The 72,089-nt window shown below is 36.5% G+C and overlaps 1 pseudogene; it reads right to left on the reverse strand.

Moving 5' to 3' along the window:
• Positions 1 to 13,365: 13,365 nt before the first annotated feature.
• On the reverse strand, positions 13,366 to 17,876 carry LOC105733674 (lebercilin-like protein; annotated as a pseudogene).
• Positions 17,877 to 72,089: the final 54,213 nt, after the last annotated feature.

A 72,089-nucleotide genomic window follows, 5' to 3' on the forward strand; every position in this document is an offset into this window, starting at 1 on the left:
ATTCTTTTCATTCTAACTGAAGACTGAAGTATTACTTCGGTGCAGAAGTAAATGTGTTTTTTTTTTTTTTTCAGCTAAACAAAAACAGTTTTTATTCCAAGCACATTAAAATATACAAAGAAATCATAGCACAAGCATTGCTTTTATTTTCTTGTGTACTTTGTTTTATGAACAAACTTTGAAATGCACTTAAAAATACGTGCTACCTTTAAAAGTATCATTTGAAACACTTTCATGCTGGGAGTGGTAATTAGTTCAATTTCCTGTAATGTTATGGACCTGACCACTATTTTTTTTTCTTTCTTTTTTTATATATATATATATATTTTTATTGCATTTTAGGTTTTGGGGTACATGTGAAAAACATGCAAGGTTGTTGCATAGGTGCATACGTGGCAGTATGATTTGCTGCCTCCCTCCCCTTCACCTATATCTGGCATTTCTCCCCATGCTATCCCTCCCCAACTCCCCACCCCCCGCTGTCCCCCCTCCCCCCCAATAGACCCCTGTGTATAGTGCTCCCCTCCCTGTGTCCATGTGTTCTCCTTGTGTTTTTTTGCCATTAAAAGTAATACTTTTTAACATTGCTTGTAGAATAGGTCTGGTGTTCATAAAATCCCTCAGCTTTCGTTTGTCTGAGAACTTCTATGTCTTCATGTTTGAAGGACTTTTTCACTGGATATATTAGGGTAAAGTATTTTGTTTTTTCCCCTTCATTACTTTAAATATGTCATGCTACTGTCTGCTGACTGTAAGGTTTCAATGGAAAAGTCTGCTGCCAGATGTATTGGAGCTCCATTGTATGTTATTTGTTTCTTTTGTCTTGCTGCTTTTAGGATCCTTTCCTTATCCTTGATTTTTGGGACTTGGATTATTAAGTGCCTTGAGGTAGGCTTCTTTGGGTTAAATCGACTTGGAGTTCTATAATATTCTCGTACATGAATATTAATGTATTTCTCTAGGTTTGGGAAGTTCTCCATTATCCCTTTGAATAAACTTTGTACCCCTATATCTGTCTCTACCTTATAAGGCAGAAAACAATTTGACCTTTTGGGGCTGCTTTCTAGATTCTGTAGGTGTGTTTGTTGTTTATTCTTTTTTTATTTTGTCTCTTCTGATGATATATTTTCAATTAACCTGTCTTCAAGCTCACTAATTCTTTCTTCTGCTTGATCCATTCTGCTATTAAAGGACTCAGATGCATTTTTCGGTATACCAACTGCGTTTTTCAGCTACAGAATTTTGGCTTAATTCTTTTAAGTTATTTTGATCTCTTTGTTAAATTTATCTGATAAAATTTCGAATTTCTTCTCTGTTATTTTTAATTTCTTTGTATTTTCTCGACACAGCTACTTTAAATTCTCTATTTAAGAACTCACATATCTCTCTTTCTCCAAGTTTTTGCCTAGTGCTTTAGTTTATTTGGTGAGGTCATGTTTTCCTAGATGACGCTGATGCTGGCAGATGTTCTTTGGTGTCTGAGTATCGAAGATTTGGATATTTATTGTAGTCTTCACTGTCTGGCCTCGTTTGTACTTGTCTTTCTTGGAGAGGCTTTTCAGTTAGTTGAAATAACTTGGGTGTTGTGATCTAAGCTTTTTTCTTTTTAGCAGGCACCTCAAGCCCCATAACGCTGTGGTTTTTGCAAACTTATAGATTATATTTGTTAGGATTCTCTAATTGGACAAAACTAATAGAATAGATGAATATATGAAGGGGGTTTATTAAGAGAATTGACTCACATGATCACAATGTGGAGTTTCACAATAGGCTGTCTGGAAGCTGAGGAACTGGGAAGACAGTCTGAGTCCCAAAAACCTCAAAAGTAAGGGAAGCTGATAGTGTACCCTTTAGTCTGTGGCCGAAGTCCCAAGAGCCCTGGAAAATCACTCGTGTAAGTCCAAGAATTCAAAAGCTGAGGCACTTGGAGTCTGATGTTCAAAGGCAGGAAACATCCAGCATGGGAGAAAGATGGAGGCCAGAAGACTTAGCCAGTCTAGTATTCCCATGTTCTTCTCCCTTCCTTTATCCTAGCTGTGCTGGCAGCTAATTAGACTGTGCCCATCTAGATTGAGGGTTTGTCTACCTCTCCCAGTCCACTGACTCAAATGTTAATCTTCTTTGGCAACACCTTCACAGACACAGCCAGGAACAATACTTTGCATCCTTCAATCCCATAATGTTGACACTCAATATTAACCCTTACATGGAGGTGTTACTTTGATGATCTTGCACAATATCCAGGAGAATTCTCTGGATTACTAGGTATAGACTCTTTTTCTCTTTCCTTTGTTTCTCCCAAACATACAGTCTTTCTCTGTTCTGAGCCCTTTAAAGCTGGGGGTGCATTAATAAAAGCACCCCTGTGGCCACCACTGCTGTGACTATAATGAGTACGACCTAAGACCAGCACAGCACTGGCTCTTGTCCAAGACCTGCTATAATTACTCCCTGCCTACTGTCTGTCTATGTTTACTCAAAACCCTTGGGGAATCTGCAATTAGCAGATGGCAAAGCCAGTCACACCTGTTTTTTGTTGTTTTTCTGGGGGGGTGGTGGCAAGTTACTCCAGGTGTTGTGTGTGTTGTTCAGGAATGAGAAATTAGGGCCAAAAATTTTAGAAATCTACCTGGTTTTCTATTGTGCCATGGCTGGTACGACATTCATACCACATGACACAGTACTTCCCACTCTTTTCTCCCCTTTCCAGAGGCAGAGAGGGGCCTCATCCTGGTAGCTCTTACCACCAGAGATCACAGGATGTACTGCCAGGCTACTGGTGATGTTTCCTTAAGGCCCATGGGTTTTTAAGTCAGCTTGTGGTGAATGCTGCCTGGCCTGGGAATCATCCTTCAGGGTAGTGGGATCCCCCTCTGGCCAAGGGCAAGTCCAGAGATGTCATTCAAGAGTAAAGTCCTGGAATTGGGGAACCAAGGGTCCACTTAATTCTTTCCCACTCTGTGATTATGTGGATATCTAAAGCACAAGACAAAGTCTCCTTTACTTTTCCCTCTACTTTTATCAAGCAAAAGGAATTATGCCCCATAGTCACCACAGCTAATAATGTGCTGAGTCTCACCTGAAACCAGCAGTTCTGAGGCTTAATTGCTGCTGATTATTCAGGACCTACAGGCTCTTCAGTTAGCAGGTGATAAATCCTGCCAGGACTGAGTCCTTCCCTTCAAGTCATTGGGTTTCCTTTTAGCTCAATGTGTGTCCATAAATGTTTTCCAGGAGCTATGGCCTGGAATGGGGGAATCAAAACTGTGACCAGTGCCTTATCTTGCTATGGCTTAGCTTTTATCCAAGATGCAAGACTAACTTCTCCCCACTCTTCCCTCTCCTCAAGTGGAAGGAAAGGGGTCTCTTTTTGTACTGTGAGCTGTGCACCTTGGGTTAAGGGAGGGGCGATTCAGCACTCCCTTTTCTATCCCAGCTTGTGGCTCAGTAGGTTGTGTTTCCCAAAAGTCCACAGTCTCTGGGCCCAGCTTAATAGCCCTTAGTGGTAAGGTTTCCAGGAGTTCAAGTTCTGACCATTGAGACTGGCAATTCCCCTCTGGCATGGCTGGTTTAAATGCTCTATCCATGGGTGGGTATCAACTGAGTTTGGTCAGTGTGTGTGTGTGTGTGTGTGTGTGTTTCTGCTTTAACAGCACAGCACTTAGTCCAATATCTCACAGTTACTCTGTTCTCCCTTCCCAGCACCCAGAGATACTCTTTACACCATGCAGTCACTGCTGGGGGGCGAGTGAGGAGCAACATCAGTAATTCAAAACTGTATTTTATATCTCTTCAATACCTCTTGCAGCAATATGAACTAAAAACTGGGTGTTAGGAGAGCTCACCTGATGTTTTATTCTCATTAAGATTTGTGTGTGTGTGCTACCTTCTAAACAAATGTGTTACCACTGAACTGTGTCCACTTAAAATGATCAAGACAATAAAATAAATATGTATATTTTACCTCAACAAAAATTTTAATTAAATTTTTTAAATAAAATACTTTTTATAATAGTATCACAGAATGCAATGTATCTGAAAATAATTCAACAAAAGGTATGTAAGATTTCTAAAACAATGATTAAACTGTTATAAAATTCATTTTAACATTACAAGTATTAGGAGTATTAAGTGGCAAAATATTGAATATGTCTAATTTCCCTAAAATTAAATGATATATTCAGTGTAATTAAATAAAAAATTCAGTTTTTTTTCCCAATGATTCTATAATTTATAAGTAAGAGTAAAGTGTCAAGAAAACAAGGAGGGGCACTTGCATTACCGAATATTTGAGCTTAATGTGAAACTATTAAGAATGTGTGGTATTGTTATAGGTTAAAAACAACAGAATGTTCAATATGATAGAGAACTTGGAAACAGAACTGTATTATATCATTATAATATAACATAGTTAAAAAAGGATAAAATCTCACAGGTTTTAATGTAGCATGACAGCTTTTCCATAAAATTTAAACCTACTAAAATGCATAATATTACACATGTGTGCATATAATACTTTTAAGAAATATATACACACATACACACACACACAAATCCCTTTGCAGGGGTCTAATGTGCTTGCATTTTGGTTATCCATGCTTTAAAATGTACCATCCCCAAATGAAAGTTGAAGTTACCATGGTATTTTAACTATGAGTGATTACATAAAGTATGAACTTTGCTTCTAGCTTTTCATCCCGTAAATCATTATGTGAATAAATTATGCACATCATTATCAATAATCATGCCATTTCTTTCAGCCTTTTTTTTTCGGATTGGTCACTGCATATCTGTTATTCAGTTCATACACAGACAGCAAAGTGTGTAGTTCTGTCACCTTCTGTCTCTCAATAATAAACCTATGTGACATTTGAAAAAATGAATAATCAAAATAGAGATTGGCCAACAACAGTGAAGGTACAGCAAAGAAACAAAAAATAAAACTAGAAGTGAAAGTAGATATGATTAGAAGATTTAAAATGATTACTGTAAGGCAGAAAGAAAGACATTACAGCAGGATGTAAGAACAACTAATAGATAGCCAGTTTGGCAGAAATCATTTTTTTATTCAACATAATAGCTAGAGAGACTTCTAATATATTTCTACTCTTCACAGAAACCAGAAAAATATGAAATGCATTGTAGATGTTTTGCTTAGTAAATAGTTAATACAGAAATCCTGGATTATTACATTTTTTTCCCTCACTGATTTTGCTTACTCATTTTAAACCATCGACCAGAATTTTATTGAACTTACTACAAATAATTGTTAAGCTCTTTCTACTCCAGGTACTTTTCTAGGGATTGTGTTATACTCAAAAAATAAAATTTTGCCTCATGAAGCTTATATTCTAGTGAGAGATCACAACAATGAGATAAATAATTAAGTGATATAGCATGCCGTAAGGTAATAAATGTCATGGGGGAAAAAACGGAAGGAGAATAACAGTGCTAAATAGTGGTTGAAATTTTGAATAGAATGGTTGCAAGTTATATCACTGAAGTGACCTATGATTGAATAGGTGAGGGAAAAACTCATACAGATATCTGGGAGAACAGCATTCCAGATAGAGAAAACAGCAACTGCAAAACCTCTCAGATGCCACCATTCCTGGCATAGTCTAGGAACAGCAAGAAGGCCAATGAATCTGTGGCAGAGAAAATGGGGAGAGTGATGGATAGTTACTGATGAAGTCAGAGAACTAAGAGGGACTCAGGTTGTTTAAGACTTTGTAGTTCATTGTAAGGACTTTGACTTGTACTATGAGTGAGATAGAAAGCCAGTGGTTAGATTTGAGCAGAAAAGTAACATCTGAATAACATTTTTTACTTTTAAAATTATATATAATTTAGTTTTTGTTTTTGATAGGCACATAGTAGATGTAAATATTTGTAGGGTACATGTGATGTTTTGATACAGGCATACAATGTGTAATAATCACATCAGGGTAATTGTATCCATCACGTTAACCACTTAACTTTTCTTTGTGTTAGGAAGATTCCAATTCCACTCTATTAGTTATTTTAAAATGTACTATAAATTATTGTTGACTGCAGTCATTCTGTTTTACTATCAAATTCTAGATGTTAATAATCCTATCTAACATTTTAATGGGACTGCTAGGACTTCTATGTTGAGAACAAACCTATGAGAGGACAAAAATAAAAACACAGACAAATTAATAGGCTATTGCATTCATCCAAGTAATACATGATGATGACTTGGTAGCAGTAAAGGGGAGTCAGATATGTTCAGATTGTGGGTATAATTTTAAGATATAATTTAGAGGATTTCCTGAAAGGATGTACAGCATAAAAGAAAATGTAATCCAAGTGTAACTCCAAGGATTCTAGCATGTGTAGCTGGAAAGATGGAATTACATGAAATGAAGATGTGAGGAAGAAATTTGGAGTAGGGAAAGATCAGTGGCCCAGTTTAGAGATTTTTCTAAAACACAAATCTATCCATGTTACTTCACAGCTAAAGCCTATTTTTGCTTCTAGAATAAAATTCAAACTCCTTAGAATATTATACAAAGTTCTGAAAAAACTGTCTACATTTTTAGTTTCATCTAGTCTATATTTTTAGAATCCGTCATTCACTATTATATTTCTAAATCATTTGCAATTTTCCTAAGTAACATTTTGTCTTGCATGCTATTTGCTGTCATTGCAGTGGACTTTCTCCCTTTTTCTCATTGGCAACCTTCCAAACATTCTTTAAGATGTACATAAAAGATAATACCCTCTTTAAAAGGAATCCCACCTCTTGGCCATGTACTGGTACTGGTCAATGGCCTGTTAGAAAGTGAACCATACAGCAGAACATGAGTGGCAGGTAAGGAAGCCTTACCACCTAAGCTCTGCCTACTGTCAGATCGGAGGCACCATTAGATTCTCATAGGAGTGTAAACCCTATTGTGAACTGCATATGCAAGGGATCTAAGTTTTACACTCCTCATGAAAATCTAATGCCTGATGAACTGAGGTGGAAAAGTTAATGCCAAAACCATCTTCCCTTCGCTCCATGGAATAACTGTCTTCCACAAAACCAGTCCCTGGTGCCAAAAAGTTTAGAGACCACTGCTCTGAGACGTCTCCTACTTATGTCAAGCAAAGCTAATCAGTATCTTATCTGCCTCTCTAACACTGTGATCCTATGTCTATCATAGCACATTTTTATTACTTGTATCTTACATTAAGCTTTGAGGACAGAACTAATATGGTTTGGCTTTGTGTCCCTACCTAATCTTATCTCAAATCGGAATCCCCACAGGTTGAGGAAGGGAGCTCATGGAAGGTGACTTATCATGAGGGTGGATTCCCCCATGCTGTTTTCATGATAATGACTGTGTTCTCATGAGATCTGATGGTTTAAAAGTGTTTGGCAGTTCCACCCTTGCTCTCTGTCTCTCTTGCCTCCATGTGAAAAAGGTCCTTGCTTTCCCTCTACCTTTCACCATAATTGTAAGATTCCTGAAGTCCCCCAGCTATGCAGAACTGTGAGTTAATTAAACCTTTTTCATCATAAATTACCGAGGCTTGGGTTGTTCTTTATAGCAGGGGAAAAATGGCCTAATGCAGGGAATTAGTACCAGATAGTGAGGTACTGCTATAAATATAACCTGAAAATGTGGAAGTGATTTTAAACAGGGTAATGGGCAGAGGCTGGAACAGTTTGAAGGGTTCAGAGGAAGAGAGAAAGATATGGAAAAGTTTGGAACTTCCTAGAGACTTGCTGAATGGTTTTGACCATAAAGTTGTTAGCGATGTGGACAATAAAGTCCAAGCTGAGGTGTACTCCGATGGAGATGAGAAACTTATCAGGAACCGAAGCAAAGGTCAAACTTGTTATGTCTTAGCAAAGAGATTGGTGGCATTTTGTTCCTGCCCTAGAGATCTTTGGAACTTTAACCTTGAGGGAAAGGATTTATGGTATCTGGCAGAAGAAATTTCTAAGTAACAAAGCATTCAAAATGTGACCTGGCTTTTTCTGAAAGTGTACAGTCATATGTGTTCACAAGGAGATGATCTGAAATTGGAACTTATATTTAAAAGGCATAAAAGTTTGAAAAATTTGCAGCCTGACCATGTGGTAGAAAAGAAAAACCAATTTTCTGGGGAGAGATTCAAGCTGTCAGCTGCAGGAATTTGCATAAGTAAAGAGAAGCCAAATGTTAATGTTACTGGGGGAAGGTATCTGAGTTACCAGTGGGGAATCCTTAAGGGTCTACAGCAACCTCAATTCTTGCCTACTCAGTAGAAATAATTTGACTGAGGGGCGTAAAGCAGACAAAGGGACTGAGAGAAGTTTTATGTCAGGAGTGAAAGTTTATTTAAAAAGACTTCAGGAAAGAAAATAAACTTGGAAGAGATCCAAGTGGGCAATTTGGATAAATGTGGTGTCTAACCTTGATCTAGGACTTTGTAGACAGGCCCCTTGCCCATTATTCTTCTTTTAGGTTAGACTGCCCACATGTGCAGTGTCCTCCTCACCCTTGTGAGGTAAGCACATGCAGTATGTGTAGGAAGTTGTATGCATGCCCATCTGAGGCTTCCTTTTCTTTTCTGGTGGTGTGTCCCTGGAAAGTCATACTCTGTCATGTTGTCTCTTTTTATTTTTATGTTTATTTTTTTATTTTAGGTTCTGGGATATATGTGCATAACATGAAGGTTTGTTACATATGTATACATGTGCTATGGTGGTTTGCTGTACCTATCAACCCATTATCAAGGTTTTAAGCCCCATATGCATTAGGTATTTGTCCTAATGCTCTCCCTCCCCTTCCCCCCCAGCCCCTGACAGGCTCCAGTGTATGATGTTTCCCTTTCTGTGTCCATGTATTCTCATTGTTCAGCTCCCACTTACAAGTCAGAACATGTGGTGTTTGGTTTTCTGTTGCTGTGTTAGTTTGCTGAGAATGATGGCTTCCAGCTTCATCCATGTCCCTGCAAAGGACATGAGTTCATTCGTTTTTATGGCTGCATAATATTCCATGGCCATGTTGTCTCTTAATGCACATGCCAGGAAGTTGATTCTCACTGTCATCTGCAGTCAATTAACACTTTAGTGCAATAGGTTTAAATCATAAGAAAATGGCCTCTTCCTGGCACCTGCTGCAAATTTATCACTTTTAGAGAAGCAATGTGATAATTGCCAAACTATAAATTGACATTCTTAGTAGGGAGGGGAGAGCCCTCTCTCAAGACTGTCTACCTGTAACATTAATAGCTAAGACAATGGAAAAAATGTCTCCAGGGCATTTCAGAGAACTTCATGCCAGCCCCTCCCATCACATGCTCAGTTGATTAGAAGGGAAAAGTGATTCTCTGGGCAGGGCCCAGGAACCTGCTGCTCTGTACACCCTTGGGACATGGGGCCTTGCATCCCAGCCACTCTACCTCCAGCTGTGGCTAAATAGGGCCAAGGTACAGTTTGGGATGTTACTACAGAGGGTGTAAGCCCCAAGCATTGGTAGCTTTCGAGTGGTTTTGAGCATATGGGTGCTCAGGAAGCAAGAGTTGAGCTTTGGAAACTTCTGCCTGTATTTCAGAGGACATATGGAAACACTTAGATGTCCAGGCATAAGTCTGCTGCGGGGGCAGAACCCTCATAGAGAATCTCTACTAAGCCAGTGCAGAGGGGAACTTTGGGGTTGGAGCCCTCACACAGAATCTCCACTGGGACATTGCCAAGTGGAGCTGTGTGAAGAGGGCCACCATCCTCCAGACCTCAGAACGTTAAATCCACCAACAGCTTGCACCATACACTTGGAAGAGCTGCAGGCACTAATTGCCAGCCCATGAAATCAGTCTTTGAGGCTGTACCTTGCAGAGCCACAGGGGCAGAGCTGCTCAATGTCTGGGGAGCTCACCTCTTGCAGCAGATGCCCTGGATATGAGACATAGAGTCAAAGGAGATTATTTTAGAGCTTTACAATTTAATGACTGCCCTACTGGTTTTCAGACTTGTGTGGGACCTGTAGCCCCTTTGTTTTGGCCAGTTTTTCTATTTGGGAATGAGAATATTTATCCAATGACAGTACCTCTTGTATTTTAAAAATAAGTTTTAAAAAAATGACACACATAGGTAGTAGAGACTTGCCTTGTCTCAGATGGAACTTTGGATTTGGACTTTTGAGTAAGTGCTGAAATAAGACTTTGTGGGACTGTTGGAAAGGCATGATTGTGTTTTGAAATATGAGAAGGACATGGCATTTAGGAGTGGACAGGGGCCGAATATTATAGTTTGACTTTGTGTTCTCACCCATATCTCATCTCTAATTATAATCCCCACATGTCAAGGGAGGGACCTGGTAGGAGGTAACTGAATCATGAGGGCAGTTTCCCCATGCTGTTCTTATGACAGTGAGTGAGTTCTCATGAGATCTGATAGTTTACAAGTGTTTGGCAGTTTCCAAACTGCCTCTCTCCTCTCTCTCCTGCTGCCATGTGAAGGTTTTTGCTTCTCCTTTGCATTCTACCATGATTACAAGTTTTATGAGGCCTCCTCAGGCATGTGGAACTGTGAGTAAATTATTTTTTTATTTATAAATTAGCCAGTCTCAGACAGTTCTTTATACTAGTGTGAAAATGAACTAATACAAGACCATGACTTACATCTGTACTCTTAAGCTCTTCACATATAAATACACAATAGCTGCCCAACAAATATTTGTTTGATGTTGAATGAAGAAATAAATGAGTGAATGGTAAAGCACTCATGGTGATTATTTGAAATCACAAGATTGACACACAAATTTTGTATACTACCCATCCAGAATTGAACAATGCATTTTAAGGCTATGTGAGAAAAAAACCAACAAGGTCTCTGATATGCTTTGGCTGTGTCCCACCCAAATCTCATTTTTTTTTTTTTTGAGACCGAGTCTTTCTCTGTCACCAGGTTGGCGTGCAGTGGCACAATCTCGGCACACTGCAACCTCCACCTCTCTGGTTCAAGCGATTCTTCCGCCTCAGCCTCCTGAGTAGCTGGGACCACAGGCACGTGCCACCACGCCCGGCTAATTTTTGTATTTTTTTTAGTAGAGATGGGGTTTCGCCATGTTAGCCAGGATGGTCTCGATCTCTTGACCTCGTGATTTGCCCACCTTGGCCTCCCAAAGTGCTGGGATTACAGGCGTGAGCCACCACGCCCAGCCCAAATCTTATTTTTAACTGTAGCTCCCATAATCCCCATGTGTCATTAGTGAAAGGTAATTAAATTATGAGTGTGGGATTTCCCATGCAGTTCTCATGATAGTGAATAAGTCTCACAAGACCTGATGGTTTTATAACTAGGGCACTGCCTAACGGAACTATGACAAGAGAGCCATCATCCTCCAGAGTCCAGAATGGTAGATTCACTGACAGCTTGTTCTGTGTGCCTGGAAAAGCTGCAGTCACTCAACCACATCCTGTAAAAGCACCTGGAAGGGAGAACTGAACCCTGCAAAGCCACAGGGGTGGAGCTACACAACACCATGGGAACCTGACTCTTGCATCAGTGTACCCTAGATGTGATACATGGGGTCAAAGGAGATTATGTTGGAGCTTTAAGATTTAATGACTCCCTTACTGGATTTTTGACTTGTATGGGGTCTGTAACCCCTTGGTTTTGGCCAATTTATTCCATTTGGAGTGGGTGTATTTACCCAATGCCCGTACCCCCATTGTAGCTAGGAAGTAATTAATTTGCTTTTGGTTTTATCGGATTATAGGTAGAAGAGATTTGCCTTGTCTCAGATCAGACTTTTGACTGGACTTTTGAGTTAATGCCGAAATGAGTTAAAACTTTGAGGGACTGTTGTGGAGAAATGATTGGTATTGAAATGTGAGGATATGAGATTTGGGAGGGACTAGAGACAGAATGATATGTTTTTTCTGGGTCCCCATCCAAATCTCATCTTGAATTTTAGCTCCCATTACACCCACATGTCATGGGAGGAACCTAGTGTTAAGTAATTGAATCATGGGTGTGACTTTTCTCATGATAATGAATAAGTCTCACTAGATCTGATGGTTTTATAAAGGGCATTTCCCCTGTACATGTTCTCTTGTCTGTTGCCATGTAAGGTGTGCCTTTTTTTCTTCCTCTGCCTTCTGCCATGATTTTGAGGCCTCTCCAGCCATGTGGAACTGTGAGTTGATTAAACCTTTTTTTCTTTATGAATTACCCAGTCTCAGGTATTTCTTCAGAGCAGTATGAAAATGGACTAATACAGTCTCTCAATAGCATCTCTTCTTTGGCAAATTTCTTATATTTCAGGGTGCAAATTATACCTATTATGAATAGCATTGTGCAAACTATAACAGGTTAGATTGTGCTTCAATGACAGATTTTCCTCACAACCCCAGTATCATTAATCAAAATGTTGATCAACTGAATAAGTACAATTTTGCCTTAAGCCATTTAAGTAATGTTTATGAATTAGTCCTTATCTTTTTAAGTGAATAAATTGTTCCATGAAATTTAAAGTACTGTGTGTTTGGATTCATGCCAGAGACATTCTGCAAGCCGATGGCTCAATGTGGCAGAGATACTAACATGTGTTGATGCCAGATATATTCCAGCTAAGATGCTTAAATATGCTAAGGCTTAAATCTCTGTGTCACATATAATGTCTCAGTATAAATTCTTACATATTTTTTACTTAATGTGAGAATTTTGAAGGGTTGTATTATATGTTCTGCAAATTCATTTATTGACGTCCTGATCTTCAGTGCCTCAAAATGTGACTGTATTTAAATATGTCACCTTTAAAAAGGTAATTAAGGTTCAAAGAGGTCATTAGGGAGGGCTATAGTGCAGTATAACTGGTTGTATAAGAGGAGGAGATTAGGACACAGACATGCAACCAGTGTTAGACCACGTGAAAACAAATAAAAAATACAGCCATCTACCCACGAAGAAGAAAGACCCAAGAAAATCCAGCTCTTCTAACATCTTGATCTTAAATTTCCAGCCTCCAAAACTGTGAGAAAATACATTTCTCTAGTTTAACCCACCCAGTCTGTGGTAATTTGTTACGGCTGTGCTAGCAAATAAATACAGAATGTATACTTTGAATTCAATTTTAAACTGGGACAGATGTTTTGGAGATATGGTATTAACCATAATATCTACTCTTTTAGAGGTCTGAACATTAGCAGCTTTTGTGGTTCCAATTTCCAATGTACACACTTGCATATTAGCTAAATGGAACTGAGCATTTGAGACACTGAGTAGCAAACCTTACTGTAGATCAGAATAACCTGGAGAGATGTTAAAATTATCAATGTTAAGGTACATTTCTAAGTCTAGTATGGGACATAGACTTGAACATTTTAAAAACTTTGTGGCAAGGTGCTGGTAGTCCAAGTATCCTAATCATGGTTAGAGAAACACCAAGGATTTGCCACAGTTACTTTAGAGTCTCCGAATGCATTGCTGGCGGAGGCCTGCTTGGGAGGCAGGTGATGCAACTCCTTAGTTTTCAAAGTCTCCTCTGAGCCTTTTGTAATGCCAGAACCTGACTAATCAGTTTTCAAGATGTAGCCTGATCCAAAGAGTTCTTCCATGAGACTGCTTTTCTTATCTCTGAAAGTTGTATCTTTCACTTTTATTCTGGAAGACTTACCAAATGAGGGCTCATACCCACTGTCAGAATGCTCTAGCTCCCTTTCCTCTCTGTTACTGAGATGCTTGCTTGTACTGTGACTGCACCTCGTGTTGCCTGCATTGGCTGGCCCACCTGAAGCAGGAAGCTCATGATGCAGGTTTTCAGTTGCTTCTGTGAATGAGTAATGCCTTCTTTGTCTGAGGGGGCCTTTCGTGTAGGGAGCAGTGCATTTGCCAGGTGTGTCATCCACGTCATTTCTCTGCATGCTTCTTTTAAACTTTTCTCTTACTAGATCATCTTGATTGGTTTCTCTTTCAGGATGAATAACTTCAATTATTTTTGGTTGTAGTTCTTGCTCTTCTTTCACTGAAATGGTTTTTTTTTCTTGGTCTTTTTTGTCTTTTTGTCTTCCAGTATTCTCCAGTAGTACTTGTACTTCCAAATGTTTGTCTTCCTTTGATAAATCTGTGATTCCAGCACTTTGGGAGGCTGAGGCAGAAGGACTGCTTGAGTGCAAGAGTTTGAGACCAGCTTGGGCAACAAAGCAAAAAAAAAAAAAAAAGCATCACACAGTGGGGTCTGTCGGGGGAAATAGGGGAGGGACAGCAGGGGGTGGGGAGTTGGGGAGAGATAGCATGGGGGGAAATGCCAGATATAGGTGATGGGGAGGAAGGCAGCAAATCACACTGCCATGTGTGTACCTATACAACAATCTTGCATGTTCTTCACGTGTACCCAAAACCTAAAATGCAATAAAAAAAAGAGAAACACCAAGGATTTTACTGAAGTACAAATGATTAACAAAGTAAAACATAATTGTCCCAAAGTAACAGTGAAATATAAAGACTGCTCATATGGAGAGCCAATTGTTACCACATCTTCCCACATGTAAGTAATGTCACACTAGTAGCTTGGAATTAGTCATTGTAATGGCAAATACTGTCAACTTGATTGGATTGAAAGATACAAAGTTTTGATCCTGAATGTTTCTTTAAGGGTGCTGCCAAAATAGATTAACATTTAAGTCAGTGGGCTGAGAAAGGCAGACCTACCTTTAATCTGGGTAGGCACAATCTGATCAGCTGCTAGTGTGGCTAGAATATAAGCAGGCAGAAAAATGTAAAAAGAGACACTGGCCTAGCCTCCCAACCTACATCTTTCTCCCTTGCTGGATGATTCCTGCCCTCAAACATCAGACTCCAAGTTCTTCAGTTTTGGAAGTTGGACTGGCTCTCCTTGCTCCTCAGCCTGCTGACAGTCATTGTGGGAACTTGTGATAGTGTGAGTTAACACTTAATAAATATTTCCATTAGTTCTATCCCTCTAGAGAACCCTGACTAATACAGATTTTGGTACCAGGAGTGGTTCTAGAGGATCAGAATATTAAGGATGGAGTTCTTTAATTGGTTTTGGGGTGTCTGGAGTCAGGTACTTAATTTGATTAGACCCAAAAATGCTAAGGACTTTACTTCTAATAGTATGGAGAACACTGATAGTCCTTTGTGTGTACTGTTTAGAGAGTTACCAAAAATAAAGGCATTTGACACTCTTGAATAACCGCTCATGAAAGACAAGGAGTTTAGTGACTCTATACATAAATACCTTTGACCATATGTGGAGAATCAAGGAACATAATGAAGCTGGTTGTTTGTTCCTCATTTCAGTGAATAAAGTGATGAAATAAAATGATGAACTTAAGGATTCTATGTACCAGCTTCAGAAACAGATACTGAGCCTCAAATATGCTAAGATTCCCCTGAGTGAGAGTCTTATTTCCTGTAGAGAAAGAACTGAAATTGTGGAAAAACAGACACAAGCTCTTATCATGTGAGTGCCTGACCTGCAATGAAAGGTGCATGCACAGACTCATCAGGTGTCTACTGTTTAAGTGAGGGCGTTTATTGGAAAAGCATTGGACCCTGAAACTTGGAATGGGGACATGTGCCAGGACCTGATGAAGCTTGGGACACTGAGTTTGTAAACTCTGATGAAACTTTTTTTGCCAGAAGAAAGCTTTCCCAACCCAGTAGTGGTAACATCCCCTCCCTGATCCATGCTGCCCTTAGACTTTCCACATTACTCTGGGGAGATAAGCCCTGTGCTTCCTGAGGCGACAGTGATGTCCTCTCCTGAGGCAGTTGCCAGGCAAAATAATGTTGATTCTCCTCAGGAGCTGTCCCCAACACTCCTGTTTCCTTCTAGACTTATAACTAGACTAAAGTCCTGGTGGGCCCCTAGAGGTGAGGTTGAGCATGTGACCCATGAGGAGGTGTACTACACTAGAAAAGAACTGTTTGAGTTCTCTAATTTATATAAACAGAAATATTGATGACAGGCATGGGAATGGATATTAAGGGTGTGGGATAATGGTGGAAGAAACATAGAGTTGGATTAGGCTGAATTTATTGATTTGGGCCCACTAAATAGGAACTCTGCATTTAATGTTACAGCTTGGGGAGTTGCAAAAGGTTGTAATAGTTTATCTGCTTGGTTAGCTAAAATATATATTAAAAAATGGCCCACTGTGAGGAAGCTGGATATGCCTGATCTCCCTTGGTTTAATGTAGAGGAAGGGATTTAAAGGCTTAGGGAGATTGGAATGTTGGAGTGGATTAGTCACTTTAGACCTACTCATTCCAGCTGGGAGGGTCCAGATAATATACCCTGGACCAATGCCTTGTAAAATAGATTTGTGAGGGCAGAGGTTTGTCCTCACTGGAATAGAACTTACTTCAGCTATCGGTTTGCCTATCTTGCATTCAATGCTTTTGCCAAAACTACCCATCTGTGGACTCACAGAATACATTATTAACTATCACATTATTCCACATAGCATTGCCTCTGACCAAGGCACTTACTTTATGGCTAAAGAAGTACAGCTGTGGTCTCATGCTCATAGAATTCACTGGTTTTTACCATGTTCCCCATTATCCTAAAGCAGCTGGATTGATAAATGGGTGGAATTGCCATTTGAGGTCACAATTACAATGCCAACTAGGTGACAAACTTTGCAGGGCTGGGGCAAAGTTCTGCAGGAGGCCATGTATGTTCTGAATCAGTTTCCAATATATGGTACTGCTTCTCCCATAGCCAGGATTCATGGGACTAGGAATCAAGGGGTGGAAGTTGAAGTGACACCACTCACTATTACCCCTAGTGACCCACAGCAAAACTTTTGCTTCCTTTTCCTGTGACATTTTGTATTTTGTTCTGCTGGCCTAGAGGTCTTAGTTCCAGAGAGCTGAATGCTGCCACCAGGAGACACAACAATTCCATTCAATTGGAAGTTAAGATTGCCACCTGGTCACTTTGGGGTCCTCCTACCTTTAAGTAAACAGGCTAAGATGGGAATTACAGTGTTAGCTGGTGTGACTGACCTGGACTATCAAGATGATATCAGTCTACTACTCCACAATGGAGGTAAGGAAGAGTATGTATGGAATACAGGAGATCCCTTAGGGTGTCTCTTAGTATTATCATGCCCTGTGATTAAGGTCAATGGGAAACTACAACAGCCCATTTCAGGCAGGAGCACAAATGACCCAGACACTTCAGAAATAAAGATTGGTGTCAGTTCACCAGGACGAAAAAAAAAAAAAGAACAAAACATGACCTGCTGAGGTGCTTGCTGAAGGCAGAGAATACAGAATGGTTAGAAGAAGGTAGTGCTCGAGGTTAGCTATGACCACGTGACCAGCTGCAGAAAGGAGGACTGTAATTGTCATGAGTATTTCCTCCTCCTTTGTTAAGAACATGTTTGTACATGTATACACTTGTACTAAGAAAATAACTTATTTTCTTTTTCCTTTATTATGTGACATAAGATTTATTGACTTCACATCAGCAATAGTAACAATACTTAATATTGTTTATTTAATAGTCTTTGGGCTGGGGATTAGTGCATTTCTGGTTGTAGGAAAGATAGTTGTATTATGTTAGGCATAATTATGACCTTACTGTTGTCTTTATTTGAAGATTAGGTATAATCTCGGGAGATGTGTATGAGTTCAAGTTAACAAGGGGTGGACTTGTGATGGTTAATGCTGAGTGTCAACTTGATTGAATTGAAGGATACGAAGTATTGATCCTGGGTGTGTTTGTGAGGCTGTTGCCAAAGGAGATTAACATTTGAGTCAGTGGGCTGGGAAAGGCAGACTCACCCTTAATCTGGGTGGACACAATCTAATCAGCTGCCAGCATGGCTAGAATAAAAGCAGGAAGAACAATGTAAAAAGAAACACTGGCCTAGCCTCCCAGCCTACATCTTTCTCGCATGCTGAATGCCTCCTGCCCTTAAACATTGAACCTCAAGTTCTTCAGTTCTGGCAGTTGTACTGGCTCTTCTTGCTCCTCAGCTCACAGACAGCCTATTTTGGGACTGTGTGAGTTAATACTTAATAAACTCCCCTTTATATATATGTATATATAAATAAAGATAGATAGATGGATGATACATAGATGATTGATAGATGATAGATAGGTAGATGATAGATAGATAGATATTTATCCCATTAGTTCTGTCCCTCTATAGAACTCATACTAATACAGTCGTGGAGGATATATTTGCAAAACAGAAATAGGCAAATTCTGCAACTCGGGGCTTTTCCCCTTGTCCCCACAGAACTGGTTACCAGCACAATTCTATTAATGGCTGCCTTTGAATCACTGTTACCTAATTGTGTCCCCAACTTCTATGTGCCAACTCTCTTTAATGTTATTTGGCCTCTTCCGTGGATTAATGAATGAGAGATGGAGAATACAGTTAATCTTTTGCAAGGAAGTATTGCATAAATTATTGATATGCATTCTGGGAGGCCTTGGAGAGAATTACTGGGGCTACTTTGTTAAGAATGAAAAGATAAATAGGCTGGGAGTAAGTTATCCAATGTAAGACAAAAACAATAATAGTAATCCAGAATTCTAAGCCAGTGAAGCTGATACGTGGAAACTTTTAAGACAGGAGAATCCAGTATTAATGCCATGAAATGAAGTACATGGTGCTGGTAAAGATTTTTATCATGCAGAAAAGAGAATAATCCGAAGAAGTGTAATGGGAGAGTAAGTACCTATGTTGCTTATATACTTAGTAATTATGATACCCCATCTTAGGTATTGTCCATAGAAATTTCCAAGGTCCAGACATTTATTCTCAGTTGTGCAAAGATGGACTCACTACAAGCTTGTTTATTTTCCAATTCACAATAGATGATTATTTTGACAGAAACAAACCAACATATTACCACCAACAGCAAAAGAAACAAGCAAATGAAAAAAAAATAGCTTTGTTTTTTTGTTGTTGTTGTCGTCATTAATTTTAGACTCAGTGGGTTCATCTGCAGGTTTATTGAATGGATATATTCCATTATTCTGGGGTTTGGGCTTCCATTGAACCCATCAACCAAATAGTGAATGCGGTATCCAATAGGTAGTTTTTCAACCTTTACCCACCTCCCTCCCTTTCTCCTTCTCTAATGCACAGGGTCTATTGTTTCCAACTTTATGTCCATGATTTACCCCTTGTTTACCTTCCACTTTTAAGTGAGAACACAGTGTATTTGATTATCTGTTTCTGTCTTAATTCTTTTTGGATAGTGGCATCTTGCTGCATCCATATTTCTGCAAAACATATGATTTTATTCTTTTTTATGGCTGTGTAATAGTCTATGGTGTATATGTACCTTAGTTTGTATCTCATCCACTTTTAATAGGCACATAGGTTAATTCCATAACTATGCTATTATGAATTATGCTGCAATAAACATGTGAGTGTATGTGTCTTTTTTGTAGAATAATTTATTTTCTTTCGGATATATACCCAGTAATGGAATTGCTGGGTCGAATGGTAGTTCTGTTTTAACTTCTTTCAGAAATCTCCAAACTGCTTTCTACAGTGATTAAAATAATTTACATTCTGACCAACAGTGTATATGCATTCCATTTTCTGCATATTCTCATCAACATCTGTTATTTTTTGACTATTTTATAGTAGCCATTCCAACTGATGTGTGACGGTATCTTATTGTGGTTTTCAGTTGTATTTCTCTGATAATTAGTGATGTTGTACATTTTTATATGTTTGTTGACCACTTTTACATCTTTTGAGAATTCTGTTTAAGTCCTATGTTCACTTTTTCATGGTTTTTTTTTTCTTGTTGATTTAAATTCCTTATAGATTCTGGATATTAGTACTTTGTAAGGTGCATAGTTCATAAATATTTCCATTTTGTAGATTGTTTAATCTGTTTACTGCTTCTTTTTTCTGTGTAGAAGCGCTGTAGTTCAATTATTTCCTATTTGAGGTCTTACTCATAAATTATTTGCCTAGACCAATGTTCAGAAAAATTTTCCTAGGTTTTCTTTTAGGATTTTTCTGGTTTATGGGCTTACATTTACATCTTTACTCAATCTTTAGTTAATTTTTGTGTATGGTGAGAGGTAGGGGTCCAGTCTTACTGTTCTACAAATGGCTAGTCAGTTTTCTCAGCAAGATTTGTTGAATATGAGATAATTTTTTCATTATTTTTGTGGATTTTGTCAAAAATCAGTTGGTTGTAGGTATGTAGAAAATGTAGAGAAAACATTCTCTATTCTGTTTTACTGAACTATGTGTCTATTTTTTTACCAATACCATGTTGCTTTGGTTACTATAGCCTTATAGTATAGCTTGAAGATGGGTAATATGATGCCTCAGGGTTTGTTCATTTTGTTTAGGATTGATTTGGCTATTCAGTCTCTTCTGGAGTTCCATATGAACCTTAGAATTGACTTTTTAAAAGTAATTCTGTGAAAATGACATTGGTATTGGACAGGAATTTTGTTGAATCTGTAGATTGCTTTGGGAAATGCAATCATTTTAAAAATCATTTCTTTTTTTGCTTCAATAGTGTAAAAGTGTATATATGATCATTTTTAACAATATTCATTCTTCCAATCAATGAACATAGAGTATTTTCTCATTTGTTTTTGTTAGTTATGATTTCTTTAATCAGTCCTTTGTGTTTCTCCTTGTAGAGATATTTCATCTCTGCAAAAAGAGGTAAATGTATTGCAGGGTGTTTTATTTTCTCTGCCAAGTGTAATTGGGATTGCATTCTTGATTTGTTCTCAGCTTGAGCGTTGTTGGTGTATAGAAATACTACTGATTTTTGTACCTTGATATTGTATTCTGAAATTTTACTGAAGTCATTTATCAGTTCTAGGAGTCTTTTGGAGGAATCCATAGGGTTTTCTAGGTATGCAATCATGTCAATGACAAACAGAAGTAATTTGACTTCCTCTTTTTCTATTTGGATACCTTTTATTTCTCTTGCAAGACACCTCTGGGCAGGACTTCCAGTATTATGTTGAATAGGAGTGGGAAGTGTAGATATCCGTGCCTTTTTGTTGTTGTTGTTGTTAGAGAAAATGATTCCAACTTTCGCTCATTCAATATGATGTTTGCTGTGGGTTTGTTGAAATTACACTTATGGTTTTGAGGTATGATCCTTCAATGCCTAGGTTGTTGAGGGTTTTCATTATGAAGAAATGTTGCATTTTATTGAATTTTCTTTTGCATTTGTTGAGATGATAGTATGATTTTTTTAAAAATTATGTTTACGTGGTGAGATACTTTTATTGATTTGAGTATGTTGAACCATCCCTGCCTCCCAGGAATAAAGCCCACTTGATTATGATGAATTAACTTCTTGATGTGCTGATGGATTCAATTTGCTCATATTTTGTTGAGAATTATTGCCTCTGTGTTCATCAGGGATATTGGCCTGCAGTTTTCTTTTTTGTTGTTGTACTCTTCCCACGTTATGGCATCAGAAATTAAGAATTTCTCCTCCTCAACTTTTTGACTAGTGTTATGAAGATTGGTACCATCTCTTCTTTGTGTAAGTGGTAGAATTTGGCTATAAATTATTCTGGTCCAAGGCTTTTTGTTTATTGGTAGAAAATTCATTACTGATTCAATTTTGTAACTCATTTGGCTGTTCAGGATTTAAATTTCTTCCTGGCTCAATCTTGGGAGGTTGTGTTTTATAAGGAATGTGTCAATTTCCTCTAGGTTTTTTAGTTTGTGCACATACTAGATAAGAGACATTCATACCAGTCTCTGAGGATCTTTTGTATTTTTGTGGTATAAGTCATAATGTCATATTTCTCATTTCTGATTGTGCTTATTTGGATTTTCTCCTTTTTTTTTCTTGATTAGTCTACCCAGTGGTCTATTAATCTTGTTCATCCTTTTTTGGAAAAAAAACCTTACATTTTATTGATTCTTTGTATGGAGTTTTTGTTCTCAATTTTGAGTAATTATGCCCTGATCTTTGCTATTTCTTTGCTTCTGCTTGGTTTGTGTGTAGTTTCCTCTCATTTTCTAATTTATTTAGGTGCAAGATTTGGTTGTTAATTTGAGATCTTTCTATCTCCTTGATGTAGGCATTAAATGCTAAAAACTTTCCTTAACACTGTTTTTGCTATATCCCAAAGTTTGTTCTTATTGCATCTCTCTTTCTTTTGTTTCTGGGTCAGACCATTCTAACACTGCTATAAACAAATATCCAAGATTGGGTAATTTATAAAGGAAAGAGGTTTAATTTACTCACAGTTCTGCATGGCTGGGGAGGCCTCAGGAAACCTACAACCATAGCAGAAAGTGAAGCAGGCACTTTGTTCACAAGGCAGCAGAACAGAGAGAGATCGTAAGAGAGCAGAGAAAACTGCCTTATAAAATCGTCTATGGCTTTCTCTCTTTGTTTAGCTGTATTTGCTTTATAAATCTGGGCACTCTGGTATTCAGTGTGTACATATTCAGGATGGTTAAATCAAACATTTCTCATTATATAATACTCTCTTTTTGTCATTATTTACTATTGTTGGTTTAAAGTCTGTTGTATCTGAGAGAATAGCAACATCTTCTCTTTTTTGTTTTTGCATGATAGATCTCTATTTACTGTGAGTCTATGAGTGTCACTACATAAGAGATTGTGCTCTTGAAGACAACAGAAGGTTGAGTCTTTTTTAAAAATTTAATTTGCCACTCTACATCTTTTAAGTGGAGCATTTAGGCTGTTTAGGTTCAAGGTTAATATTGATGTATAAGATTTTGTTACTGTCATAGTAGTTGTTAGCTAAGTGTTTTGTAGTCTCAATTGTGTAATTGTTTTGTAGAGTCTGTGAGGTTTGTACTTTGATGTGCTTTTACGATAGCAAGTATTATTTTTTCATTTCCATGTTTAGAACACCTTTGAGCATTTCTTGTAGTACTGGTCTGGTGGTAGCAAAAACCCTTAGCATTTGCTTCTCTGTGAAAAACTTTATTTTTCCTTCACTTATAAAACTTCATTTTGTGGCATATGAAATTATATTTTTCTTTAAGAGAGCTAAAAATAGGCCCCCAGTCTTTTCTGGCTTGTAGGGTTTTTGTTAAGAAGTCTGCTGTTAGTCTGATGGGATTTCCTTTATAGGTAATTTGGTCCTTTTTTCTAGCTACCTTTACAATTTTTATCTTTCACATTGACCTTAGATAGTCTGATGACCATATACCTTGGGGACGATCATATCGTATACTATTTTACAGGAGTTCTCTGAATTTCTTGTGTCGGTCTGTTGACCTCTCTAGCAAGATTAGAAACATTTTTGTGGATTATTTTCTGAAATATGTTTTCCATTTTCCTTACATTTTAACTCTTCTCTCTCGGGAATACCAATAAGTCAGTGTTTTATCTAATTATAATCCCATATATCTTGAAAGATTTGTTCATTTTTAATTTTTTTTTTTTAAATCATTGTTTGGGTTAATTTGAAAGAATGGTCTTTAAGCTCTGAAATTCTTCTGCTTGGTCTGGTGTATAATTAAAATTTAGAATTGTATCTTGAATTTCCTGTCATGCATTTTTCAATCCCAGAAGTTCTATTTGTATTTTTGTCCTATAGCTAGCTTATCTTTCATATCCTGAATTATCTTTCTGTTTTTTTTCTTTTCTATAAGAATTCAACTTTCTGTTGAATCTTGTTCATTTTCCTTGCAATCCATATTTTGAAATATTTATCTGTCATTTCTGGCATTTAATCTGGTTAGGATCCATTGCTAAAGAGTTAGTGTGATCCGGTGGAGGTGCCAAAACACTCTGGATTTTTATAATGCCAGAGTTCTTATGTTGATTCCTTCTCATCTGAAGGAGCTGTCACTTCTCATTTATGAATTTACTATTGTTTGGGTGAGGCATTAAAAGTTTTTTTTCCTTGAGGGTATGACTGTGATGTGTGCTGTGTTATGGTTGTTTGGCTTCCTTTCTGGATGCTTTCAGAGTGTCAAGGCTCCACATTGGTCCTTTGTTTTTGGATAGCTTATTTGTGGTGGCTTTCTCAGATAATACTTGTTGTAGCAATCTATTGGATACAAGAGCTGACACACTATTTCCTGTAGGGCTGTGGGTATAGCAATCTCAGGAAGTTTATCTTATGGACTCTAGCACTAACTCCTTTTGGTAGCCAGTTTTTGATTTGGTGGCTGCATTTCATTAAATACCACTTAAGAGCAAGAGCTGGCAGGTAGGCTGGTGCAGAGTGAATTCATATTCCCCTATGGGTTTGGTGGGAAGATATCATGTTGAGCTGTGCTGAGGTCTTGAGGGAAGGTGTGGGGAGGTGTGCCAGCTCCTTGTCCTGTATTGGAAGGAATGTGATCCACTTACCTAGTATGCCTCTGTTGTGGGGATCATGACCTTCAGTTTATAAAGGCTTTACTTGATCCTTTGATTCCAGGCTTCAGTGTGGCTGTGGGCCACTGACATGACTCTGATGGTTACCACCAATATAGGGCTTGGAGCAGAGCCTTTCCCACCAAGATAGAGCAGGACATTTCATGGTCTGTTCTTTGTTGCCAAGGTCATGCCACTTTGTGTAAGGAGGGGTAGTTGTATCTGACCCTTTATGAAAACCCAAGCAGGCATATGGGTTCACTTTTAGTGGGAGTGGAGCCACCACAAAAAGCATGAAAAAGGCTTTCAGTGAGTACTTTATTGGAGGGACCATTGCTGTGTCTGCAACAGTGTATGGGAAGGATCAGGAGATGACCCCCTCTTCATATCTGTTGCTGTGTGTCAGTGCTGGCTCCTTAAATAATTGGTTATATACCTACATTTATTTTGTCCCAAGGGATGTTTTGGTAGACTGTACTCCTCCCTCCCTTAATGGCACCCCGCACAGAGGGTTAGATTTCCAGAAGTCCCACAGTTCCCAAGGGACCCACAACAAGGTACCCTGCGCTTGGCAAAGTCAGAGCAGGTAGTGGGGTATGTTTACAGGGGATATGATGGTGTGGTGACTCAAGGGCAGAGAATCCCCAGGGAAAGCTGAGTGCAACCATGGGTGCACAACCAATATAATTCTTGCTCTTTCAGTTTGGGTCTGAGGAGAGTAAAGGCACACCTGCACGAGCTGGTCACCTGGTTCTCTGTCCCCTAGAAGTTCTCAGATTGTAACCAATGATGTTGCCCTGGATCATTAAGAGCAGAGGGACTTCCCAACAGTTTAGTAGTTGGCAGATTGTCTGAAGGGTAAGAGGAGCAGAGAAGCACTCCTACCTATCCTTTCCATGGGGCTCTGAATGCCTTAGGTGTTTATTTCTCCGAGACTCTTGATGCTTTTATTTTCAGCATTCCAGCTTCTCTCCATGGGCAATCCAAAAGATTTTAACACTCCTTCCTCAGTTTTCTGTTCAGATGTTGTCCATTCATTGTTATCTTTGTTATTGTTTCTGTGAACTGTCATCAAATATCCCTAGTCAGCCTTGTTAAACAGGAAAAAAGTAAAACAAACAAAATGCTTGTGTTAAAGAAAATGATACATTTCCTAAGAAATATATTTGTCTACACAAAGTCCTTAATATATTAGGCTGATAATGTAAACTCTCTGCACCATGGTATAATGAAGGCTTATTTGAGTGGTATTGCCTATTTCTAGGATTGGGCAAAGTGATGTGATTGAACATGTAATGCTTTTAATAAAATTTTGACTATTTGAGAAAAATATTAATCTGTTAATATGAATGATAATGGAAAACTAACTGTATTATACTATTTTTTTTTTTTTTTTTTTGAGACGGAGTTTCGCTCTTGTTACCCACGCTGGAGTGCAATGGCGTGATCTCGGCTCACCGCAACCTCTGCCTCCCGGGTTCAGGCAATTCTCCTGCCTCAGCCTCCCGAGTAGCTGGGACTACAGGCACGCGCCACCATGCCCAGCTAATTTTTTGTATTTTTAGTAGAGACGGGGTTTCACCTTGTTTACCAGGATAGTCTTGATCTCTTGACCTCGTGATCCACCTGCCTCGGCCTCCCAAAGTGCTGGGATTACAGGCGTGAGCCACCGCACCCGGCCCTGTATTATACTATTTTTAACTCAAAATTTAAAGGTTTTTCATATGTTACAAAACTAATTTATAATCATTTTTTAAAATTGGAAAACACAGAAAAGCTACCGAATGTGGTGTTTCACACCTACAATCTCAGCACATTGAGAAGCCAATGTGGGCTGATGGCTTGAGCTCAGGAGATTGAGACCAGCCAGGCAACATGGTGAAACCCCATCTCTACAGAAAGTACAAAAGTTAGCCAGGTTGCACGTACTGGTAGTTCCAACTAATCAGTAGGCTGAGGTGGGAGGATGGCTTGAGCGTTGGTGGCAGAGGTTGCCCTGAGCCGAGATTGTATGCCTGCACTCCAGCCTGGGCAATAGAGCCAGACCTTGTCTTAAAACAAAACAAAACAAAACAAAACAAAAACAAAAACAAAAAGCACTATTACTTGTAATGGCACAATCTACACATAATTGATGTATGCATTTTGGTGAAATGCTTTCTAATCTTTTGATAAAAGACTTCTTTAGAGAAGTTTTAGGTTCACAGCAAAATTATGAGGATGGTATACAGATTTTCCATATACTCTCTGCCCCCACATATGCACAGTTTCCTGCATTATCAACATTTCCAATCAAACTGGTATATTTACATTACAATTGTAAACCTACACTAAAACCTCATAATTACCCGAAGTTCACAGCTTATCTTAGGCTTTACTCTTGATATTGTATGATCTAAGGGTTTGGACAAATGTATAATGACATGTATCTACTATTATAGTACCATACAGAGTATTCTCACACATCTAAAATTCCTCTGGGCTCCACCTATTCATCCTTACCTCCTTTGTAAATCCTAACAACCACTCATCCTTTTGCTGTCTTCATAATTTTTCCTTTTTAAGAATGTCTTATAGTTGGATTCATATAAACTTTTTAGATTGACTGTTTTTTTCACTTAGTAATATGTGTTTAAGGTTTCTCCACACATTTTTATGGCTTACTACCTCATTTAGCACTGAACAATATTTCATTGAGTGCACTACAGTTTATTTCTTCATTTACCTACTGAAGGATATTTTGGTGGCTTCCAAGGTTTTGAAATTGTGAATAAAGCTGCTGCAAATATCTATGTGACGGTTTTTGTATGAAAAGAAAGTTTTTAGCTCTTTTGGATCAATACTACAGAACACCATTGCTCAATTGTATAGTAAGGGTATGTTTGGATTGTTACAAAACATTTAGAAGGTCTTCCAAAGTAGCTGCACCACTTTGTATTTTCACTATCAATGAAGAGAGTTCCTGTTGCTTCACATTCTTACCAGCATTTGCTGAACATCAGAAACCAAGGAGACAAGTGGAAAAAATGAAACTTAGAAAAGATAAAGGAGTCAGATTATGTAAGGTTTCATAAATCTGTTAAGGACTTTGGCTTTTACTCTGAGTGACATCAGTAAGATGGAAATGCATTGGAAAGTTTTTAGCAGAAGAGTAACATATCCTTACTTATGTTTTAATAAGATCGCTTTGGTGGTTGTGTCAAGAATAGAGGGCAAGAGGTCAGAAGCAGAAAGAACAGTTAGGTGATTATTATATAATAATTCAAGCAAGTGATGTTGGTTATTTAAATCAAGCTCATGGCTGTGTGAGTGATGAAAAGTGATTGAATTCTAAATATATTTTAAATATAGAACTGACAAAATTTGTTGGGAATTTAGATTTGTGTGTGAGAAAAATAGAAAAAGGGAACATTAAGGGTTTTTATTTGAGAGCACAAATTTAACAGTGCAGTCATAATTAATATAGACATTCTAAATTTCTAGACTGTTACATCGAAAGCACAAATGTTTGTTACCTAGAGATTGAGAAGACTGCAGAGTAGCTAATTTTGGACTGAAGAGAAATAATAGAGCCTCCATATTGGATAGTTTCAGGTTTCTGTTGGACCTTCATGAGTCAATGTTAAGTAGAAGTAGTGATCAGAACCCCGATGCATACTAAATTGGTACTAATAAGAAGGGGGAAAGTGGGAATCCTGTTTCCTCATCTTCACATTGTTTTCAAGATTTTCACCTACAACTTATTTATATGGGGGTTAACACTCCCTTTTTTATATAATTCAACTCCCATCAATAAAGTAAAATAAAACAGTTAAGGATAAGAGCAAACTTGATAGCCACCTTAATTAATATAGCTGTCCTTTCTCTTCAGTTACCCTTCCGTGGGATTTGCTAAGAAGTGCTCCCTAACCTCAGATAATTTTCTAGAGCAATTTCTACAGGCCTGTAGCCAGTCTTATTTGCTAGATTTATGAGCTCCCAGGACTTCCATGTATATTGTTATCCATAGTCACATTCCTATCTAAGCCTTTTTGATAATACATGTGGCATATTTTTTTTGAAAATGCCATAAATGCCATAAGAGTTCTGAAAAGGTGTTTTAGTTAAGCACAAGGAAAAAGCTTCAAAACCATGAATCATTAGAACAGTACAACACAAAATATACCAAAGTGCTAAAGAGTTTGGTACAAATAACAAAGCTTGTGGGAAGTAATGAAGAAAAATTAGTGTGACCCAACATCATAACATTCTTATTAAGTACACAGGTGATGATTGATGTTATGGAAATTGAAAATATTAGAATCGAGAGATGGAAGAGATTTTTTAAAAAATAAATGCTGATTTTAACTGCCTGGAGCCTGAAAGTGATTTAAAGCTCTGTACTTCTTGTTTAATGTGGACATTAAAGGTGATACATTTGTGGTCCCTCTATTTGAAATTTCTTCAAACTTCCATTATTTTTTATTCTATAAATGTGCAAAAGTCCAAATGTAAAATCCTGTTATGCTTTCTGTTTTCAACATTTATTTTTGTTATTTTTAAAATTCAAACAAAACTCAACAATTTAGGAAGCTTAAGCTGGAATATGTCAGAATCAACCAGCTCAGATCATCAGTTTTTTTCCCCCAATTTTAATTTATTCTTTTTGATTCAAGGTGGTTTGCACTGCTGCTTGCAAGATATTTAAAAATTTAAGGACTTTATGAGCCTATTCTATACCAAAAATTATGCTAGGTACATTATATAAAATTAATCAATATTTGTAACGCTACGATGCAGAAAATATCTTCCCTCATATAACAAGATATAAACTGAACCTCCAAGGGATTAAGGAAATTCTTAATATTATATAGTCAACATTAAGTCAGAGTTAGGTCTTATTCCAAAGTTTGTATTCCTGGTACAAGATCTTCTTTCTATAACATGACGGCAATCAGTTTTGTAAGTTAAATAACTAAGTTTTATACATCTAACAGACACTCACTAAATATTTGTTGAACAAATGAATGAATGAATGGATTTATTATATGGGTTTTATTATATGGGTTTTGAACACTGTTCTAAAATTTGGGATATATCAGTGAATAAGGGAAGTTTGTGAGCAGACAATGAAAAAATGAAATAGATAATTATACAGCTTTCATAAAAATGATATGTATTATTGAAAAAAGAAAAAAGTAATTTCTCAACACTATTGGACACTATGTCCTTTTTTCTCACAAATGCTTTTATTCTGAAATAAAATTTATAGTTACTAAAACCTATATCTACACGTTATTTAAAAAAACAAAACGATGTTCTATGTTCTAAAAAAACAAAAGGGAAGTAATGTATACTAAAATAATGCATATTTCAGTATGCAAATGCTTGAGCATGACTCTACTAGATGTAATGTAGTAATCAACTACTGGTAATCACCATGAATGTGACAAGTGTAAATGTAAACTGACAGTGGAGTGTTTTATTAGAGACTTAAATATCATTTTCTGAAATGACAAGTTCTGATAACAGTGATTACAATTTTCCCTCAAATAACATAATACTTACATGTCTAGAATATTCAGTGTATATTAAAGCCATACCTTCAAAATAAGGCAAAAACTACAATTACTTTTGCACTAACCTGATGCATTCAGCCAACTTTTAATTTTTTTTCCTACATGACTAAATAAATACAGTCAGAAATCATGCAAGATATAAATAAATTACTTGCTATCTGGGTCTGTCCCACACATTATAGCACATTTACTCTTCCTAGTCTCTACCTACTAAATGTAGTGTGGAAACTCCATGATTTTAGCAACCAGAATACATCCTCAACACATTACCCAAATGCCCACTAAATGATAATATAACCCTCATTAAGATCCACTGTTGGAAGATTGCTTTCTGTTTCTTACCTATACCTATAATCACACAACTTACAGTAAAATTGATTTGTTTTACTACTTAGAAAGGGGATGAAATCCTGTTTTGTGATCATTATGAGGATGGCAGAATCATTGGGTTCAAAAAAAAATAATTGAAGACTTTGTAGCAGAGAGCATTAGATGTTAAATAACATTTTCTGATTTTTGATTTTTAAATTATTTTATATTTGAGCATAATTGTCTTTCTAGAGAGTTAATTTACTGTCCACCAATAGTTGTAGTACCATGATAACCACTTCTTGTTCTGTGAGAAGAGTTAGCAATAAAAACTTATTTGATATATAATTGAGTGATAAACTGGGAAATGTTGTGTGAGGAGTAATTATTTGAGCTGGCAAGAAATAAGTCAAAGTAATCAATAAGAACAATTTCTGTTTTCCCATAGCCACACAAATAGGAAATATATCTGTGATACTGGAAAACATGGTCAAGTAAAGTACATTGTGGACAAAGGGCCAAGGTCCTTCCTATTGGTAGATTCTAAGTCTAACCCCTTTAGCAAAATGCAAATAACAGTACAGTTAGCCCTTGGACAACATGGATTTGAACTTCGCAGGTACACTTCATGGATTTTCTTCCATCTGTGCCACTCCTGAGACAGCAAGACAAACCTCTTCTTTGCCTCTTCCTCCTCAGCCTTTTCAACATGAAGACAATGAGGATAAGAACATTTATGATGATCCACTTCCACTAAATAAACAAATACATTGTCTCTTATGACTTGAATGACATTTTCCTTTTTCTCACCTACATTATTAGAAGAATACAGTATATAATACATTTAACATACAAAATATGTGTGAATCGTTTTGTCTATGTTATTGGTAAGGCTTCCAGTCAACAGTATGGTAGTAGTAGTTAAGTTTTGAAGAAGTCAAAAGCTATATGTAGATTTTTGACTGCACAGGGGTTAGTGCCCTTAGCTCCTACATTGTTCAAGAGTCAACTGTACTGGAAATGTGCTTTTACTTTGCAAAATATTTATGGCCAAGAGCCATGTTTTCTGACACTTCTTCCCCAAAATGGGAAGGAAATGAAACAAAAAGATCACTAGAGCAAACTTTTTGAAGACAATAGCAGCATTAAAAATGAGGTGGCAAGAGCAGAGAGAAGGAATCAGGCAAAGTTTTTTTCATGGACATTCAGGAAGAGTATTGTCTAGCACACAATTGTTAGCAAAGCAAATATTATCAAGAGTTCTGGGTATACATAGTTCTCTCACAAATAGAGAAAGCAGTGGAAAGTATATTATATGGCTGCAGATGAGTAATTTAAACTGAGAGCTAGTTTATGGTATCTGAAGGCCAGCCAGAGAAAATATAAACTAGCTACTTAGAGTGAAAACTTTGGTCATGATAATTCAAACATACATAGTTAGATTTGCTAAATCAAGCTCAGATGAGCACTTCTCTTTCTACTTACTAATATGGTCTATTTGTCAAATATTTAGTAAATAAAAAATACACATCATATATTTGTATATAGGTATACTGTGTAGGTGCTGATTATGCCCTGAAATGGCTCCTGTTGGCCAAAATGCACTCAATCAAAGATGTAATAAGAAATCCTATTAATTTTGACAGAAAATAAGATGAGAGGGCTCAGTTCATATTGTTAAGTTCTTGTACCTTCACAGACACTTAGAAAAACTTGTCCATTTAATGAGAATACCTAGGCTGTGACCATCACTCCAAGTTTTCTATTATAATACATCCAACCATTTATTCAGTACACATTTACTAAGAACCTACTATGTGTCAGACACTGATCCAAGAAAATAGAATACACTGGTTAAAGAAGAGCCCTTCAAATATGGAGCTTACATTGAGGTAGCTGATAAAAAATGATTGTAATAAATGGTTGAAAGTTGATTAAATGCCTTTTTATAAGGGAATAAGTATTATGAAAAAGGACAATAGATATGAAAGGTCAGGATAACTGGGAATAAGAATCCTTTTTTTTTTAAACAAAATTCACATTTTATTTACATTGAAATAAACTATACAAAATTGATTTTCTTCACCAAAAATAACAGCAATATATTCCATATTTTTCTAGATAAACCACAACACTTATTTTTGTAGGTTTTCCAGGTTTTGCTTATAAATCAAGATGAGGCAGTAGATAAGAGTCATGGAGAAAGACAGGAAAAAAAAAAAAACAGATAAATCGGTTGTCAGTATCCATGGCCTCTGATTCTGTCTTAACAGAAGTGTTCAACATATACCTGCTAAAAAGCTTAGGAAGATGTAGGCTCCACAAAGGAATGTAAACAGCCAACAACAAGATGTGGAACAATGGCAGGTTCCTCCATTCAAACTTTTACTGTCATTTATTCCTTAAGTTCATTTCAGAAAGACAGAATCTACACTGAAATCCCTTTTTGGCGAGCTTACGAGCTTTTCTCTGTTAATTTCTTATAACTGTCCAGTACAGATTTTTTTGTTTGGTTTTGGCATTAGAGTAATACTGGCCTCATAGAATGAGTTTGGAAGTACTCTGTCTTCCTCTATTTCTTGAAACAATTTCAGTAGGATTGGTATTAATTCTTTAAATGTTTGGTAGAATTTGGCCATGAACCCTCAGTCCCTGAACTTTTCTTTACTGGGAGACTTCTTATTATAGCTTACCCCTCATTACTTCTTGGTCTGCTCAGGGTTTGTATTTCTTCACAGTTCAATCTTGGAAGGTTGTATGTTTCTAGTAATTCATCTATTTCTTCTGTATTTTCTAATTTATTGGCATATAATTGTTCATAGTAGCCACTGATAATCCTTTGAATTTCAGAGGGGGCCATTGTAACATCTTTCTTTCCATCTCTGATTTTATTTATTTGAGTCATCTCTATTTTTATCTTAGTTACTCTGGTTAAATCTTTGTAAGTTTTATTTTGTCAAAAAACTAACTTTTTGTTTCAGTGACCTTCTGTCTTGTTCTCTTCATTTCAAATGTACTTATTTCTACTCTGATCTTTATTATTACTTCTACTAATTTTGAGTTTTGTTTGCTCTTGCTTTTCTGGTTATTTAAGATGAATCATTAGGTTATTTATTTAAACTTCTTTGTTGAGGTAGCCAATTATAGCTATAAAATTTCCTCTTAGTTCTTCCTTTGCTAAATCCCATCAGTTTGGGTATGTTGCGTTTTCATTATTGTTTGTTCCAAGAAATGTTTCAATTTTCTTACTATTTTTTTCATTAACCCACTGGTCATTCAGGAGCATATTTTTAAATTTTCATGTATTTGTATAATTTCCAACATTTTTCTTGTTGCTGATTTCTAGTTTTGTTCCATTGTGGTTTGAGAAGATGATTCATATTATTTCAGTTTTTTGAATGTTTTAAGACTTGTTTTGTGACATAATATGTGGTCTATTTTTGAGAATGATCTATGTGCTGAGGAGAAGAATGCAGCTGCTACATAAAATATTCTGTAAATATCTATTAGGTCAATTTGTTCTATAGTGCAGATTAGGTATGATGCTTCTTCATTGGTTTTGTGTCTGAGAGATCTGTTCAGTTCCAAAAGCTGGGTGTTGAAGTCTCCCTCTATTATTTTATTTTACTCTATCTGTCTCTTTAGCTCTAATGATAGTTGTTTTATGTATCTGCATGCTCCAGTTTTGGGTGCATATATATTTACAATTGTATTATTTCAATAAATTGACCCATTAATCATTATATAGTCACCTTCTTTGTCTCTTCTTAGAGATTTTGTATTAAAGTCTATTTTGTCTGATACAAGCATAACTAATTCTGCTGTTTTTTGGTCTCCATTAGCATGACATCTTGTTTTATCCTATTATTTTCACTCTAGGTGTATCTTTAGAGGTGAAGTGTGTTTCTGGTAGGCAACAGATGATTGTGTCTTGTTTTTTTATCCACTCAGCCAATCTATGTCTTTTGGTTTGAGAATTCAGACCATCTACCTTCATTATTATTAATATGAAGGAAATTAGTCCTGCCATTTTGTTATTTGTTTTCTGGTTGTCTTCTCCACCTTCTTTTTTGTCTTTCCTGTCTTCCTTTCAGTAAAGGTAATTTTCTCTAGGGGTATGCTTATTTTTTTGTTTTTCATTTTTATGATTTTGTTGTATGATGTTCAATTTGAAGTTACCAGGAGGCTATCAAATTCTGTCTTCCAACTCCTTATTTTAAACTGATGATAACTTAACAGTGATTGGATAAAAAAACACACATTGAGAAAAAAATTAAAACTCTACATTTTAATTCATCTCTCTGTTTTTGACATTTTGTTTCTTTGTGTCTTATTGTACTGTCTATAATTCTATTGTAGTTATTTTTGATTAGTTTATCATTTTTTACTTAAAAGTACAAAGTAGTATGCACACCACAATTAAAGTGTTACACTAATCTGTGTTGTTCTGTATGCTTACTATTGCCAGTGAGTTTTGTGCCTTCAGGTGGTTTCTTCTTGCTCATTAACATCCTCTTCTATTATATTGAAGAACTCACTTTATCATTTCTCATAGGAGAAGTCTGGTGTTGATAAAATCTCTTAACTTTTTACATGTTTAGCAATATCTTTATTTATCCTTCATACTTAAATAATATTTTTGTCAGATATGCTATTCTAGGGTAAAGATTTTTTTTTTTTTTTAGTACTTTAAGTATGTTATGCCACTCTCTCATGGCATGTAAGGTTTCCACTAAAAAGTTTGCTGCTAGACATATTGAAGATCCAGTGTATGTTGTTTATTTTGTCTTGCTACTTTTAGAATTCTTTCTTTATCCTTGACTTTTGGGAATTTGACTATTAAATGCCATAAGGTAACGTTCTTCTGGTTAAATCTGCTTGGGGTTTTATAATCTTTTACTTGAATGTTGAAATCTTTCTCTTGGTTTAGGATGCTCTCTGATATTACCACTTTGAATAAATGTTCTACACTTATATCTTTCTCTACCTTTTATTTAAGGTCAATAACTCTTAGATTATCCCTGTTGAGGTTATTTTCTAGATCTTTTAGGTATGATCTATTTTTTTTATTCTGATTTATTTTGTCTCCTCTGACTTTATATTTTCAAATAGCCTCTCTTCGAGCATACTAATTTTTCTTCTACTTGATCAATTCTACTATTAATAGACTCTAATGCATTCTTTATCATGTCACTTGCATTTTTCAACTTGCAAATTTCTTCTTCATTATTTTAATTATTTTAATCCCTTTGTTAAATTTGTCTGATAGAATACTGAATTTCTTCTCTGTGTTATCTTGACTTTTTTTTTTTTTTTTTAGTTTCCTCACAACAGCTATTTTGAATTCTTTGTCTTAAAGGTCACATATCTCTGTTTCTTGAGGACTAAATTCTGAGGTCTTATTTACTTCTTTTGGTGAGTTCATGTTTTCTTGGATGGTGGTGGTACTTACTTGTAGAAGTTCTTTGGTGTCTGAGTATTAAAGAGTTAGGTATTTATTGCAGTCTTCACAAACAGGTCTTGTTGTTGCCTATCCTTTGGAAGGCTTTCCAGGTAGTTGAGGGGACTTGGGCTCCAAGCTTAATAGCACTGTGATATTTGGAGACTCATATAAATATCATTTTGGTGGTCTTGGATAATATCTGCAAAAATTCTCTTGATTATTAGGCAGAGTCTTGCTCTTTTTTTTTCTTTTCTCCAAAACATACTGAGTCTCATTCTGTGTGCTGAGCCACCTAGAACTGGGGGTGTGGTCTTGCAAGCACCCCTGGGGTCACCACCACTGGGACTGCACTGGGTCATACCCGAAGCCAGCACAGCACTGGGCCTTGGCCATGACTCTTCCCTCTAGTGTGGTGAGTTCCCCCAGGCCCTGGATATGCCCAGAATTGCTGTCTGGGAACATGGGATTGGAGTCAAGTACCTTAGCAATTTACCTGATGTTCTATTATACTGCAGCTAGGCTGTCACCTAAACCACAATATAAAGTTCTTTCTCCTCTTTCTTCCCCCAACCATAGGCAGAGGAGCTTCTCCCTGTGGCCATTATTACCATCAGTCCATAAGAAGTTCTGCCAGGCCACCACCAGTATTCACTTAAGGCCCAAGGGCTCTTCTATCAGCTTATCATCAATGCTGTCAGGCCTGGGACTCACCTTTCAAGGAAGTAGTCTTCTCTCTGGCCCAGGGAAGGTCTAGAAATGCTTCCAAGAGCCTCAACTTTGACTCAGGGACCCCAAGTGCTTGCAAGTTTTTCTACCCCACTGTGGCCAAGTTGGTGCTTAGGGTGCAAGGCAAATTCCCTTTTACTTTTCCTTCTGTTTCTCTCAAACAGAATGAGTCTTTCATCATAGCCACCACTACTAGGAATGTGCTTAGTCTCTCCTAAAGCCAGCACATCTCAGAGCCCAAGGCCAATAGCATACTCCCTGGGTATTGTCAGTGATTATTCAGGGCCCGTGGTCACTTTATGCAGCAGGTGATAAATCTTGCCAGGACTGGGTCCTTTGCTTTAAGGCAGCAGGGGTTTACTTCTAGCCCAGGTGGTATCTAGAAATATCATTTGGGAGCGAGGCCCTGGAAAGTGCTCCTCATAACTACACCCTGTGTCCTATCCTACTGTGGATCAGCTGGTATCCATGATGCAAAACAAAGTTCTCTTTACTCTTTGCTCTTCTATCCTTTTGCAGAATAAAGCAGTTGCTTTTGTTGTTATGAGCTGCACTGCTTGGAGTTGGCGGGAAGCTGGAATATGGTATCCCTTAGCTGTAGCAGCTGGTGTTTCCCAAGGTCACATGCCACCCTAGTTCCTAGTTCACGAGCTCTAAGCCAAACTTAACACTAATAGTTGCCTAGGAATTAAAGTCCTAGTGTCCTAGATTGCTTTTCATGTTTACCTAGGACCCTAGAGCACTTCAGCCCATGGTAGCGAGGCTTGCTGAGAAACTCAATTTCTAACTACTGGGATGGGTGATTTTGTTTTTGGAGGGCTGGTCCAAATGCATCCTCCATGTGAGGAACTCACTGAGGCCAACGTGGCTTTATTGTCCACTATGAAAAGGCAGAAGTGAGTTCAATGTAAAGTACCCCAGTTGCTGTGCTCTCCTTCCCCAAAATGCATAAATTCTCTCTCAGTGTTGCTTGGTTGCTAATGGAGGATGAGGGAAAGCTAGTGTGGGTAATTCAAGGCTGCCTCCCTTGCCTTTATCAATGCCTCTTTTAAAATCAGCTACTGTGATTGCTCATCTGGTTTTTGTTTCTTGTGAGGTACTTTCTGTGTTCAGATAGCGGCTAAAATTTGGTGTTTCAGCAGTGAGAGGGAAAATGGTGTAGACTCTTATTCCAATATCTTGTTCTGACACTTTTTTTAATGTGGCAAGAATACTTATGAGATTTATTCTTTTAGCAGATTTCAGGTGCACAATAGAGTATTGTTTAGTAAGGACAAAATGCTGTACAGAGATCTCTAGATTTTATTGATCTTGCATAACTGAAACTATGTATCTCTTAAATAGCAACTCCTCATTTTCTTATCCCACAAATCTCTGGCAACCACTATTCTATTAATTTCTATGGGTTTTACTATTTTAGATAGCTCATGTAAATGGAATCATGCAGTATTTGTTCATTTGTAATATGGTTGATTTCACTTGTTATAATGTTCTTCTGTTTATGTTGTTGCAAGTGATAGAATTTTTTTCTCTTTTTAAAGATTGAATGGTATTTCATTGTATGTGTATACCACATTTTCTTTATACATTTATCTATTGATGGGCATTTAGTTTGTTTCCATAGCTTGGATTTTGTGAATAATGCTTCAGTAGACATGAGAGTTCAGATATCTCTTTGAGATCTTGATTTCAATTTAATTTGAAAGATTTCAAATATCAAGGGGTAAAATTATTAAATTACACATTAATTCTATTTTTAATTTTTTGAGGAACCTCTAAACTCTTTTACATAATGGCTGCACCAATTTACATTGCCACTAACAATGTGTAAATATTAAAATTCTTCATGTTTTCACTAGCATGTTATCATTTATTTTCTTTTTATTTTATTTTATTTATTTATTTTTGAGACATAGTCTCACTCTGTTACCCAGGCTGTAGCACAGTGGCATGATCTCAGCTCACTGCAACCTCCACCTCCCAGGTTCAAGCAATTCTCCTGCCTCAGCCTCCCAAATAACTGAGATTACAGGTGCACGGCACCACGCCTGGCTAATTTGTGTACTTTTAGTAGAGACAGGGTTTCACCATATTGGCCAGGCTGGTCTTGAATTCCTGACCTCAGGTGTCCATCTACCTCAGTCTCCCAGGGTGCTGGGATTATAGATGTGAGCCACCGCCCCTGTCTATTTTCTTTATTATAGGATTTCTAACAGGGCTAGTTAATATCTCGTTGTTTTGATTTGCATTTTCCTGATCATTAGTGATGTTGAATATCCTTTTTTATATCTACTTGCCATTTGTATATTGTCTTCAGAGAAATGTCTTTTCAAGTCCTTTGGAAACTTTTTAAAAATTATTATACTTGAAGTTCTGGGGTACATGTGCAGAACGTGCAGGTTTGTTACGTAGGTATACACGTGCCATGGCATTTTGCTGCATACATCACCCCTTTATCCACCTTACATATTTCTCCTAATGCTATCCCTCTTCTGGCCTCCCATTCTCCAACAGGCCCTGGTGTGTGATGTTTCCCTCCCTGTGTCTTATTGAATTATTATTATTATCATTATTACTACTGAGTTGCAGAAGTTTCTTATTTACTTTAGATATTAAGTCCTTATCAGCTATGTGATTTGCAATTATTTGATTCCATTTCATCATTTGCCTTTTTACTTTGTTAACTATTTGCTTTGCAGAGGCCTTTTAGTTTGATGTAGCCTCACTTTTCCATTTTTGCTTTTGCTGTTGAGGATTTTGGTGTCATAGCCAAGAAATAATTCACAAAATCAATAACATGAGGCTTTTGTTTATGTTTTCTTCCAGGAATTTTATAGTTTCAGGTGTTGCATTTAAGTTTTAATTCTACTTTGAGTTGCTTTTTGTGTATATTGCCTGATAAAATTTAAATTTTATTATTTTTCATATGAATTTCCAGTTCTCCCAACATGATTTGTTAAAGTTGTATGATTGTTAAAATGTCTATACTACCCAAATAAATCTACAAATGCAAGTGAAATCTCTATTAAAATCTGAATGGGATTTAAAAAAAAAATCCTAAAATGTGTGTTGAACCACAAAAGACCAAAAGAGCCAAAACAGTCTTGAAAAAAGAGAAGAAAGCTGGAGGCATCACATTTCTTGCTTTCAAAATATATGACAAAGATACAGTAATTAAAACCCTCTTATTAACTCTGGTATTTTATCTCTACATTATTTTATGCTTTCTATGAATATAGTTATATCAACTGCAAATAACGGCAGTTCTTCTCATTCTTTTAATCAACCCTTGCCATTTTATTTTTTCTATTGTCTTATTTCACTATCTAGGGCCACCATTACAATGCAGAATATTGCATGAAATTATTTGAAGCTTATAGAAATATATTTAAAATAGAAAATGGTGTGTATGTGTGGGGAAATCAGGTATCATTTATACATACAGACTATATATATATATATATATATGGAACAAATAATGCTGCATTCACTATATATATCATACAAATATTTATTCATCTATATATAGAATATGTACATATATGTACATGTTTTATATATATACACTGAATGTATATATGGTGAATAATGTTTCAATGAGTTTGAGAGTTCAGATATCTCTTTGAGATCTTGTTTCAACTTATTTTGAAAGATCTCATATACCAAGAAGTAAAATTACTGAATTGTATGCTAATTACATTTTAAATGTTATTGAGGACCTTCCATTCTTTTTTACATAGTGGCTGCACCATTTTACATTGCCAGTAACCATGTATAAGTATTCCAGTTTCTCCATGTCTTAACCAACACTTGTTATCATTTATTTTCTTGATTATAGGATTCCTAATAAGAACACGTTAATATCTCACTGTTGTTTTAATTTGTATTTTCCTGATCATTAGTGATGTCGAATATATATAATGTTTAGCAAACATACCTTCATGTGACAGCTGCTACTGTCTGGCCAGTGATAATAAAATCTGTTACATATCCTGCCACCTTCCTTTGGTCATTTTATGGTTATCTCAGAGAAGGAAAAAAATAGCTTTGCAGGAGAACATACATTTACTAAATTGTGACCAATGAATGTTAATAATCTCTAATATGAATAGTCACCATAGGCAGACAAGTTTACCACCCCTAAGCAAGCTCTGTTTCTTGTACAAAATAACCCAGGTGACACAGAGATCACAGAAGGCTTTCTAAATTTTAAACAGCACAAGATTATTTTATATGAGCAGTGCTGGAAATAAACTACATTTTATAAAGAGGTTATTTAGGTTTAAAATGTATATATTTAGCACACTTGAAAAACGTGGATAAAAATATACAATTATTTACAATTTTTTTCTCAATAAAAAAGCAAAGTTTTGTTTTTCCTAATTATTTTAAGTTTCAAAAACATAAAAAACTATAAATCTACTCAGGTGAAGTATTTAAGGAGAAGCAATTTTAAGTTTTGAGGGGGTTACAGGAAATAAAGTTGTACATGTTTATGTTGTCTATATTCTTAATTCTTTTTGCCAGAGTGACAAATTACTTACACAGGTAGATTGCTATCCCTTCCTGTACCATGTCAGATAGTATTTTGTTATAATAGCTTTTCCTGGTGAGCCCTCACACAGCTAAAGATTATTTTTCAGCATGGCACTCCACATGGTCAGTCAGATGAAGCTGGTATTCAATATGGAACCTATGTATTATAAAATAAAACAGAATATAACACTCAGAAATGTCTTTTTGGCCATAAAAGACTTGGTATAACTTTCTTTTTGTTGTTTTTGTTGCCTTTTTCCACATCTTCTAAAGCTATTTCTTTCATACATGTCTGGCATCTTGCCTCCAGATCATCATGCCTAAAATGTAGAGACCATTTTAAGCCACTAGAATCTTAAGAGAAATAAATTCAAATTGTATTAGTGAACATGTAAACTAAACTGCATTAGTATATGTGCTTTGGAAAAGGTGAAATGTGTAAGATTTCTAAATTTTGAAGGTGAAGAAGCTAATGTGATTATGTTACTTAGTAATTTTTATTACACTGTTCTTCTAGATTGCTGAACAAGTCTCAGTGAAAGATTTTTAGGGGATGTTAGTCAACAGAATTTTCTATATGTTCATTTTTTCATGCAGCTGGAAGCAGGTGTCTCACTGTCTGATTCAATGTTAAGTGGGCAGGAGGGGGAATTAAAAAAAAAACTTTTGTTATGGGGCCTCGAATAAATTTCTAATGGCTGCAATGAGTATTAAAGCAAACCATAATTATTTCTGAATACTTTGTCTTTAAGATGATATTTGGGTAAATAATTAGCTTATAATAGCCTTGATAATTTGTGACATCTGTTACCTTAAATCTGCTGATTTTACCTTTAGAAATAGCAAAAGAAATATTTTTGAAACTTTGCATAATTGAATGCAGCCATATTACAACTACTTACTTGGAAGGAGACATGTATATCTATCCCTGTATTTTGAAATGCTGCGATTTAGCATAATCAGAAAAAGGAATCAAACCATAATATGTGGAGATTAACAATTGTCTGTAAAATGTCTCAATTTTTTTCTGATTGTATTTTGTATATAAGAGAGAAACCATAGCATTGTGTCTTATGCATTATTGTGGGAAAAAAGCCGTTATGTCTGAAGAGTTCCTTATTGGGAGAACTTAATTAACAATTAAAGACATGCCATTCATTTATAGGAAGAAGACATAAACCTTTGATTTTTTAAACATAAAGAGCATTAACAGATAAAATTTGAATGCATTACAAGAAGCAAAGTCATATTTATTCATCTTTGATCAGTGAGAAAGAAGTCAGAAAATAGCATATCTGAACAAAGCATCATTGATCTCTGCCTTAAGAACCCAGAGCCACACTCACTTTGTCCAGAGAGTCTTTTGAAATTAACTGTATCTCAGTGAGTAAAGCTTAAAACATACATATAAAGCATCACGAAATTTAGCAGCATATTACCTAGAGTTCTGAAAATAAGGTTTTTCAAAAAATTAGTCACTATGCATTTTAATTGTGAACAAATTTATTGCACAGAACACTGATTTAATACTAACAATTTATTTTATAATATACCATTTGGTGCATGTATCTCAGAATAACTAAATACCATTTCTTGAGGAAACTATAAGGAAGCCTTTATAAATCATAGCTTTTTCATGTTCTTAGTTCATAACATAAATTCATCAAAAAATGTAAAATGCAGTACCGCTTGGATAGACATGCAATTTACATTAGTTAATGCTTTCAAGGCACTCTTTTTGCCCCTCTAGGATTGCACATGTGCTGATAAATTAGGCTTGTTATAAATAAAACAGAAGAATAAATTTCACTAAAACACATAACTTAGAAAACAGAATTGTTCACTGAAAATACATTCCAAATATTAAAAAGCAATCTTATGAATATTTGGAATGCTAAATGAGTTGCATTAATCAGATACATTAGGTCTTCTGTAAAGCTTCCAATAAATGGCATTATTGCAATTGTATAATTGTATATATAAAAAATAGAGTGTAAAAATACAGTGCATTTCATACATATGTGTGTGTGTGTGTATGTGTGTTTGTGTGTATACAAGTCCCTAGACTGCACACAGCAGAGAGACCCTGGATCCAGCCCAGGAAATCATACACATACACACACACACACACACACACACACACACACACAGATGGTACGTAAGTTTACCATTGGATATGGTTATGCTTTGTGTTCCCACCCAAATCTTATATTGAATTCTCATCCCCAGGGGTTGAGGGAGAGATTTGGTGGGAAGTCATTAGATTATGGAGACAGTTTCTCTTATGCTGTTCTTGTGATAGTGAGTGAATTCTCATGAGAGCTGATGGTTTTATAAATGGTAGCTTTTCCTGAACTCTCACATTCTCTCCCTCTCCTGCTGCCATCTAAGATGTGCCTGTTTCCCCTTCTGCCATGATTTTAAGTTTCCTGAGGCTTCCATAGCCATGTGGAACTATGAGTCAATTAAATTTATTTTGTTGATAAATTATCCAGTCTTGGGCAGTATATTTATAGCAGCATAAGAACTGACAAATACAGCATTATTTAGTTAAATTAATTTAGAAACAACTTCTAAGTTAATATATGTGTCATTTGAGATTGCTTTTGTTCCTAGACTCATATAAGTGTTCATACCCATTGTTGTGTGACATTTGCCATTATACAGATACTAAAGCATGATCAAAGGATCCATTTTATAATTTGTTTTGCTGTTCTTTCACAGGTATCTGCCACCAGGTGAACTGTGGAGGTTAAATTATAAATTGCTAGTCAGATCATTAAGGTCTTTTTTTAGAGAGTGTGTATTAATCAATTTTCATGCTGGTGATAGAGACATACCCGAGACTGGGAAGAAACAGAGGTTTTAATTGGACTTATAGTTCCACATGGCTGGGGAGGCCTTGGAATCATGGCAGGAGGTGAAAGGTACTTTCTAAATGGTGACAGCAAGAGAGAAATGAGAGATAAGCAAAAGCAGAAACCCCTGATAAAACCAACAGATCTTGTGAGATTTATTTACTACAATGACAACAGTATGGGGAAAACTACCCCATAATTTAATTTTCTCCTACTGGGTCCCTCCCACAACATGGGGGAATTGTGGGGTCTACAGTTCAAAATGAGATTTAGGTGGGTACACAGCCAAACCATATTATTCCACTCCTGGCCCCTCCCAGATCTCATGTCCTCACATTTCAAGCCTAGTCATGCCTTCCCAACAGTTCCTCAAGGTCTTAACTCATTTTAGCATTAACTCAAAAGTCCACTATTCAAAGTCTCATATGAGACCAGAAAAGTCTGTTCTAACTATGAACCTGTAGAATCAAAAGCAAGTTATGTACTTCCTAGATACAAAGGGATTACAGGCATTGGGTAAATACAGCCATTCCAAATGGAAGAAATTTTCCAAAACAAAGGAGTTAAAACCCCATGCAAGTCCTAAATCCAGCAAGGCAGTCAAATTTTAACATTCCAAAATGATCTTTTTTGACTCCAAGTCTAACATCTGGGTCTTGCTGATGTAAGAGTTGGGTTCCCATGGTCTTGGGAAGTTATGTCTCTTTGGCTTTGTGGGGTACAGCCTCCTACCTGGCTGCTTTCATGGGCTGGCATTGAGTGTCTGTGGTTTTTCCAGGTACATCTGTAAGCTATTGGTGAATCTACAGTTCTGGGGTCTGGAGGATGGTGGCCCTTTTCTCACAGCTCTACTAGGTAGTGCCCCAGTGTGGACTCTGTTTAGGGGCACCCACCCCCCATTTCCCTTATGCACTGCCTTAGCAGAGGTTCTCCATGAGTGCCCCGCTTGTGCGGCAAACTTCTGCCTGGACATCCAGTCACTTCCATACATGTTCTGAAATATAGGCAGAGGTTCCCAAACCTCAATTCTTGACATCTCGTTACCGGCAGGCTCAACACCACATGGAAGCTGCCAAGGCTTGGGGCTTGCACCCTCTGAAGCCATCCCTGAGCTGTACCTTGGCCCCTGTTAGTCACAGCTAACAGCGGGGTGGCTGGGGGCAGGACAACAAGTCCCTAGACTGCACACAGCAGAGAGACTCTGGATCCAGCCCAAGAAATCATTTTTTCCTCCTAGGCTTCTGGGGCTGTGTTAAGAGGGGCTGCTGCAAAGGTCTTTGATGTGCCCCAGAGATATTTTCCCCATTGTCTTTGTGACTAACATTTAGATCCTCATTACTTATGCAAATTTATGCAGAAAGCTTGACTTTCTCCTCAGAAAACAGGATTTTCTTTTTATTGTATTGTCAGGCTACAAATGTTCTGACCTTTTATGATGTTTCCCTTTTAAAATTGAATGCCTTTAACAGCATCCAAGTCGTATCTTGAATGCTTTGCTGTTTAGAATTTTCTTCCACCAGATAGCCTAAATCATCTCTCTCAAGTTTAGAGTTCCACAAATCTTTAGGGCAGGGGAATAATGGTGCCATTCTCTGCTAAAACATAACAAGAGTCACCTTTATCCATTTCCCAACAAGTTTCTTATCTACATCTAAGACCTTTTTAGCCTAGATTTCATTGTCCATATCATTATCAACATTTAGTAAAAGCCATTTAAAAAGTCTGGATGGAGTTCCAAAATTTCTCACATTTTCCTGACTTCTTCTAAGTCCCTCAAAATGTTCCAACCTCTGCCTGTTACCAAGTTCCAAAGTTGCTCCCACTTTTTCAGGTATCTTTTCAGCAGTGCCCCACTCTACTGGTACCAGTTTACCATTTGTATGCTGCTGATAAAGACATCCAAGACTGGGTAATTTAGTTAAAAAAAAAAAAAAAAAAAAAAAAGGTTTAATGGACTCACAGTTCCATGTGGCTGGGATGGCCTCACAATTATGGCAGAAGGTAAAAGGCACGTCTCACATGGCAGCAGACAAGAGAAGAGAGTTGAGAGCCAAGCAAAAGGGGTTTCCCCTTAAAAAACCATCAGATCTCATGAGACTTATTCACTACCACAGGAATAGTATGTATGAAACTGCCATCATGATTCAATTATCTCTGACTGGGTCCCTCCCATAACATGAGGGAATTATGGGAGCTACAATTCAATATGAGATTTGGGTGAAAACACAGCCAAGTTATATCATAGTGAAAACTGAGAGTTGAAATTAAAATGTAAGTCTATATTTAAATATAACTTTTTTCTTGAAGATTGATACATATTGAGATGGCATTAATGTTAAGAATACAAGTAAATCAAATAAAATTTTCTCATATTTTTAATAAACTTTGTTTGGAAACATAACATTTGGAGCAATGTTTAAGATATATGTACATCTGCCCTCTTATCACATGATGTATTTAACTTTTTTAACATTAGTTACCTCAGTTCTATGATTACACTCAACTTTTACATTTGTAGTATGTTTTACTATTCTCAGGTCTGTTTACTACTCCTAACACTATTTTGGCACCTAAAACCTATAAATGTCTACTTTCAGCCACTTCTAATGCATAGTGATCTTCATCTCTAGTCATTTCATCAGAGAGAAGATATTAACTTACAACTGTTAATGTCTTATCCAGTTCACTTAAAAAAGAGAAACACACTTTTGGCTTCCTCTACCCTGGCTGAACTTATAGCATGTTTCTTTATTTTAGATATTTTTCATTTTTCCCAGATATACTGAAGGATATTCCAGAGCCTTCACACTTGTGTTTTCTGCTTTTGGTGCAGATGTTCTATAGAAGCCTACTTTTTTTTTTATTCCTACTGAAAATTTTAAAACTTTTTTTTTATCTGACAGAAGAAAGCTTTTTAAAGTAAATATACAGTGAGTTTTCATATCTTTTTCCTTTAATGTAATATTCATACTCTAAATTTATATTAAGGTAGTATTCATTTAGTGGGAATAGACCCATAAGATGCTAAATGTTTATATTTTACTGTCATATTGTTTAGAATACTTATCTACCAGGGCATTCTCCCATTTAGGAATATACTAAATATTTATCAAGAATACCTGGAAATTTCATAGCCATATTGGCAAAATGCTATTGGAGTTTTGCATTTTTAAATTATATCATAACATAAACAATATCCTGGCCAGATATGTATGATCTAGGTATAGGAAAAGTACCCAAATTTATTAAATAACCCTTAGACAGCAAAGTGTAAGATTTGCAGTTAGATAGACTTACATATGGGCTCCAACCCTTACTAGATGAGTACTAGAAAATCAGTTTTGGAACCTTTATTTTCTCATCTATTAAATAGAGATAATAGTGCTGACAGAATTGTTGTGCTGATTAAACTCTAGAAAATAACATGTAGAATACCTGATACACTATAGGCAATAAACAAATGTTTATTTCCATTTGTATCTTGCTGGAAATTTAATAAATATTAATGCTCACTAAACTCTAGACATATTAGTTACTAAGAATGTGTTAAATTTTTGCTGCCTAAAACATGCTGAAATTTGGTACAAAATATAATAACAACTACATTGAAAGAGGCTGAAATGCTAGGGGTTAATAGATAGTAGCTATGCTATCTGCCAAGCTTTTGATAATCCTTATGTCATCTTTATATTTCAAAGCAATCCTAATAAGTATTATCATCTTCAGTTTATAGATAAGGAAACTGAGGTTCAAGTAAGATAAACAGTTAGCAATAGTCACAACTGCTGGTGGTGGCAGAGTAATACGTGAACCGATATTGTTCTTATTATTCTTAAAATTCACACTCTTTCATTTAAAAATTTATTCTCCAATACTGTTAATAAATAGAAATCTATTTTAGGTATTCAGAAATTTCTTGAAACTCAAGTTAAAAAAATTGTGGGTATATTAATTCAGGAAATGGAACTCTTGTGGTCCTTATATGGAGATAAACCCTTCCATGAAATTATGTTAGTACAGAATGACCTGGCTTGTAACTTAGCTGGCAATTTCTGATAGTCCCCTCTATCTGACAATGGGGTTTTGTGTTCACTTATCACTGTGTGTCCTTGGTATTTGACATTTGGAAATTCAGATGGGCACTTTCAAGTTTCACCATAAATTCTGTTTGACAAATAGTACTTTAGCAACACCCTGAACTGCCCCAAATGTTCATACATATTCTGGATATATAGAATTAGTCAATCCATGTGTTCTATAGCAAATAACATAGTTACCAGATTAAATTGTCAACCAGGTATTGGAAAGAACAAAGTGAAATTATTGATTTAAAGGGTAATTTGTTAAATTTGAGCTTTTCAAAGGGTATTTTCAGTAATACAAGTCTGGAGGAATGTCCATTACAAAACAAGTAAAGAAGCAAACGAACAAAAACACAAAACAAAGAAAACAAAATGGTTTATTAGTCACTTAAATTTGGGACAAAATGCATACTGTATCATTGTACTGGAGAGTCAGAAATGTACATAAGTATAGCATGACTCTGAGGTAATCTGTTTTTTAAATGTAAAGAAATGCTGGATTTTTTTAAATACAGAGGTTTCCAGACTGATTTGCCTATGGAATATTGTGTGTATGTGTGTGTGTGTGTGTGTGTGTGTATGTGAGTGAGATATGTGTGTTTAAAAAGTTTTTCTTATGCACCTCATCTATTACTATTTCAATAAACTTTACAGACTTCTGGAACGGTAGCAATGTGAGGAGCTCAAAAATTTCTATCCAGAAAGACATCTATTAGGCTTATGTAACTTAGCAAACACAAATTTTCAAAATCTTTGGAGATTTGATGAAAGGACTTAAAACCAACTGAGGAGCATTTAGTCAACAAAATATATAGAAACTAAACAAAAGCAGTGAGATTGTGTGACATTCAAGCTAGGGACTGCACCCAGGCAAACAAAACTCTGCATTTTGGAAATATCTGATTCTGCAGGTTTGTCAGCTATGTGACAGCTCCCTTCTCCCATAGATGCCTGGCACAGAAGAGCTATTCTAAGTTATTTCAGAAGCTGTTGAACATCATAGGATTCCATTTTTTTTAACAGCTCTGTGCTGTAGAAGGTCTATATTTAGCGGGTGCACCAGCCACGCAGCATTCATTACCCCACCCCCAACACTTGATACATGGGAACTACCTGGATAAGGCAACTGGTGAAGAGCGAAGTCCCATTTTCCCATACAGCACAATGTTGTGGAAGACCTGCTCTGGTGGGCTTGGCAATGAAATGGAACCTGCTACCTCTGCCAGGTTTCAAGGATGTAAGAGTTATTTTGGGGAGATTTATGAGCTAGGAAATATCCTATCCTTCCCTGATGTGATCTATAGGGAATCCATAAGGGTAGTGGCCATAGCTTTGTGGGAACACCAGCTTCCATTTGCACTTACCAGGGTTCCTGCTCTATGACATAGATGTGCTTCTGGGGGAGAGTGGGAGAAGTTTTCAAAAACTGAATTTCCTGATCCCTGCCAAGGAGCTAACTTTAAATGGATCAAACTATAGAATAATACATGCCCCTAAGGAGTTGTTGAACACAGTATAGCAAACAACTAGCAATGAGTGAGAGCCAGTGCCTGGATGTGATGGAAATATTTCCAGGTTAACCAATAGCTTAACAGGGATATCAGGAAAAGACAGTCAAAGAAAGCATGGCCAAGAACAAAGTCATCAGTGGTGGTCAGGAAGACTCATGTGCATACCTAAGGCTGTAACCACCAGAGGTTGTACATTATGGGGAAACAGACTTTACTGCACTTTTGTATTCACCTCATTAAAAAATAAGCAAAAGAGCAAACAGTGACATAAAATCCCAGGAATAAGTAGTTAGTATCCAGAATCACCACAATATATTATTAATATTTAAATATTCCATTTTGTATTTTAAAAATAATCAGTTTAAAGAAACCAGAAAGTTTGACATATACAATGTTAAAATGCTGACAAAAAGCTGTCTTTCATGGTACACAGATGTAAGATACAGCAAACAATGAATTAAAAACAGCTATTGTAAATATGTTGAAATATCTGAAGGAAACCATGTTCAAATTATTAAAGTATGATTTTTATGCCTCATCAAATAAAGACTAAATAAAAATGTAAGAATTATTTTAAAAGCATGAAAATTCTGAAGTTTATAAGTACAACAATTAATTTTTAAAAATTATACTTTAAGACGTGCAGAATGTGCAGGTTTGTTACATAGGTATAAATGTGCTGTGGTGGTTTGCTGCAACCATCAACCCGTCATCTATATTAGGTATTTCTCCTAATGCCATCCCTCCCCCAGCCCCCCAGCCTTGCACCCCCGACAGGCCTCGGTGTGTAAAGTTCCCCTCTGTGTATCCAGGTATTCTCATTGTTCAGCTCTCACTTATGAATGAGGACATGCTGTGTTTGGTTTTTCTGTTCCTGTGTTAATTTGCTGAGAATGATCATTTCCAGCTTTATCCATGTCCCTGCAAAGGATATAAACTCATCCTTTCTTGTGGCTGTGTGTTTCTAGTTCTAGATCCTTGAGGAGTCACCACACTGTCTTCCACAATGGTTGAACTAATTTACACTCTCACCAACAGTGTAAAAGCATTCCTTTTTCTCCACATTCTCTCCATCATCTGTTGTTTCCTAACTTTTTAAAGATTGCCATTCTAACTACCATGAGATGGTATCTCATTGTGGTTTTGATTTGCATTTCTCTAATGACCAGCGATGATGAGTTTTTTTCATGTTTGTTGGATGCATAAATGTCTTCTTTTGAGAAGTGCCTGTTCATGTCTTTCACCCACTTGATGGGGTTGTTTGTTATTTTCTTGTAAATTTAAGTTGTTGGTAGATTCTGGATATCAGCCCTTTGTCAAATGAATAGATTGCAAACATTATCTCCCATTCTGTAGGTTGCCTCTTCACTTTGATATTTTCTTTTGCTGTGCAGAAGCTCTTTAGCTTAATTAGATCCCATTTGTCATTTTTGGCTTTTGTTGTCATTGCTTTTGGTGTTTTAGTCATGAAGTCTTTGCACATGGCTATGTCCTCAATGGTATTGCCTAGGTTTTCTTCTAGGGTTTTTATGGTGTTAGGTCTTACATTTAAGTCTTTAATCTATCTTGAGTTAATTTTTGTATGAGGTGAAAGGAAGGAATCCAGTTTCAGTTTTCTGCATATGGCTAGCCAGTTTTCCTGACAGCATTTATTAAATAGGGAATCCTTTCCCCATTGCTTGTTTTTGTCAGGTTTGTCAAAGATCAGATGGTTCTACATATGTGGTGTTATTTCTGAGGCCTCTGTTTTGTTCTATTGGTTTATATATCTGGATATACCATGCCATTTTGGTTATTGTAGCCTTGTAGTATAATTTGAAGCTAGGTAGCCTGTGGCTTGCAGCTTTGGTCTTTTTGCTTACAATTGTTTTGTCTATGTGGGCTCTTTGCTGGTTCCATATGAAATTTAATGTATTTTTTTTTTCCAATTCTGTGAAGAAAGTCAGTGGTAGGTTGATGGGGATAACATTGAATCTATAAATTACTTAGGACAGTATGACCATTTTCACAATATTTATTCCTCCTATCCATGAGCATAGAATCATTTTTTTTAAATTTACTAGGAACTTCCAGTTTCTGGTCTACAAATTAGAAGCTAAGAAGTTGCTACTTCGTACTAACAACAATTAAAAAACTAAAAAACAACAACTCTTTTTAGGTTTGTGAGAGAATTAGGGTCACAGGACAAGCCACTGTCCCAAAATTATAGAGATAAAGAGGTAAATAAACAGAGTTACAACTTGTCAAAGAAGAATACTCAGTGGGGACAAGTGCTGGGTTAGAAAACCTTTAAGTGTAATTTAAAAATTGTTGGTGGCTCAGTATGAACAACTCTGGGTTTCAAAACTCTTAGGTGACCCAGTCATTGGAGAACTCTATACTTTTGTGAGGTTTACCTCAAGGAACTCGACCTGTTTGTCAGAGTGAATATCAGAAAAATTTCACTTATGCTTCTGACAGAAGGAGGTGAAGGGAACCATTTTGAAATGCACTAGAGCATTCTGTTCTTCTTAACCAGGCCCACCCTCAGGAAAAAGTATTTAATCAAAGCCTATACTTACAGAGTATAATCAGAGCATAACCGACCTCTAGAGCAAGGGAAATATGCAACGCTCGTCTGCTCCAGTCTTCTATGTGAAGGAAAGAAAATGCCAGCTTCAGCCCCCTATAGCCCTTCACAAGGGAGACAAAAGCAATCCTCCAGTCCGTGTTAACTACCCTGTTCCACTAATTGTGGGAAGGGATGAGAAGCATTTGTGAAGTTTATAGTCCAGAGACATAGGCTTACTAAAAGACTAAGACCTAACAATAGGGCAATAAAATGCTTCCCCTCCTCGAACACCTTATTACTGTGTTACTAAAGGCCCATTTAAAGCAGTTCCTTTTACCTAATACATCATGCCTGTCTATTTAGAAAAAATTACAAGTCATATTAAGAGGCAAAAAAACCACAGTTTAAAAGGACAGAACAAATGTCAGTGTCAGACTCAGATATGCCAGGGATGTTGAAATTATCAGATCAAGAATCTAAAACTGCTATGATTAATATGCTAACAGACCTAAAAGATGATGCAGACATAGACAGTGGAAACAACAGATGAACAATGTAAGCAGAGAGATAGAAATTCTAAGACAGTACCAAAAATAAATAGGAGAAATTTTAAAAAGTAACAGATAGAATGAGTGCCTTTGATCCTTTGATAAGCTTCTTAGTAGACTAGATACAACTGAAAAAAAGCCTCTGAGCTTAGGCATATTTCACAAGAAACCTCCAAAAGGAGGAGGGATCTAAGATGGTTGATTAGGAGCAGCTCAGGGTTGCAGCTTCCAGCGAAAGTACGGAGGGTGAGTGGATGCCAAATTTCCAGACGGATTTTTATTGCCCACAGACCAGGAGATTCCCAGGTGGAGGAGCCCTACAGCTCACCAGTGAGGCTGTTTTGGCTGGTGTGGCTGTTTTGACCTGCATGGCTGTTTGGCTGGCACGGCTGTTTTCGCCAGCATGACTGTTTTGCTGGTGCCCCGGCGTGGTGGTTCTCCGTACAAAATACACAGATCTGGGTGCCGTTTTAGCTGGCAATTGGAGCTCCTGGGAGACAGAGTCACCCATTCATCTGATTAAAAAGGGGACTGAAACAGGGAGCCAGGCCAGGAGATTCCTGGGCAAAAAAACGCCACAAATCTCAGCGCGGCTATTTCAGCCAGTGCAGTGGGTAACTGCACGGGAAATCACACAGATCCTGGTGACTTTTCAACAGGCAACTGGAACACCTGGGAGACAGAGTCAACCGTTCAACTGAAAAAAAAAAAAGGGCTCTGAGGCAGGGAACCAGGTGATCAGGCTCGGCAGATCCCAACCCCACAAAAAAACAGCAACTGGAAATGCTCTGGATTGAGAGATTCACAGCAAGCACAGATGAACCCCAGCTCTGTGGGGGAGGGGCGTCCGCTATTACCGAGGCAGTCCACCACTACAGAGGTAGCTTGCCATTGTTGAGGCAGCCCGCCATTGCTGAAGCAGCCCACCATTACAGAGAGAGTCCACCATTATAGAGGTGGGCCGCCATTGCTGAGGAAGTTCTAACTACACCCATATAAACAGGACTGCAGGGAAGTCCACATGGCAGCTGGGCGGAGCCCACAGCAGCTCAGCAAAGCCTCTGCAGGCAGACAGTGACTAGACTGCCTCCTCACTGGGCAGGGCAGCCCTGAAAAAAGGCAGCAGCACAACAGAAACTCATAAATAAAGCCCCAACTCCCCAGGACAGAACACCTGCGGAAAAAAAAAGGAGGTTTATGAGTTCAGCTGCAGCAGACTTAAACGTACCTGCCCAGCAGCTCTGAATGAACAACGGAGCTCACAGATCAGCACTTGAGCTCCTATAAAGGACAGACTGTCTCCTCAAGCAGCTCCCTGACACCCATATATCCAAAGAGTCACCTCATAAAGGAGAGCTCAGACTGACATCTGGCGGGTATCCTTCTGGGACAAAGATAGCAGAAGAAGAAACTGGTAGTAACCCTTACTGTTCTGCAGTCACTGCAGGTGATCCCCAGGCAAGCAGGGCCTAGAGTGGACGTCAGCAGTCCTACAGCAGAGGGGCCAGACTGTTAGAAGGAGAACTAAGAAACAGAAAGAAATAACTTCATCATCAACAAACTGGACGTCCATTCAGAGATGCAGTCTGAAAGTCAACAACTATGAAGACGACAGGTGGACAAATCCACAAAGATGGGAAGAAACCAGCACAAAAAGGATGAAAACACCCGAAACCAGAACACCTCTCCTCCTACAAGGGATCACAACTCCTCACCAGCAAGGGTACAAGGTTGGATGGAGAATGAGTGTGATGAATTGACAGAATCAGGCTTCAGAAGGTGGGTAATAAGAAACTTCTGTGAGCTAAAAGAACATGTTCTAACTCAATGCAAAGAAACTAAGAGTCTTGAAAAAAGATTTGACGAAATGCTAACGAGAATAAACAACTTAGAGAGGAATATAAGTGAATTGATGTAGTTGAAAAACAACACGAGAACTTCGTGAAGCATGCACAAGTTTCAACAGCTGAATTGACCAAGCAGAAGAAAGGATATCAGAAGTTGAAGATCAACTCAATGAAATAAAATGAGAAGGCAAGATTAGAGAAAAAAGGGTAAAAAGGAATGAACAAAGTCTCCAAGAAATATGGGACTATGTGAAAAGACCTAATCTACATTTGATAGGTGTACCTGAATGTGACAGAGAGAATGAATCCAAGCTGGAAAATACTCCTCAGGATATCATCCAGGAAAATTTCCCCAACCTAGCAAGGCTGGCCAATATTAAAGTCCAGGAAATACAGAGAACACCACAAAGACATTCCTCAAGAAGAGCAACCCCAAGGCACATAACATTCAGATTCACCAGGGTTGAAATGAAGGAGAAAATGCTAAGGGCAGCCAGAGAGAAAGGTTGGGTTGCCCACAAAGGGAAGCCCATCAGACTCACAGCAGATCTCTCAGCAGGAACCCTACAAGCCAGAAGAGAGTGGGGGCCGATATTCAACATCCTTAAAGAAAAGAACTTTCAACCCAGAATTTCATATCCAACCAAACTAAGCTTCATAAGTGAAGGAAACATAAAATCCTTTGTGAACAAGCAAGTACTCAGAGATTTCATCACCACCAGGCCTGCTTTACAAGAGCTCCTGAAACAGGCACTAAACATAGAAAGGAACAACCAGTACCAGCCACTCAAAAAATATACCAAATGGTAAAGAGCATTGACACAATGAAGAAACTGCATCAACTAATGTGCAAAACAGCCAGCTAGCATCAAAATGGCAGTATCAAATTCACACATAACAATATTAACCCTAAATGTAAATGGGCTAAATGCCCCAATAAAAAGACCCAGCCTGGCAAATTGGATAAAAAGCCAAAATCCATTGGTGTGCTGTATGCAGGAAACCCATCTCACATGCAAGGATACACACGGGATCAAAATAAAGGGATGGAGGAAGATTTACCAAGCAAATGGAGAGCAAAAAGAAGCAGGAGTTGCAATTCTCGTCTCTGATAAAATAGACTTTAAAGCAACAAAGATCAAAAGAGACAAAGAAGCACATTACACCATGGTAAAAGGATCAATGCAACAAGAGCTAACGATCCTAAATATGTATGCACCTAATACAGGAGCACCCAGATACATAAGGCAAGTTCTTAATGACTTACAAAGAGACTTAGACTCCCACACAATAATAGTGGGAGACTTCAACACCCCATTGTCAATATTAGATTAAGGAGACAGAAAATAAACAAGGATATCCAGGACATGAACTCAGACCTGGAACAAGCAAACCTAATAGACATTTACAGAACTCTCCACCCTAAATCCACAGAATATACATTCTTCTCAGCCCCACATGGCACCTACTCTAAAATTAAGCACATAATTGGAAGTAAATCACTCCTTAGCAAATGCAGAAGAATGGAAATCATAACAAACAGTCTCTCAGACCACAGTGCAAACAAGTTAGAACTCAGAATTCAGAAACTAACTCAGAACCACACAGCTTCATGGAAACTGAACAACTGGCTCTTAAATGATGACTGCATAAACAATGAAATGAAGGCAGAAATAAAGATGTTCTTTGAAACCAGTGAGAACCAAGACACAATGTACCAGAATATCTGGGACACATTTAAAGCAGTCTCTAGAGGAAAATATATAGCAATAAATGCCCACATGAGAAGCAAGGAGAGATCTAAAATTGACACCCTATTGTCAAAATTGAAAGAGCTAGAGGAGCAAGATCAAAAAAAAAAAAACTCAAAACCTTGCAGAAGACAAGAAATAACTAAGATCAGAGCAGAACTGAAGGAGATAGAGACACAAAAAACCCTTCAAAAAATCAATAAATCCAGGAGCTGGTTTTATGAAAAGATCAACAAAATAGACCACTAGCCAGATTAATAAAAAAGAAAAGAGAGAATAATCAAATAGATGCAATAAAAAATGATAAAGGGAATAACTCCACAGATTCCACAGAAATTCAAACCATCATCAGAGATTATTACAAACTATGCACATAAACTAGTAAACCTGGAAGAAATGGATAAATTCCTGGACACTTGCATCCTCCCAAGCCTAAATCAGGAAGAAGTCGAAACCCTGAATAGACCAATAACAAGGTCTGAAGTGGAGGCAGCAATTAAGAGTGTACCACTCAAAAAAAGCCCAGGTCCAGATGAGTTCACAGCCAAATTCTACCAGACATACAATGAGAACCTGGTACCATTCCTTCTGAAACTATTCCAAAGAGTCCAAAAAGACAGAATCCTTCCCAAATCATTTTATGAGACCATCATCATCCTGATACCAAAACCTGGCAGAGACTCAGCAAGAAAAGAAAACTTCAGGCCAATATCCATGATGAACATAGATGCAAAAATCTTCAATAAAATACTGGCAAACCGATTGCAACAGCACATCAAAAAGCTTATCCACCATGAACAAGTAGGATTCATGCCGGGGATGCAAGGCTGGTTCAACATACGGAAGTCTATAAGTGTAATTCACCACATGAACAGAACCAAAGACAAAAATCACATGATTATCTCAATTGATGCAGAGAAGTCCTTTGACAAACTTCAGTAGCCCTTTATGCTAAAAACCCTCAATAAACTAGGTATTGACGGAATGCCTCTCAAGATAATAAAAGCTATTTATGACAAACTAACAGCCAATATCATACTGCATGGGCAAAAACTGGAAGCATTCCCTTTGAAATCTGGCACTAGACAAGGATGCCCTCTCTCACCACTCCTATTCAATATAGTACTGGAAGTTCTAGCCAGAGCAATCAGGCAAGAAAAAGAAATAAAGGGTATTCAATTAGGAAAGGAGGAAGTCAAATTGTCTCTATTTGCAGACGACATGATTGTATATCTAGAAGACCCTATCACCTCAGCCCAAAATCTCCTGAAACTGATAAGGAACTTCAGCAAAGTCTCAGGATACAAAATCAATGTGCAAAAATCACAAGCATTCCTATACACCAATAACAGACTTAAAGAGAGCCAAAAAAAATGAACTGCCATTCACAATTGCTACAAAGAGAATAAAATACCTGGGAATACAACTAACAAGGAACGTAAAGGACCTCTTCAAGGAGAACTACGAACCAGTGCTCAACGAAATAAGAGAGGACACAAACAGATGGAGAAACATTCCATGTTCATGGTTAGGAAGAATCAATATTGTGAAAATGGCCATACTGCCCAAAGTAATTTACAGATTCAACGCTATCCCCATCAAGCTACCAATGATCTTCTTCACAGAACTGGAAAAAACCACCTTAAACTTCATATGGCACCAAAAGAGAACCCACATAGCCAAGTCAATTCTAAGTAAAAAGAACAAAGCAGGAGGCAACACACTACTGGACTTCAAACTGTACTACAAGTCTACAGTAATCAAAACAGCATGGTACTAGTACCAAAACAGAGATGTAGACCAATAGAACGGAACAGAGGTCTCAGAGGCAACACAACACATCTACAACCATCCAATCTTTGAGAAACCTGACAAAAACAAGCAATAGGGAAAAGAGTCCCTGTTTAATAAATGGTGTTGAGACAACTGGCTAACCATGTGCAGAAAGTAGAAACTGGACTGCTTCCTGACACCTTACACTAAAATTAACTCCAGATGGATTAAAGACTTAAACATAAGACCTAGCACCATAAAAACCCTAGAAGAAAATCTAGGCAAACCATTCAGGACGTAGGCGTAGGCAAGGACTTCATGATCAAAACACCAAAAGCATTGACAACAAAAGCCAAAATAGACAAATGGGACCTGGTCAACCTCCACAGCTTCTGCACGGCAAAAGAAACAGTCATTAGAGTGAATCGGCAACCAACAGAATGGGAAAAAATTTTTGCAGTCTACCCATCTGACAAAGGGCTGACATCCAGAATCTATAAAGAACTAAAACAGATTTACAAGAAAAAAACAAACAAGCCCATTCAAAAGTTGGCGAAGGATATGAACAGACACTTTACAAAAGAAGACATACATGAGGCCAACAAACATGAAAAAACTCATCATCACTGGTCATTAGAGAAATGCAAATCAAAACTACATTGAGATACCATCTCACGCCAGTTAGAATGGCGATCATTAAAACATCTGGAGACAACAGATGCTGGAGAGGATGTGGAGACATAGGAACACTTTTACACTGTTGGTGGGAGTGTAAATTAGTTCAACCATTGTGGAAGACAGTGTGGCGATTCCTCAAGGACCTAGAAATAGAAATTCCATTTGACCCAGCAATCCCATTACTGGGTATATATCCAAAAAATTATAAATCGTTCTACTATAAGGACACATGCACACGAATGTTCATTGCAGCACAGTTTACAATAGCAAAGACCTGGAACCAACCCAAATGCCCATCGATGATAGACTGCACAGGGAAAATGTGGCACATATACACCATGCAGTATTATACAGCCATCAAAAACAATAAGTTCGTGTCCTTTGTAGGGACATGGATGAACCTGGAAACCATCATTCTCAGCAAACTGAGACAAGAACAGAAAATCAAACACCGCATGTGCTCATTCATAGGTGGGTGTTGAACAATGAGAACACATGGACACAGGGAGGGAAGCCTCACACATTGGGGTCTGTTGGGGTGAAATAGGGGAAGGACAGTGGGGGGTGGGTAGTTGGGGAGAGATAGCATGGGGAGAAATGCCAGATATAGATGATGGGGAGGAAGGCAGCAAATCACACTGCCACGTGTGTACCTATGCAACAGTCTTGCATGTTCTTCACATGTACCCCAAAACCTAAAATGCAACTAAAAAAAAAGAAACCTTCAAAATTAAAAAGCAAAGAGAATAAAACAGGAAAGCATATTCACAAACTGTCGGACAGTTATAAGTGATATAACTTAAATGTGATGAAAATACACCAGAAGAAAAAGAAAGGAAGAAAATGAAGAAATGTTTAAAACAATAATGAGGAAAAATTTTTCAAAATTTATGTCAGACACCAAAGCACAGATCCAAGAAGCTCAGAGATTACCAAAAAACATAACTGCCTGAGGAAATAAAAAATATACATAGGCGTAAAATTTTAAAGATTCAGAAAATCGAACACCAAGAACAAAACACTAAAAAAAAAGGGAAAAAAAAACATACAGAGAAGCAAATATAAAAATTAGATTTGACTTCACTTTCAAACCATTACAAGAAATAAGAGAGTGGAGTGAAATATTTAAAGTGTTGAGGAAAAAAAACCCACCAAGCTAGAAAATTTGGCACCCTGCAATTTTCTTCTTCAAAAGTAAAGCAGAAATCAAAGCTTAGATAAAAAGAAAAAATGAGGGTTTTATTGTTTGTTTGTTTGGATTTGTTGTAGTTTGTTTGTTTTAGCCAGTAGACCTGCCTTGCAAGGAATATTACAGAAAGATTTTTAGAGAGAAAGAAAATGATATAGGTTAGAAACTCAGATCTACATGAAGAAATAAATAATATAATAGGTTAATAAATGAAGATTAAATTAAACTTTTATCATTTTTTAAATAGCCTAACAAGAATTTGTTCAAAGTAATAAGTGTAACAACACTTTAAATATGTGGGGGGTACATATTTATTAAAAGTAAATGAATAGATAAATATTCTATCACTAATCAAAATAATTTCTATATTAATTTGCAACAGAGCAAACTTTGGAAAAAAGAAAATTATCAAGGATTGAGATATGGATAATAATAAAGGTAATTCTCAAGACATAAAAATTACTAGTGAGTAAATAACAAGATAATGTCAAAATACATAGAGCAAAAAATGATAAAACACCAAAGAGAATTAATTTCAGTAATTCAGTAGGAGACTTCTGCACTCATACCTCAGAAATGTACAGCTACAGCAGGCAGAAAATCATTAAAGACATAGTAGACCTCAAAAGTGCCATTAATCAACTAGATATTCTGAGCACCTATAGACTCCTTCATCCAACAACAGCACACATTTTCTCAACATAACATGAAAAATTCGTCAAGATGGACCACATTCTGAGTCATAAAACATGAATTTAAAAAAGAAATCATACAGTCTGTTGCCATATCACGTGGAATTAAACTTGAAATCAATAATACAAACAAAGTGAAAAATTCCAAAATACTTGATGATTAGAAGACACATATCTAAATGACACATAGGTCAAAGAAGAATCATAAGAAACAATTTGAAATATGTTAAACTACCAGTAGATAAAAACACAAATTATCAAAATGTGTGGGATTCAGTGCTTTGTGGGAAACTTCTAGCAGGGAATGCAGATATTAGAATATAAAAAAGGTCTAAAACCAATAATCTAAAAATCTACATTATAAAATTGGTTTAACAAAAGAAACATTGATTCATCAAAAAAGCAATAGAAAAGAACATATTAGAGTTCAACGAAATTGAAAATAGTAAATTAATAAATGAAATCAATGAAACCAAAAGCTGGTTCTTTGAAAAGGTCAATAAAATTGATAAGCCTCTAGCTAAGATAACTATTAAAAAAGAGAAAGGACAGAAATTACTAATATGAGAAATGAAATGGGGACATTATTACAGATCTCATGTACTTTAGAAGGACAGTCAAGAGATATTGCAAATAACTCTGTGACCAAATATTTGATAACCTAGATGATACAGACCAATTGTTTTAAGACACAGTCTGCTAAATTCACACAGAAAGAAACAATCTGAATAAGCCTATATCTACTAATAAAATTGAATAAATATTTAACCTATCAAAACATAAATCAGTCTATCCCTAAATAGGTTCACTAGTGAATTCTATCAAATATTCAAGTAATAATTTATACCAATTCTTTGCAATCTCTTTCAAAAAGTTGACATATGAACATTATGTTCTAAGTCATTCTATGAGGCCAGCATTATCCTAATACCATAACCTGATGAAGACACTGTAAAAAAATACAGATGAATATCTCTCATAAACATAAATGCAAAGATCCTCAACAAATAGCATATTGAATACAACAACATATGAAAATACATACCCTAAGGTCAGGTGAAATTTTCTCCAGGTATGCAAAGCTGTTTCTAAATTTATAACCAATTAATGTAATATACCACATCTTCAGAAAAAGAAAAATCACATGATCATATCAATAAAAGTAGAAAAAAATTGACAAATCTAACACCCATTTATGATTTTTAAACTCAGTACACTGGGAATAGGGGGAATCTTCTTTAATTTTACAAAGAAAATCTACAACAAATCTACAGCTAACATTAGCCTCAATGGTAAGAGTTCAACTTTTCCACTATGACCAGGAAAAAGACAAGGATTTTCTCTTTCACCACCACTCTTTAACATTGTTTTAAGAATCTGAGCTAATGCAATAAGATAGGAAAAAAATTAAAATGTATACAAATTGGGGGAGGAAAAAATAAACATTCTGTTAGCAGATGACTTGATTATCTGTGTAGAATATTAAAAACAGTAAACAAGAAAACTGGAGTACCTAATCAGTGACTATGGCAAGGTTGCAGGATACAAAGTTAATATACGCAAGTCAATCACTTTTTTATATAAGGTCAGTGAACAAGTAAAATTTAAAATACAATACCATTTCATTAGCAGCCCCCAAAACTAAGTACCTTGGTATAAATCTAAGCAAATGTGTTCTAAATATATCTGAAGGAACCTACAAAACTGAAGAAATAAATAAATAATTAAAACTTACAAAGTAGATATATATTCAATGTTCATGAACAGGAATACACAATACTGTCAAGATTTAAGTTATTTATACTGATCTATAGATTTAATGCAGTTTCCATCAAAATTCTGGCAAGTTATATAGTAGCTATTGACACACTGGTTTGAAGTGTATTTGTAGAGGCAAAATACCCAGAAAAGCCAGCACTATATTGAAGAAGAACAAAGTTGGAGCACTACCCAGGTTTAAGACTTACTATAAAACTTTACTTACCAAGGCAGGGTGTTATTTGAAAAAAAAAAAAAAATACACATAGATCAACAGAGTAGAACGGAAAGCCCAGAAATAAGCACATATAAACATCATGAATGGATTTTTGACAAAGTTGCAAGGCACTACAGTGAAGAAAAGTAACTTTTTCAACAAATGATACTATGCTAGAATGACTATTTGCATGAAAGTGAAACTATAAAATTAATAGAGGAGAAAATCTAGATGACCTTAGGTTGGCAATGGCTTTCTTTTTAGTGCGACAGGGTCTTTATCTCTCTCTGTTGCTAGGGCTGGAGTGCAGTGGCATGATGATAGCTCACTGTAGCCTCCATTCTTTGACTCAAGTGATCCTCCTGCCTCAGTCTCCAAAATAGCTGGGACTACAAGTGTGCGCCATCTTGCCTGGAAATTTTGTTTAAAGAGTCGAGGTCTCATTTTACTGCCTAGGCTGTTCTCTAACTCCTGGCCTCAGCTGTTTCATTCCTCTTGCCTCAGCCTCCTGAGTTGCTAGGATTACAGGCATAAACTACTGCACCTACTGTCAATGATGTTTTAGATACAACATCAAATTGAGAATCCATGAAACTGTTTTATTTTTTGAAACAGAATTTCACTCTGTTGTTCAGGCTGGAGTGCAGGGTGCAATCTTGGCTCACTATAACATCTGCCTCCAAAGTTCAAAGAATTCTTCCACCCCAGCCTCTCATGTAGCTGGGATCACAGCATGCACCACCACACTCGGCTAATTTTTGTATTTTTAGTAGAGATAGGGTTTTACCTGTTGGCCAGGCTGGTCTTGAAATCATAACCTCAAGGGATCCAGCAGCCTCAGCCTCCCAAAGTGCTGAGATTACAGGCATGAGACACTGTATCTGCCCCCATGAAGTAATTGATAAATTGAATTTCAGTAAAACCAAAATGTTTGGTTTTGGAAAGACTGTCAAGAGAATGAAAAGAGAAGCCACAGACTGGAATAAAATATGTACAAAAGACATATCTAAAAAACTGCTATTCAAAGTATACAAAGAATTCTTAATTACTTAACAAGAAAATTAACCTAATTTTAAAAATGGGGCAAAGACCTTAACAGATGCCTCAACAAAGAAAATATGCAAATGTCAAATAAGCATATGTGATTATATCATATATAATTATGAACATGCAAATTAAAACAATGAGACACCTATTTAGCCAATGTTCAGACCACTGGCAATATAAAAATGCTGGTGAAGATGTGTAGCAACAAGAAATCTCACTGATTGCTGATGGAAATGCAAAACTGTATGGCACTTTAGAGAATAGTTTGGCAGTTTCTTACAAAACTAAATATACCCCTACCATATGATCCAGAAATCATGCTTCTTGGTATTTATCCAAAGGAGCTGAAAACTATGTCCACACAAAACCCTATCCACAGATGTTCATAGCAGCTTTTTTCATAATTGCCAAAATGTAGAATTAACCAAGATGTTTTTCAGTAAGTGAATAGATAAATTGTGGTACATCCAGACAATAAACTATTATCTATTACTGAAAATAAACTCTTAATCCAAGAAAATACTTTGAGGATACTTAAAAATACATTACTAAGTAAAGTAATTAAATCTGAAAAGCCTACATATTGTATGATTTCAAATATATATGTTACAGAAATGGCAAAACTGTGGAGATAGAAAAGACTTCAGTGGTTGTCATGAGTTAGTAGGAAGCGAGTGATAAATAGGTGGGGCATACCAGAATCTTAGGGCAGTTAACTTCCTGTGTATAAGATCATAATGATGGATACATATCTTTATAAATTAGTCCAAACCCATAGAATGTACAGCACAATGAATGAACTGTAATATAAACTATGAATTCTGTGTGACAATGCTGTCCATGTAAATTCATCAGTTGTAACAAATGAATTACCTTTGTAAAGGATATTGAAAATGGAGGAGGCTATGCATCTGTGGAAGCAAGTGGTATATAGAAAATCTCTGTTCTTTCTACTGAATTTTTCTGTAAACCTTAAACATTTCTAAAGATAAAATGTGTTTACAAATTACTAATGAATTTCAACAGTACATTAGAGCTTGTAGAATGAGAATCAGTAAACTTGAAGATATACTGGTAGAGAAAAATAAGTAAATAAAAAACACACCCTTAAAGATATGTGAGACAATATTGGGCACATTAATATATGTGTAACGGGAGTATAAGAAAGAGAGGGGGAAAAAAGCATAATAAATATTTTAAGAAATACTGCCTAAAATGTCCAAATTCTATTAAAAATAATATAGACATTCAAAAAGTTCAACAAATTCCATATAGGTTAAACTCTGAGTAGTCCACAGCAAGACATGTTATAATAAATAGACAAGAAAAAATCTTGGAAGCAGAAAGAGAAAAATTGACATTTTATATGCAAGAGAAGCTCAATAAGATTACAGCTGATTTATCATCATAAATTATTGCTATAATTTGAATGTTTCTTTTCTTTTAAAATTCATACATTGAAGTCCTAAACTCCAGGTTGATAGTATTAGGAAGTAGGCCTTTGGTAGCTGATTAGTAATAAAAATAGAGTCCTTATGATTGGAATTAGTGTCCTTATATAAAAGTCCCAGACCTCTAATTATACCTTAGCTTTTCTGGCTTCCAGCCCCAATTCTGAGACCATCTAAAAGCCACTAGCCATAGGTCATCTCATTAGCATACAAAGGAAACATCACTCCTGAGATCTCAAGATTTTTAGGAACTGTATCTCAGGAAACTTTAATAAATACTAAATATGTATTTAACAATATTACAGTGTACCCCAGTCCTCAAATATAAATTTTTTACAGGAAAGGAATCATATAGGACCAAAGACACCAATACGTTACTAGCATTTTATTTATTCATTGACAATTAATATTAATATCCATCTTTATATTGTATTAAAATGTCTCCCAGGTGAGGCCACTCAAGTTTACAGGCTTTGATTTGATTTTTCCAAGTTTCAAAGACAGGAGTGGTCTTGGCAAACATATTACTTCACCCTTTCAGGTATCTGGTATTATTGACCTAAGAGGCAATATTATTCTGTTGCTGTGAGCCTCATTATATAATCAATTTATTCATTCCTTTACTGTCAGCTACTGTTACTACTATCCATTAATACCCAAACATTTTCACAATTGGAAGGGACCTTAAGATCTGCCAGCATCCCGATCTAGATTGCAGACAACAATACTAGTTTAGCAAGTAACTTCCCATTGGTCCACTTTCATTTTGATAGGGTACAGTTACATTGGTGCAGAACTAGTGAGACTTTTTTTTTTTACCAGACAATATAGCTGCATTTACCCTTAGCCCCAGATGAGATGAAGCTACAACCCACTCCCTCTGAGTGACAAGCTGTTCCTGGTTGCTGGGAAGGCTCAATCCTGGATAGTCCTATCCCACATTGGAAAGAAAGAAAGGCGACATTTCAGTGAGGAATTTCAGTTGCACCCAAAAGCCAAATTGGGAATGCATCATAGAGTGTGAAAAGTAAAAGCTCAAATTATTGATTTATCTAGTTACTGTTGCTTGTTGAATTATCTCAAGTCTTTGAAATATGATTTTTAGTTATTTGAAAGAAGATGATGAAAGATGCATAGCATTAATAATTTGAATAGTAGAAATGCAGTGCACATAAGTATTATAAAAGGAAAACTTGTATGCCAGAACAACAAAAAGATATTTTTTCATTTTCAATATGGACCCAATTTAAAACATCATGAAGAAAATTAAATCCAGATCCTTCTTTAAAGGATTCTTGTAGCCAACTGGCTGCTTTTCTCTTCTTTTCTAGATAAGTTTCTACTTCATGAGAAGTATTTATATATGCAACAAAAGGTATATGCCACCATATATTTACCTTTTTACTCGGCTAATATATAATCTAAACACATGGGGTTGTCGAGTACAACCTTAGCCAAAAATCAATAGCTTTTTATTAAACTGGGATAGAAATTGTTTTGTTGGTAATATTTCCTAAGGTTATGGAAACATTTCTAATCATGTGTTCATGGAATATGACATCCTGCTATGGCAAAAGTTTTCTCTCAATGAAATGCATTAAGCTGTCTTCTTAATGGCCTGGCATATACTTAGTAAGTGTCCTCAAAATAAAACTTCTGTTTAAACTAGATCACTGGTTATACCTAGAGAAATGTTTGAGAAAACTATTCTGGTGTTAGTTTTCTTCAGAGGTTTATATAAATAGAAGATGACCAAATAGTCAAAGAAATATTGCCATTCAGTTAGGCAGAACAGGAATTGGTCAACAATATCTGATGTGGTTCTTTCCAGTAGGGTTGGAGAAAATGTTATATTCAATGACATTTCCAACAAACAAAATATTCAGATTAGAGGCCATAATCTTTGACTTATTTGTCTCCCAGGAGCTCACTGTTAAAAGTATCTTTAATTTAGATTTTTTAGTGAAGTTTTATTAGGCCTTGGGAATAATGAAGAATGTCACCTTTAAGAACTGATTTGTAGAGTCCTTCATCTTGGAACATGAGCCTTTCTGTTACTATTTTAAAAGAAGAAAGTTGATGTTTCCCAAGTGAGGTAGAACATAAGTTAAACAATACTAATGGAAGAGCCTTAAGCCAGAGAAGGTTAAATCTTTCTATAAGCTTTTCCAATTGATATTTTAAAATTTTGTTTTTTCCATAAATTACTGGAATACAAGTGGTTTTTGGTTACATGAGGAAGTTCTTTAGTGAAGATTTGTGAGATCCTAGTGCATCCATCACCTGAACAGTATACACTGTGCCATGTGTGTTGTCTTTTATCCCTTTCCCCACTCCCACACTTCCCCACAAATCCCTGAAGTCCTTGTATCATTGTTATGCCTTTACATCCTCATAGCTTAGCTCTCACATATCAGTGAGAACATATGATGTTCAGTTTTCCATTCCTGAGTTACTTCACTTAGAATAATAGTCTCTATTCTCATCTAGGTCTTTGAGAATGCTGTTAATTCATTCCTTTTTATGGCTGAGTAGTATTCTATCATATATATACGATAATTTCTTTATCTACTTGATTAATGGGCATTTGGGTTGGTTCCAAGATTTTGCAATTGTGAATTGTGCAGCTATAAACGTGTGTGCAAGTATCTATTTGAATAATGATTTCTTTTCCTCTGTGTAGATACCCAGTAGTGGGATGCTGGATCAAATGATAGTTCTACTTTTAGTTCTTTACGGAATCTCTGCACAGTTTTCCATCGCAGCTGTACTAGTTTACACTCCCACCAGCAGTCTCGAAGTGTTCCCTGATAACCGCATCCACGCCAACGTCTACTGTGTTTTCATTCTTTGATTATGGCCATTCTTACAGGAGTAAGGTGGTATTGCATTGTGGTTTTGATTTGCATTTCCACGATCATTAGTGATGTTCAGTATTTTTTCATGTTTGTTGGCCATTTGTGTATCTTCTTTTGAGAATTGTCTATTCATGTCTTTAGCCCACTTTTTGATGGAATTGATTGTTTTCTTTTTTGTACTGATTTGTTTGAGTTTGTTACGGATTCTGGATATTAGTCCTTTGTCAAATGTATAGATTGTGAGGATTTTCTCCCATTCTGTGGGTTGTCTGTTTACTCTGCTGACTGTTCATTTTGCCGTGCAAAGACTCGTTAGTTTAATTAGGTCCAGCTATTTATCTTTTTTTTTTTTTTTTTATTGCATTTGCTATTGGGTTCTTGGTCATGAGACCTTTGCTTAAGCTAATGTCTAGAAGGGTTTTTCCAATTTTATCTTTTAGAATTTTTATAGTTTCAGGTCTTAGGTTTAAGTCCTTAATCCATCTTGAGCTAATTTTTATATAAGGTGAGAGAGGGGGATCCAGTTTTATTGTCCTACATGTGGCTAGCAAATTATCTCAGCACCATTTGTTGAAAAGGGTGTCTTTTCCCCACTTTATATTTGCTTTGTCAAAGATCAATTGACTGTAAGTATTTGGGTTAATTTCTGTATTCTCTTTTCTGTTCCATTGGTATGTGTGCATTTTTCTTTTTTATTTTTTTTAGACAGAGTCTCGCTCTGTTACCCAGGCTGGAGTGCAGTGGCATGATCTCAGCTCACCACAACCTCCACCCACCAGGTTCAAGCGATTCTCCTGCCTCAACCTCTGAGTAGCTGGGATTATAGGAATGCACCACGACACCCAGCTAATTTTGTATTTTTAGTAGAGACACGGTTTCTCCATGTAGGTCAGGCTGGTCTCGAACTCCTGACCTCAGGTGATCCGCCGACCTCGGCCTTCCAAAGTGCTGGGATTACAGGTGTGAGCCACCATGCCTGGCCTATGTGCCTGTTTTTATACCAGTACCATGCTGTTTTGGTGACTATGGTCTTATATTATAGTTTGAAATCAGATAGTGTAATGCCTCCAGAAGAGACAAAACTTAATGTAATAAAAGCCATCTATGACAAACCCACAGCCAACATAATACTGAATGGGGAAAAGTTGAAAGCATTCCTTCTGAGAATGAGAACAAGACAAGGATATTCACTCTCACCACTCCTCTTCAACATAGTACTGGAAGTCTTAGCCAGAGCAGTCAGAAAAGAGAAAGATATAAAGGGCATCAAAATCAATAAAGAGGAGGTCAAACTGTCCCTGTTTGCTGACAATATGATTGTCTGACTTGAAAACCCTAAGGACTCCTCCAGAAAGCTCCTAGAACTTATTAAAGAATTCAACAAAGTTTCTGGATACAAGATTAATGTACATAAATCAGTAGCTCTTTTATACACCAGTAGTGACCAAGCAGAGAATCAAATCGAGAACCAATTAATATTTTTTTTCCATTTGTGTGTTCTTTCAACCCAGAAGACTGAGGATGGTATGCACAATGAAAATGTTGAAAATATGGGTTGTATATTTTAAATGGACTGAATTATTTGACATGTGAATAGGTTGCTTGGTTTCTGTGAAGCTCAGAAGAAACTCCACAAGTAATAGGACAAGACTTAAAATGGCCACGGTTAAAGACACAATTGATAAAGCTAGTTTTTTGTTTTGGATTTTTACATCTTTGTTCATCATGGATATTTGTTAGTAGTTTTGTTGTTGTTGTTGCTGTTATGTCCTTTCCAGGTTTTGATATTCAGGTGACATAGGCATTATAGCATTATTTAGAAAGGATTTTCTATTTCTGTGTCTTTTGGATTATTTTCAGTAAAATCAGTAGCAATTCTTTTTTGACTATCTGATAGAATTCAACTGTGAATTCATCTGGTCCTGAATTTTTTTGTTGGCAGTTTTTTTTATTACTGTCTGAATATTGTTCTCATTGGTGTGTTCGGACTTTCTATTTCTTTGTGATTTAATCTAGAAGGATTGTGTATTTCTGGAAATTTATTTGTCTCCCCTACATTTTCTAGTTTGTGCATGTAAAGGTATTCATAGTAACCTTGAATGATATTTATATATCTCTGGTATAGGTTGCAGTATCTCTCATTTCATTTCTAATTGAGCTTATTTGGATCTTCTTTATTTTTGGTTAATTTTGTTAATGGTCTATAAATTTTGTTTTATCTTTTCAAAGGATCAGCTTTTTGTTTCATTCATCTTTTGTATTTTTTGTTTGAATTTTATTTTGTTCTGCTCTGCTGTGTTTTTTTTTCTTTTCTTCTACTGAGTTTATTTTTGTTTTCTAGTGCCTTGAGATATGACCTTAAATTGTGCTCTTTCAGACTTTTTGATGTAGGCATTTAATACTATGAACTTTCCTTTTAGCACTGCTTTTGCTGTATCTCAGAGCTTTTGATAAGTTGTTTCACTATTATTGTTCAGTTCAAAACATTTTTAATATTTTTTATATTGATTTTATTGTTAACCCAAAGATCACTCAGGAGCAGATGATTTAATTTTCATGTGTTAGTATAGTTTTGAGGGTTCCTTTTGGAATTAACTTCTGGTTGTATTCCACTGTGGTCTGAGAGGATACTTGATATAATTTCAATTTTTAAAAATTTATTAAAACTTGTCTTGTGGCCTATAAAATGGTCTAAGAGAATGTTTTATATACTGATGAAAAGAATATATATTTTGTAGTTGTTGGGTAGAATGTTCTGTAAATATCTGTTAAGTCTTTTTGTTCTAGAGTACAGTTTAAGTCCATTTCTTTGTTCACTTTCCGTCTTGTTGACCTGTCTAGTTTAGTCAGTGGAGTATCGAAGTCCTCCACTATTACTGTGTTGCCATGTCTTTCCTAGGTCTAGTAGTAATTGTTTTATAAATTTTGTAGCTCCACTGTTAGTTGCATGTATGTGCACGTGTGCACACACACATGTATATGTAGTATTGTAATGTTCTCCTGTTGGTCTAATCTTTTTATTATATAATGTTTATCTTTTATTTAACAGTTTTCACTTTAAAATCTGTTTTCTCTGATATAAGAATAGCCACTCCTGCACATTTTTGGTTTCCATTTGCATGGAGTATCTTTTTTCACCCCTTTACCTTAATTTTATGCGAGTCCTTAAGTGTTAGGTGGGTCTCTTAATGACAGCAAATACTTGGTTGGTAGATTTTTTTGTTTATTCTGCCATTCTGTATTAAATAGACCATTGAGGCTATTTACATTCAATGTTAGGATTGAGATATTATGTACTATTCTATTTATCTTGCTAACTGTTGCCATAATATGTTTTTTGGCATATTTTGAAGTTTGTTTCAAGATTTACAATCCCTTTTAGCATTTCTTGTAGTGCTGGCTTAGTAGTAGCTAATTCTATCGCTTTGTTTGTCTGAAAAATATTTTATCTCTCCTTCATTTATGAAGTTTAGTTTTGCTGGATACAAAATTCTTGGCTGACAGTTATTTTGTTTCTGAAGGCTAACGTTGGAATCCCACTCACTTCTGGCTTGTTAGTTTTCTGCTGAAAAATCTGCTGCTTATCTGACATGTTTTCTTTAATAGGTTATTGTCTCACAGCTCTTCAGATGCTTTTTGTCTCACAGCTCTTCAGATTCTTTCCCTTCATCTTGACTCTTGATAACCTGATGACTATGTGCCTAGGTGATGGTCTTTTTGCAATGAATCTCTCAGGTGTTCTTGAAGCTTCTTATATTTTGTTGTCTAGCTCCCTAGCAAGGCCAGGGAAATTTTTCTCAATTATTTTCTCATATAAATTTTCCAAAATTTTAGACTTCTCTTAAACCTCAAAGACACCAATTATTCTTTGGTTTGGTCATTTAACATAATCCCAATTTTTTGGCTCTGTTTATTTTTTTTAATTCTTTTTTTTTTTTGTCATTGTCTGATGGAGTTAATTCAAAAGTCTTTTGTTTGAGCTCTGAAGTTCTTTCTTCTACTAGTTCTAGTCTATTGCTGAAACTTTTCAATGCATTGGGATTTCTCTAAGTGTGTCTTTCATTTCCAGATCTTGTAACTGTTTTTTCTTCATGATATCTATTTCTCTAGAGAATTTTTCATCCATATCCTGTACTTTAAAAAAACTTACAAGTCGTTTGTCACCTTTCTCTGGTATCTTCTTGAGTAGCTTAATAATCAACCTTCTGAATTGTTTATCTGACAATTCAGAGGCCTCTTCTTGGTATGAATCCATTGCTGGGGAGCTACTGTGATCTTTTGGGGGTGTTATGGGACACGTTTTGTCATATTTAAAGGAGTTGGTTAGCTTGCCTTAGGTAGATAGCAAGTGAAAGGTCCCTGGAGAGCCCACAGCCCACAGGTATGCATTATCCGCGTATAACATAAAAAGCAGCCT

Source organism: Aotus nancymaae, unplaced genomic scaffold, assembly GCF_030222135.1.
Source record: "Aotus nancymaae isolate 86718 unplaced genomic scaffold, 86718_ANA_hifiasm-v0.15.2.pri h1tg000004l, whole genome shotgun sequence".
In the NCBI taxonomy this organism is placed as follows: domain Eukaryota; kingdom Metazoa; phylum Chordata; class Mammalia; order Primates; family Aotidae; genus Aotus; species Aotus nancymaae.